The 72,089-nt window shown below is 36.8% G+C and overlaps 3 protein-coding genes across 3 annotated transcripts; 1 reads left to right on the top strand and 2 right to left on the bottom strand.

The window, feature by feature from the left end:
* The first annotated feature begins 35,544 nt into the window (after window positions 1-35,544).
* Window positions 35,545-37,599, top strand: LOC110773209 (Ubiquitin carboxyl-terminal hydrolase family protein). Its single transcript, XM_021977711.2, has one exon. It carries the CDS (start codon window positions 35,635-35,637, stop codon window positions 37,483-37,485), a length of 1,851 nt encoding a protein of 616 aa, XP_021833403.1. The 5' UTR covers window positions 35,545-35,634; the 3' UTR covers window positions 37,486-37,599.
* Window positions 37,600-40,256: 2,657 nt separating this feature from the next.
* On the bottom strand, window positions 40,257-44,407 carry LOC110773210 (MATE efflux family protein). Its single transcript, XM_021977712.2, has 4 exons — window positions 43,938-44,407; window positions 43,580-43,714; window positions 42,578-43,453; window positions 40,257-41,160 (listed from the first exon to the last, which is right to left on the bottom strand). The coding sequence occupies exons 2-4, from the start codon at window positions 43,631-43,633 to the stop codon at window positions 40,573-40,575; spliced, it is 1,518 nt and encodes a 505-aa protein (XP_021833404.1). The 5' UTR covers window positions 43,634-43,714; window positions 43,938-44,407; the 3' UTR covers window positions 40,257-40,572.
* Window positions 44,408-66,245: 21,838 nt separating this feature from the next.
* LOC110773217 (lectin protein kinase family protein) lies at window positions 66,246-69,048 on the bottom strand. The gene has a single exon (XM_021977719.2). The coding sequence runs from the start codon at window positions 68,905-68,907 to the stop codon at window positions 66,403-66,405; it is 2,505 nt and encodes an 834-aa protein (XP_021833411.1). The 5' UTR covers window positions 68,908-69,048; the 3' UTR covers window positions 66,246-66,402.
* Window positions 69,049-72,089: the final 3,041 nt, after the last annotated feature.

The following is a 72,089-nucleotide window of genomic DNA, read 5'->3' as shown; positions in this document are numbered from 1 at the left end:
AAATTTATATTTATATAAAATATGTGGGCCTACGGGCCGGGCCTTAATGGGCTTTGCTGGCCGAGCCTTCATGGGCTCAAATGGGCCGAGCCTATAGGCCGAGTTGGGCTTTAGACACCTAAGCTCAAACCTAGCCCAATAAATATTGAGCCGGGCCGGGCTGGCCCATGCTCCACAATGGACTGGGCCTGGCTTTTTCTCAATGGGCAAGGTGGGCCCCTATCGGCCCACGGGTCCGTGGACCAAATGATGACCTCTAACCTAGCCCACACAAAAATTAGAAAATATTGCTGAAACAGCACAACCACAATTCCCCTAGAATCGAACTCTAGACCTCCTCACTCAATCATTAGAGTCTCAGCCAACAAATTACACCCACTTTTGTCTAATTATTTGACACAATATTGTATTTATTGCTTCAAAATCTAATAGTTATTCTATATGTATTAAGTTACTCATGAAACTTACCATGGATATGGAAAGTATAAAATATTGTAGCAAATCACAATATCCATCATTTTTATTAAATTTTTATCGATATCAATAATTTGTCAATATTTTTAAGTTTTTGGACCATCAATATTTAAGACTCCTTGCATGCATAACCGCATTCCCCCTCCTTCACACACATATATTCTTAGTAAGTTTATACATAAGGTAAATGTTGCCCACCCCATTTTCAAATTGTGTGTCTGTCCCTGATTACACCAAATTTGAGCTTTACGCTTTAAAATTTATGGCACGCTTTTTGTGCATGTTGTGAATGCTTGATATTTATGACACATAACAATGCACGCCATAAAAAGATAATTTTAAAATGTTTCTACAACGTGCTTCTTCACACGCAGTGAATAATGAATTTTTTATAAATGTTATGGCTTACAGCTTTATACGCCCTAAATCTATTTGCAACCCGCTAAAATAAAAGATTTTTGTTATTTCCCTCATTTTTCTTTTTCTTTCAGACTTGCCCATGAGATATGTTGAAAACTAAAGCTTTGTTGTAAATGCATGAGTTGGTGGATGACCACCATACCTCTTAGCATTCACCCTTTCTAATTCTATGTAACCTATACACTAAATACCATAGTAATGGGCTTGTAACTTATGAGTTGTTAATGTCTTCTTACCATTGTAAGCCTATAAATAAGAGGTCTTATCAAGATGAGAAATACAAGTTGATTGAACAATTTATGTTGTCTTCCTCTACTTTCCAATTCTCTCTGCAATTTCCCTTTAGTTATATAATACGTTATCAGCACGACATTGCTCTTGGTATGTTTTCTTTCTCTAAATTTTCTTTCTTCTTATATGAGTTAGAGTTATCACATAATATAGAGTTTCTTTGTACTCACCATCAGATTTCATCATGCTCGTTTTAGGAAAAAAAAAAATTCTTATTCTTATTACACATGAATATAATGCCATGTTTTTTTTTTTGTTTGTTTATTTAATCTGAAGTATGATCTTAATTATTATAATGAGTTTGTATTATACAAAAGATCAGGGCCCGAAGTTCCTCGATCCTCATCATATCACTTGATTAGGACCTAGAGTCCTTTTGATTGAATCAAAACCTGAAGTTCTTTGATTCCAAATAATTGAGGTTGTGAAGTTCCGTGAATTTAAAGAACACATAAGGACATGAAACTCCTTGATTTTGTATTAATCAAAATCAGAATCCCATGAGGTCTACATATGTCAAGAACCCGAACCAGAAGTTTCGAATGCATATAGTATGAAGTTCAAAGCACAACTATTAATTCAATTTATTTAGATCTACGTATTTGAACCTGATGTTTCGAATATATGTTGATATGAACCTGAAGTTCATAGTTTTTCATGGATCTTAATACTATATATGAACCTGAAGTTCATTACTTATTTGTGCCTATATGAACCTGAATTGGTTGGAAATCCAATTCTTAAACTTGTAGTTTTATCTACATATTGAATCCACATTAATATTAAATTATCTTGGAATTTCATAGTCTTTAATTTATTTATTTTATTCCTCGTTTATACCACTTTACTCATTTTATTTTATTTGATTTATGTTGGGTTATTAGTTAATTTCGTTTTACAATGGTAATATAATTTGATACTTACAGTTATATATATAATATAACTGAAATCATGATTGCCAGAAGCAATCAATGCCCATTTATTATAAATGGTTCACATTTATACGAAACGAAAAGATAATATTGATTACACTCTTTGTGTATTATGATGGAGCTGGAAAAAAAGAGGGGAATTAAGACCTGAAGATCTTGATCCTTAATATATTTAATGAAGGACTTGAAGATCCTAAATTCTATACATGTGAAGGAATGAGCTAGAAGCTACAATTTCTATACATATAAAAAAGCCAGAAAATCCTATTATATATGTGTATGTATATATATAATTTCACGGTTCACAAAGTGAAAAGGTGATTAAACATTAACATGAACGACGTTGATCAATACCAAATACTAGTTGGTTCTCTCACTGTTATGGTTTATAAATTTGAAGACATTCATAAGCTGTGTAGTCTCATTTGAGCTGTAAATCCCACTATACAGTAATGTGTTCAATTTATTGTGAACAACTTTAGCACCATGTACCTGAATGAAAAAGGGATTTTGTTAATTTATATATTGGAACTTGAAGTCCATATCATAATAATTTAAACTTGAAGTTTAAATATTGAACAAATGTGATAATTATAGAACCAAAAGTTCTAAGTGATATGAGGAAATTATTGGTGCATACTATATTATATTTATAGTCAATTAAGGTTTACATATTCCTAAATTCATTTTCAATTAATTGGGACAAGAAGATCTCCCATATCAATACTTGTAAAATAACTATTTGTGAACTTGAAGTTCCTCATTTTTCTCAAAAGGCATAAAAGACCAGAAGTTCTTCAATCACTTTTATTGAAACCAGAAGTTTCAACTATTTATTTTACGGTAATTTAATTATTGTCTTACTTTGGTTGTTGTATTTTATTTTTGTCAATATTTTATATGTAAGGACCAGTTCTTAAAATGCAATCATTATAATATAAATATTTGTGGACTTGAAGTTCCCCAATTCTTAAAACACAAATGAAGACCTAAAGCTCTTTGATTCTTTTTTCATTGGAACCAGAAGTTTCAACAATTTATTTTATTGTCATATATATATATATATATATATATATATATATATATATATATATATATATATTTTTTTTTTGTATTTTAATTTTACTTGGTTCTTTTCTTTGGTTTCATTTTTATTTTATGCAAGGACCTGTCCCTAAATTATTCTTATATAATTAAATAAAGACTCGAAGTCTTTTAGTTCTCAATCCATATAATATCTATATAAGGACTTGACATGGACTATGCTTAGGGACTGTCTTGGCTTGGCTTGGCTTGGTCTAAGTTGGATAACATTTATCCTGCGTTTGGTGTACGCTTGGACTAGGACTAGATTTTTTTATTTTTTCAAAACTATCTATGTATATGTATATATGTATAAATACATATATTATGTATGTGTACATATGTATTTTATAATATATGTGACATGTATGTGTATATACATGTATATATGTATATTATAAATAATATAAACATATATATATATATATATATATATATATATATATATATATATAAACATACATGTATATACATGTATATATATTTTAAAATACATTATATATATATATGTATGTATTATACCCATGTATATATGTATATTATATATATATATATACATACATTATACATATATAATATATGTGTATATAGGTGTATATATGTATATTATAATATATACATGGGTATAATACATATATATATGTATTTTATAATATATATATATATATATATATGTATTTTATAATATATATATATATATATATATGTATTTTATAATATATATATATATATATATGTATTTTATAATATATATATATATACATGTATATATGTATATTAAAAAATATATATATATATATATATATATATATATATATATATAATACATATATATATATATAATACATATATAATGTATATGTGTATATATGTGTGTATATGTATACTATAATACATACATGGGTATAATATATATACACATATATGTATATATACGTATATATATATGTATTATAATATATAATATATAAAATATATTACATATATACACGTATGCTATTATTATTATATTAATATGTATATGTGTATATGGGTATATTATAATAATAATATACATGTATATATGTATATGTATATTATATATATTATATATTATATATGTATATATGTGTATGTATATATATACACATATATGTGTATGTATATATATACACATATATGTGTATGTATATATATACATATATACATATATTATATATTTATGTGTATATACATGTATATATGTACATTATAGAATATGTTTAAGTAAGTTTAATAATAATAATATATGTTATTAATTTTACAATATAATATATGCATTTTATACATTGGTGAGCATTGGGACTAGCTAATCCTCCCTTTCCACATGGGATTAGTAGTGTTGTAGCTAAATCTTGAATAGATAGAGATGAGTGCAACTTACAAGTGGGATGGACGATCAAGAGATCGATTGGGTGTTGGATGCCGATTCTTCCTGTCCTTGGATGCTGATCCTGAATAGAAGATAAGCGAAGCTCGTGAGGTCTATGGAACCGGTGTGGAACCAGCCTAAGACCCTCCGATGCTCAAGTAAGATTGTTTTTAAGAGCTCTTGCTGTTGACCATATAGAAGTATAAAAGTCAAGCTGAAAAGTCTTACCCCTGTATTGTAGTGGGAGGGGCATACTTATAGAGGGCATTTGGGATGCTTGTGGTGTTCATTTCCGATGTGGGACTCGTGGGAGAGCCCTGTGAGGTTGACACGAGTCCTTAGATATTTCGGGCGGGTGCTTCAAGGCTGATTATGTACAATCGGTATGGGGTGCCGATTGTAGACGAGCTGGGCCTGTATCGGTTGTTTGCAGCTTTGAGACAATGTCATCGGTAGCCGATGCCGATTGTTCGAGGCCTTGGGTACTTGGGTGAGCTTCTCTGATCCACGTGTCGTTGTATGAGTTGTAGCTAAATCTTGAATAGATAGAGATGAGTGCAACTTACAAGTGGGATGGACGATCAAGAGATCGATTGGGTGTTGGATGCCGATTCTTCCTGTCCTTGGATGCTGATCCTGAATAGAAGATAAGCGAAGCTCGTGAGGTCTATGGAACCGGTGTGGAACCAGCCTAAGACCCTCCGATGCTCAAGTAAGATTGTTTTTAAGAGCTCTTGCTGTTGACCATATAGAAGTATAAAAGTCAAGCTGAAAAGTCTTACCCCTGTATTGTAGTGGGAGGGGCATACTTATAGAGGGCATTTGGGATGCTTGTGGTGTTCATTTCCGATGTGGGACTCGTGGGAGAGCCCTGTGAGGTTGACACGAGTCCTTAGATATTTCGGGCGGGTGCTTCAAGGCTGATTATGTACAATCGGTATGGGGTGCCGATTGTAGACGAGCTGGGCCTGTATCGGTTGTTTGCAGCTTTGAGACAATGTCATCGGTAGCCGATGCCGATTGTTCGAGGCCTTGGGTACTTGGGTGAGCTTCTCTGATCCACGTGTCGTTGTATGAGTGGAGGGTCAGATATGGTACAAACAGTAGTCCCCCAAGTTGCCGATTGAGAAGCTTCTCGGTTGGGGACTTGAATATGTCTTCGGCATTCTGACCCGGGCTCGATGGTCTCATTGTTGCCGATGGTGGTATGTAGTCCCCCAAGTGCCCGAGCGAGCGAGCTTGGAAAGAGACGGTATGATGTACAGGGTGGTCCGGGGTGCCGAAGGTTGATGGCCGAAGCTGATGGCCGAAGCTGATGGCTTTGAGAAAAGGCGCTGGAGAAGTGTCTCCTAGAAGGTGCCGTTCGGCATGGCTGAAGCTGATGGCCGAAGGCTGATGGCCGAAGGCTGAAGCTGATGGCTGATGGCCGAAGGCTGAAGCTGATGGCTGAAGCTGATGGCCGAAGCTGATGGCCGAAGGCTGATGGCCGAAGCTGATGGCCGAAGGCTGATGGCCGAAGGCTGATGGCCGAAGCTGATGGCCGACGCTGATGGCTTTGAGAAAAGGCGCTGGAGAAGTGTCTCCTAGAAGGTGCCGTTCGGCATGGCTGAAGCTGATGGCCGTTGGCTGATGGCCGAAGGCTGAAGCTGATGGCCGAAGCTGATGGCTTTGAGAAAAGGCGCTGGAGAAGTGTCTCCTAGAAGGTGCCGTTCGGCATGGCTGAAGCTGATGGCCGTTGGCTGATGGCCGAAGGCTGAAGCTGATGGCCGAAGCTGATGGCCGAAGGCTGATGGCCGAAGCTGATGGCCGAAGCTGATGGCCGAAGGCTGATGGCCGAAGCTGATGGCCGACGCTGATGGCTTTGAGAAAAGGCGCTGGAGAAGTGTCTCCTAGAAGGTGCCGTTCGGCATGGCTGAAGCTGATGGCCGTTGGCTGATGGCCGAAGGCTGAAGCTGATGGCCGAAGCTGATGGCTTTGAGAAAAGGCGCTGGAGAAGTGTCTCCTAGAAGGTGCCGTTCGGCATGGCTGAAGCTGATGGCCGTTGGCTGATGGCCGAAGGCTGAAGCTGATGGCCGAAGCTGATGGCCGAAGGCTGATGGCCGAAGCTGATGGCCGAAGCTGATGGCCGAAGGCAGATACCGAATCATTGGGGGGATGTGAAGACATCGCACACGCCGAATGATGCAAAGGCGCCGAAGGCCGAAGGCAGATGCCGGATCATTGGGGGGATGTGAAGACATCGCACGCGCCGAATGATGCAAGGGCGCCGAAGGCCGATTGTAGGAGGTGCCGAGGGCATGGCTCAAAAGGGTGCCGAGAGCACTCGTGAAGGAGAACGACATAGCGTTTTGTGTCGTTTCCCACAGACGGCGCCAATCTGTTGTAGCTAAATCTTGAATAGATAGAGATGAGTGCAACTTACAAGTGGGATGGACGATCAAGAGATCGATTGGGTGTTGGATGCCGATTCTTCCTGTCCTTGGATGCTGATCCTGAATAGAAGATAAGCGAAGCTCGTGAGGTCTATGGAACCGGTGTGGAACCAGCCTAAGATCCTCCGATGCTCAAGTAAGATTGTTTTTAAGAGCTCTTGCTGTTGACCATATAGAAGTATAAAAGTCAAGCTGAAAAGTCTTACCCCTGTATTGTAGTGGGAGGGGCATACTTATAGAGGGCATTTGGGATGCTTGTGGTGTTCATTTCCGATGTGGGACTCGTGGGAGAGCCCTGTGAGGTTGACACGAGTCCTTAGATATTTCGGGCGGGTGCTTCAAGGCTGATTATGTACAATCGGTATGGGGTGCCGATTGTAGACGAGCTGGGCCTGTATCGGTTGTTTGCAGCTTTGAGACAATGTCATCGGTAGCCGATGCCGATTGTTCGAGGCCTTGGGTACTTGGGTGAGCTTCTCTGATCCACGTGTCGTTGTATGAGTGGAGGGTCAGATATGGTACAAACAAGTAGTCCCCTCCTAAGGAGGTGTTTTTGGTGGGCCCGGTATTAGTAATCCCATCTAAGACTAGGATTAGATAAAACAAACATGATACTAAATTTAGTCCAAGCCAGTCCAAGCCAATCCTTTGTACCAAACGAGCCCGAAGTTCTTTGATTTTTCTCTAACTTGGAATCAGAAGCTCCAACAATTTATTTTACTTTTATTGCTATTTTCAATTATTTGTTTTCATTTCAAAAATTTATAATTAAGGACCTAAAGTTCCTAATATGATATGAAGTTCAAAAATCTTAGAACCTGAAGTTCTAATTATGTCAAACTATAAGTTTCGGCCACATGTGCATTAAAATAGGTAAATTCTAGAACCTGAAGTTCTAATTGTGTCAACCTCCAAATTGATATTTCAACAAGTGCATATGTATTATGATTTTGGGCTGAAAAATATACATCATGTTAAGAACTTGAAGTTTCGACATTGTTTGGGTTTCATATTTTCTATTTTTTTAATATTATTCTCGTTTTAGGTTAGCAAGGAAAGCAGCCTTGTTGATTAAAGTAAAGGACCAGGGGTCTTTTATTACCTTGAAAAATATCATATTAATACAAATTTGGACCTGAAGTTCAAAACCAAATATCCTTTTTAAATTTGATATATGTATTCGAAACTGAAGTTCTATATATATGTAAATATATATCCAAAGTTCATCATTTTTATTGAGATTAATATTAATATGAACTTGAAGTTCATACCTTGTCAAGAACCCGCAATTCATACCTTGTCAAGAACCCCCAGTTCTGGCATGACATATATGATATTTTAATTGAACCTGAAGTTCATAATCAAATTTTTTTTTTATTAAAAAAATTATGTATTTATCATGTTTTCCACAATGGAATCAAAATATTGTAACCAAATTCTAATTGGAACTTTCAAGTTCCTTGGTTCTTAATTTTAATTATTTTTATATTTAATTTGAACCTGTAGTTCAAAGCACAAAATGAGAAGATAAGACCATTATGGAAGAATGGCATGCAAGAAATCGTTCCATAAGAACGACATGTTTTATGTACAAAAGAGTGTTCCAGAAGAATGACTTGCATTATGTACAAAATATCATTCTAGAAGAATGACTTGGATTATATACAAAAGACCATTCTAGAGGAAAGGCTTGAATCATCCTGATATGTATCTATTTCTAAATGATTAAATACAATGCAAATTCTGAAGATTGCAAGTTGAATACATTGATAATACACTGCATGGATTAAAGTCCTAGAAGGACAACTCATTAACATGTCAATATTAATATGATGCACGCCGAATGCATTAAGGTTCTTGAAGGACAATACTTATTACATGAATTAAGGTCCCCGAAGGACAATACTTATGACATTCTTGGTATTATTTTGATGAGACCAAAATTCTCGTCGTTAGGGGGAGATTTGGTTGTTCTTGAAAGAATAAAGAACGACGTGAATGATTATGAAATATATTTATTATTGTCTCATCAAACAAATTGGTATAGAAGATAAATGCCAGAAGCATATTCAAACACAAAAAGGATTGTAAGTCAAATTACCAGAAGCATATACAGACACAAAGTAAGTGGCCACTAATAACCAATTTGTTGCATGTTTGAAGCATGAAAGATTTATAGATTGCAAAAACTGAACTCCCCATAAAAGCTGTTGGATGCCTGAAGCATGACAGATCTATAGGTTCCAAAGACTTAACTTCTAAGAAGAGGAGATTAATTGCAAAGTTTAAGCCCTATTCAAAATAACACTCTATAAGAGGTTATGATCCACATTCTATAAATTTTACATCTTAGAAGAGATATTTGTCTATGAAGTGACAATGAAAGCCTCTGAAGTGGCACTGGTACCAGAAAATAATGAAAGCAATGAGATGCTTATAAATTACGTATGCGCATGCGCATGAGAATTGTGGGATCATGAATTGATGATATATTGGTTTATAGTACGTACTAAAGTTATCAAGGGCTATACATGATGATATTGCACCACTTGTTATAATCGTCGACAAATGTAAATAAAGATTGGCCAACTGGAAGAGGCAGTCCAGTAAAGTTGAATATTTCCGGAAAAAGTGCAATGATTGAACCTATAGTTAAAACACCAAAAGGATATAAAAATGTATATGTTACAAATTGGTGTTTGAGATGAAGTGAAATAAATCACTTGATGGTATGGCACAACGTTTCCCAGTAAAGACATGGGATTATGATGGTAAACATATGCAGCTATTTTATGCATTTTTATGAAAAATTCATGTGTATAAAAATTCCTGAAGGATTCAGAATGCCTGAAGCAAATGATTTAAAATATGATGGCTTATATAATGATCCTTGTGTAGATTAAAGTATTGTGGAAGAATATGGTATAATCGTCTTAATAAATATTTATTACAAAAGTGATATATAAATAATTTGGAAATGAGTTTACCATCATTGCAGTATATATATGAAGAATTTTGTTAGAACTCTTGAAGAGTTTACAAAGGCTTCCCCTGATTTAATAAAGGAATTTGAGATGAAAAATCTCTTCTCATCACATCCCTTCGTTTCATCTTCCAATAGGACTTTGTTTCAGGAGACATATGGGTGGTATCCATGGCCATGATTTTCATTTCTCTATCCTCCATGTCTTGTTCTTGTGTCTGCTACCTTTCAATTGCAAATGCTTCATGTCGTACCCTGTCTGCTTCTTCTCTTTTCAAGTCTCTCTCAAGTCTCAGTGCACTATTCTTAGCAATTTGCTCCAAAAATTGTGCACATTCATTGTTCAAAGTGCTCCCTTTCTTCGCCTTTGCCGCCTTTCTCCCAATAGGTCTCGGCGCACGTGGGAGTGGTGAGTCTTGATCCATTGGGGAGTCCACTGGCGAATCAGTTGCCTGCGAATCGTGGAGTGACGTCTCATTCAACACAACCGGCGGAGCAGTGCAAATGATTTTGAATCTCGAACAATTCTTCACGATTTCCCAACATTGGTGACTCTGGAAACTTTTTTTGCCTTGCCCCGTGGCACCGAACCACATTTGTGCTTGTATGATCTATTAAAAATAAATAATTGGAAATGCAACCAAAAAATGAATATGGGAGAAAATATAAATAATTTGGAAATGCAAGAAAAAAAAATTGATTATGCAACAAAATATAAATACATTAGAAATACAAGAAATAAAATGATTATGCAAGAAAAAAATAAATATGGAAGAAAATATTAACAATTTAAAATTGCAAAATAAAAAAAATGATTATGCAACAAAATATAAATAAATTAATATGCAAGAAAAAAAAAGTACATTAAATTGAATAAAACGAGAATTATAAAACGAGAAAAAAATTCAATATCGGTAAGATTTTGACCGCTTTGAAGGTTCTCTCTCGCTTTTGTCAAGGCATCCCTCCATTTTCCTAACTCTTTATTCAAAATTTTCCACCTAGAGGATAAGGCCATTTCTGTCCGAGCCGAGCCGGATCTTTCATAAAATTCTTCATGAATTTTTCTCCACATTTGAGAAAACTTCATCTCATTGCCTGACATAGGGCAATGACTAACTTTCACCCAAGACTCACACAACACAATATCTTCCACAGTAGTCCAAGCGCCTCCGGCTTTGACAGAAGAGGCCATTTGTTTTTTGATACAAATGGAAACTAGTAGAAAAATGTGAGTTGAATGGAAAAATATTGGAAGGAGAAGAGTTTGTATGAAGATTTGGTGTGGAAAGTGAATGAAATTGATAGGTATTTATAGGGAAAAAATCCAGTATTTTTTGGTTTTTTTATTTATTTATTTTTTACCAAAAAAACAAGGGCCGTCAGATTTCTGGGAAAAAAGCCATCGCAGCGCCCAGGAAGCGCCACGTGGCATTTTTCCGTTGGGCCCTGTCAGGCTGACGTCACGATGACATCAACGAGCGGAAATCAAAATTTTTTTACCGTTGGTGCGTAAAAATTTGAATTTATAGTCGCTGATGTCATCGTGACATCAACGCCTTTGGGCTTCAGCCCAGGTAGGATTTGCCCGTGAGCTTGCCCAGGTTGGTGGGGCCCACAACATGCCCGGGCTGTTTCTCTTGCGTTGGAGGGCTTCTGGGCTCGCCAAGGGGGCCTGCTGCCCAGTTCGATGCTTGGGGTGGACTTGCTCTAAGATTCTTAGCAGTTCTTTGTTTGATTGCTATCAGGTGTTTATTTGATTGCCTTAACTACATTGTGCGCTGTTTGATTTTGAAAATGTCTTTTTGACATGTTGAACTAGACTCGATAAGGGTCGTTTAAGAACTGACTTTTTGTAAACTGGTGTTGTATATAACTTGGTTGATTATATAAACTCGAATCATGTGCTGGTATTTGCGTGAGTAAAACTTAATGACATTATCTTGTTGCCTGCATATTTTTTGCCTTTTGTATTATTGGTATGGCATTGTTATCTTTCATATATGAAATAATTATAAGACTGAAACATACGTATAAGAAACAGTTTGATCTTTGTCTTTAAACTCACTATGTGTCTGTAGTGATGTTAAAAACTATCTCAACAGCTTTTTGATGTGGTTTGCTGCCAATACAATATATGAACATGAATGAACATGTCTCTTTGCTCCTTGAATCTCTCTCTCTCTCTCTCTCTCCACCAACTTTACTAAACAATGTCATGTTTTTGTTTTTGTTTTTGTTTTCCCTTTGCTATAATGTTATGTTCATTTTCTCAATTCTCGAGAACATATCCTATTAGATGCAGAAAGGGTTTTGGCAAATTTGAAAAACGAAACTCATTTTGGATTTTACTGGCATCAGATTTTAAACTGTGATGCATGTGATTCCATTTCAAGAAGGATTTGGATCCACCAATATTATCATTACCAAGTTGAAAAACAGGACAAAAATTCAGCTTTTGCATGCATTCTTTAGTTAAAAACAGGATTATTCACAACAATGGTCCCTCAATTATATCCCAAGTTACACTTTGGTCACTCAACTCAAATATTAGTTGCAGAGGTCACTCAATTAGGTGTTTTGTTGCACCGTTAGTCCTACCGTCAAGTCTCTCTAACGGTATGGACTAATTGTGCAACACAACACCTAATTGAGTGACCAAAATGTAACTCCGAATATAGTTGAGGGATCATTGCTACAAATAATCTTAACTGAAAAGTCACATTTGCCCATCAATAATCTAAGAGATGCTTGCCACGTCATCATTTTAAACAGAAAAAGTAACAGACTTGACAATAAGACTAACAGTGCAATAAAACACCTAATTGAGTGACCACTGCAACTAATATTTGAGTTGAGTGACCAAAGTGTAACTTGGGGTATAGTTGAGGGATCATTGCTACAAATAATCTTAACTAAAAAGTCACATTTGCCCATCAATAATCTAAGAGATGCTTGCCACGTCATCATTTTAGACAGAAAAAGTAACAGACTTGACGATAAGACTAACAGTGCAATAAAACACCTAATTGAGTGACCTCTGCAACTAATATTTGAGTTGAGTGACCAAAGTGTAACTTGGGGTATAGTTGAGGGACCATTGCTGCGAATAACCCATTAAAAACAATATACCAAGTATGCCAAAAAAAGTATTGGGCTCTGTTCTTCAATCCTATACTGTGCATGGAGATTAAATAATACATCAAACATGCAGAGAGTAGCACAATCTCAACCTGAATCTGAAGTATTTTTTTATAGATATGTGGTACGATTTATTTTTCATTGAATTCATGAACCAAGTATATGTTATATAGCTTCTCTAGGAACAAAACAAATAGAAACGACAGACAACTCAATCAAGAAACGACAATCATCAATCAGTATACCCACATGGGCGTGATCATCCCTGGGTACTAATATTATTTGTACTCTTTAATGCAGAGGGCACAATTATTGGTGCTTTATATTAACAGTCACGTGGCAATCATAATGAATTTGATTTGACTCATTTTTCTTTACAGGAATTTCCATTGCTCATAAAGCATAATTTTTCTTTTTTTATGTCCTTTGCTTAATACATTATAGGTCTTACACTTTTTTGTCATTTTTGTTTATAAATCTTAGGGGGTGTATTCAATTAGGATTCTAGAGCGTTTAAAAATATTTTAAAAATTCGGGTGTATTCAATTTGGATTTATACAAACTTTTAAAAAGTCTATAACAGTTTGGGTGTATTCAATCTAGACTTGTTTGAACTTTTAAAATGTCCATCTAAATGTGGGTGTATTCAATTAGGACTTGGAAAAAGTCCAAATAAATTTACCTATATTTAAAAGGAGATAGATTTGGAAGGATTTAATTAAGTGTTGGAGTTTGGAGAATTTGTAGGGTTTAGGTATAAATAATAAAGGCCAACGACAAGAGGTCCTGGGTTCGATCCCAGGCGCTTGCGAATAGAGCAGACTTTGTTGGGAGAGGTCCTCGCTTTGCGCCCGACAGTACCTCGAGGGTTAGTCCCCGCAATCGCACGGGGGATACCTTGGTTTTCACCAAAAAAAATAAAGGCCAACATAAATCCAACCTCCACCCCAAAGATTTCATACAACATGTTTTTTTTTTCTCTCCGCGTTAGAAAATTTTCCATTGTATGGCAAACAATGCACTAAGCCATGCACTGGCCTTGGGTGGTTACAAGCGTCTTGTATTAAGCAAAGCTCCTCAATTAGTGATTTCTTCAAGTCAACTAGTTGGAGTTGCTGGACGGAAAGCTTGGCTAGATATTTCTCGATCTCCAATACCTTCCCCTGGAGATCATCTTGGGGTGAAGCCAACGTCAAGGCGGTGGAAGGTTGAGATATATTTCCATCACCAGTGGTGGATCCATGAATTTTTTAGGGAAGGGGCAAATTTAAAAGGCTAAAAGCTCCATAAAATTATTTAGACAATATCAAATAACCTTGAATTTAAACAATACTAATATCATTCATAATTTATAGAAAGAATAAAATTACAAACAAATCTTCGATGAACTCACTTTTAATATCTAAAGTGGGAGAGAATATCTCCTATTCTCAAATATCTATAGAGATCTCATCAACTTGCTTTTAATTTGTTTTGCTATGTTTGGAGTTTCTTCAATCTAAAGTGACAATATTTTGAAAGACGAAGTATGGAGGGTAGGCGTTTTTGATCCCTTAAAGTGAGGCATAAGCTTTGAGACATTGAGGTGTAAACCTTTTGAACTTGAATTATTTTAAAAAGGAATATATATAAAAAAGATATGTTACTCATCTATTTAACACCAAAACATGAAGATGACATGACTATTAAAAAGAAAAAATAGATATGACATTTTTTTAAATAAAAAATTTAGAAAAGAGATGGCCTATTAATAAGTATTATATATGTTATGAAGTGGGCATGAGAAACTATACTTGTTCAATTAATAGTGAATTCCAAACTGCACCTCCTCAGACTCAGACTTTAAGGAATTTTGCGCCTTTGTGGGTCCGCCACTGTCCATCACCCATAACACTACCAGATGATAGGGCCCTTGCTTTTTGGAAAAACAGTTGTTTTTTTTAATTGAATTTTTGGACGAAGAGTTTGCTGTTCATGAACAAAATCAAAGGGAAATTTCCAACTCGTGGAAATTTCAAAGGGAAATTCATTGTTGTGGACGCAAGTAGAGGAAGAATTTGGAGAAAAAAAAAAAGGGATGGTCAACTAGTGGCTAGGTCAAGATAGTTTAAAGAAAATAGTGTTGGGAAGAAAGAGTGATAAAAGAAAATAGTATTGGGAAGTCTATGCAAATATATCTGAATCTATAACAAAAGTTCATACAAAAGTATGAAAATCTATAATAAAAGCCTGTACAAGTTTATTAAAAATCCGGGTAAAACCTATAGGAGTTATACAATTCCAGGAAATCTGTCACTTAAAAAAAATCTTTCAAAATCGTATACAATCCTAATTGAATACACCCCCCTAGTTATATGTAACATACATTTTACGACTTATCCTTTTTAAGTACCTGCATTATAGTTAACATACACTTTGCAACTTATATTTTTATGCACCTGAGTTAAAGCTGTCAATGGATTGAATTTTGATCCAGATCCGATCTGAATTCGATGTAATTAATAGGAGATTAATTTGGTGGCATAATTCGATAATTCGATTATGTTCCGAATCCTTTAATCCATTAAGTTAACGGAACACATCTGAATCTTGTCTAATCCGATTTGATATAATATATATATTATTTTATTTTTACTTACTTAATATATATATATATATATATATATATATATATATTTAAACTTAACAATATTGTAAACTTTGGATTGCAGTGGCATTCATCGCTATTTCCCTTCTTCTTTTTTTAATGGTAACAACTATCACTTTATTTTCAATATAAACTAGATGAAAACGAGTCTACTGAATTTCCATGAAAGAGAAAGAAAGAAAAAAGCTAGAGGGAGACAAGGGCTCGTTTGGGAGTGCTTTTGGAGCAGCGAAAAGTGCTTCTAAATGGGTGAAAGCGCTTCTGTCTTTTAAAAATGGTGTTTGGCAAAAATTGCCAAAGCGCTTTAGGTGAGATCCAAAAGCACTTGGAGTGGTTTTGGAAGAAGCACTTGAGAGGTGCTTCTTCATAAAAGCGCTGCAGGACAAAAACACGGGAAGCACTTGGCTCCCTTTAATGAAACTTTTAAAATGCCGAAAATACCCATATTTAATTTTTTAAAATGCCAAAACACCCTTTCTTTCTTACTTTCTTTTTTCTCTTTTTCTCTCCAATTAAAACCAAAACTACCCGCGAAAAGCCCAAACTCCAAAACCTATTAGACGCCAAAACCTATCACCCATCTTCTATTATCTCTCTCACACAATTTGCTCTGGTCGGCAGCAAAGCTTCAGCCTCAGCACCCTTCAGCAACACCCTTCTTCTTCTTCTGCCTTCACATCCACGAAGTCACAGCACACACCAACTCTTTAGATTTTTTGGACTTCATATTGCAGGGGAATTCCAAATCCTAGTGGACTTTTCATCTGTCATATTTCTGCTTATTCTGAAAGAGAGGTAATCATCGATTCTTGTTAACTTGTCTTGCTTAAATCTCATGTTTCTATTCTGTTGGTTCTTGTTGTTTCCAAATTTATTGGCTTTTCTGTGTGTTCTCATAAATACTTCAAAAGTTCCTGAATTTTTCGTTGACCATTAGCTTGTGATTGATAGTTTGATTTTTCAAAAATTATTTTTCGTTTTCCTTCTCTACCAGGTGCATATCTTATATTTAATTTTCTTTTGCTATTTGTCTTTGATTTGGTCACCGTTTTGTCCTCTTGGATGGATGCATGCAAAAGGAAGTTTTTCTTTTGCTATTTGTCTCTGTATTATTGTGTTGATCTGATTGAAGAAACTACAAAGATTTTGTTTCCTTTCATACTTGTGTATCCAAACTGCTTTGGTGGTTCAATATCGTTTATCATTTTAAGGTGGTTCAAAATTGAGTTCAAAACTAGAAAGAGTTAAGATAGTTCACCAATTTCCCATTCAGTGTTTTCAAACTGAGTTCAAAACTATGCTTAACTGCATTTTCAGATTGTTGATTATGTGAATTCTTGCTCATTTTCAGATTGTTGATTATGTGAATTCTTGCTTAAACATGCAGTCCAATCTTAGTGCTACAATGAACAGAAATTTTCATTATAGTAAAAACAGACAGATGTACAAAATGTTTCTGAATTAGCACTAGAAAATGCCCTTATGGTGTTTTCCCTTTTGCTTAAATTTATGGTCAGTTGGTCTGTTTGTTGCCTCAGCCACTCCCTCGCTCACTACTTTCAAATCCTAGCACATATACTTTCCATATATTTTGATTGAAGTTGAATGAAAATTTTAAAGACAGATGCATTAATGGAAAACATATATGGCTTTGTGAGAGATTAAAATACTGGGAAGGGTTGCTAATGATATAATATATGCAAATAAATGCAAAATACGTGGTATTGGTACTCTGCAATTAATTTCATCTCAGTGTGTGAAGTGGTTAACTGCAAGGAAATTAGATGTTGTCTTTTAAGTTTGACAGTTTTTCTCTTTCGACAAAAAAATAATGGTTGCATAGAAAGTATTTAATTTGTGTTCATTGTACAATGTTTTTAATAGAGTAATGTCTAATAATATGGGAACTACCAATATGAGATATAGTTAAACCTGTTCCACCAAGGACACCACCAATGGAGTCAGTACCACGATATTCTCTGGGATTGTTCAAAGCACCCACATCTGGAGTAATATGAGAGTTGGCACCAGTATCCATAAGCCAAGAGGATGATCCAGGTTGCTGAGTAGGAACGCGACCTTCAAAGGCAAGGTTCATGCGGTTATAACAATCCAAGGCGGCATGACCACCACGGCCACAGATTTGACACATAATCTGTGAACCAAAAGGAAAGGCAGCAGGACCAGGAGCCATCGAAGATGAGGAAGCACCGCCAGAGAAAGAAGAAGAAACACCGCTGGAAGAGAATGGAGCCGCACCAAGAACACCAGCTGTGGAAGAAGAAAAACTACCACGACCACCATGAAAAGAGGAACCGCCAGAAAAACCACGACCACCACGGAAACCACGGCCACCACGCTGTCCAAACGAGCCACGGCCACGAAAACCACCACGTCCACGTGAAGCAACCATAGCAGTACCTCCAAGGGCAGAACTAGGGAGTTGGACAGGTTGGAGCCGGCGTTCAGCACTAAGAAGAAGAGCCTCAAGAGTATCATAAGTAATGGGAGAATCACGAGCTTGGGCAGAACTAACAGTAGTCTCATATAAAGGACCCACGTTGTTCATGATAATAGCAACAAGATCAGAGTCACTCACAGGGGAGCCAGAAAGAGCAAGGTTGTCAGCCAGAGAGTTCACCTTGTCAAGAAAGTCAGCAATGGAGAGATCACCGCGAGTAGTTTGCAGAAAGTCACCACGAAGCTGGAGGAGTTGATTTTGATTTTGGGAAGCATAACGTTTCTCAAGAGATAACCAAGTGAGATGCGCAGAGGTAGAACAAGCAACGGTGGCAAGCACAGCAGGAGAAAAAGACCCATTAAGCCAGGACAACACCATTTGATCCTGTTGGATCCAGTCCTCATAAGCCGGATTCATCTTGTCAGTTTGTGTACCAGTATCATCAGAGAGAAAAGCAGGAGGGCAGAGGCTGGTACCATCAACATATTTCATAAGAGAGCGGCTACGAAGAAGCGGCACAATTTGCGCAAGCCATAAAGGATAGGTATTACGTTCCAACTTGACGGTCAACACGTTGGAAACGTTGGGCATAGGAGCAACAGAGGAAGAGCTGGAACTAGAAGCAGAGGTGGCCATAGAGAAGGTTGGGTGTGAAGAAAAAGAGGATAAATAATAATAATAATAATAATTTTGATGTTAATCAGAAAGCTCTGATACCATGAAGAGATATTATAAGCCTCTAGAATTGTACAGAGGTCGTGTGTATTGATATTGATTATATAATGCTATACAAGAGTCCTACACCAGTAGGAGATAACTACACGTTTACAAGATAAAGAGGTATACAACTGTAATTCTAGGATAAGGACACGTGAGGAATACAATAGATAAACTAAGTAGTAGCATTAGGACTCTCCAGATCAGGATTGGATGCACGGCTCTCATTACCCAGGAGGATGTTGTGAAACGTATTCAAGATATCGTAATTAATGATCTGATTATTCCTATACCTCAACCTTTCCCACGTCGGGTGACAGACGACGAGGATCAGCAGGAGGAGGTTGCTCATGAATTCATGAAGGTGAAATCTCCAAATCCAAAAGGATCAGGAGGAGCAGCAGCCACTCAAGGAGGAGGGCAGGGGGCAAGCTTGTGCGTTTTATTTGTATGCACCACAGCATTACTCTTGTTTTTTTGTTTGTTTTTTTAAAGGTACTCTTCTTGTCTGTTCTGAGACGAGATGCAAAAGGCCTCCCTCCCTTTTGTTATTCTCGTATCATAGTCTCTGATTTATGAATAAATGTCGATTATGTGTGTAATCAAAGCTCATAGCTTAGTCACCATGAGTGGCAGTCTAAGGTCGAAATTGGATAGGCTAGCTATTGAAGAAACTTATGTCCACAGTCCATACCATGCATAACAATTACCTGCAGATTTCATTTGATGATTTTATAAGTGCTTCTAAATGTAGGTGTAGACATACTCTTGTTCCATATATAATGCTATTCCAATACAATCTATTTTAAAGATGGTCATCTCCATAGTTTTTCATGCTAAATAAAGTCCAATACAATCTTATGTTACTACTTGAAGCTTTCACTTTCTAAAATATGTAATTAGTTTGATGCTGCCACCAGATACATATCCCTTGAACCGTTGATGGAAGAAAGGAGATAACAATAATTTGCATTTTGATTGAGCTCCTGCAGTACATTGAATCACCAACCAGTCCCCACATCCTAAGTTTCTGCCTCAAATCATCAACTTTCTTTGCCTTACTAGCTAGGATGATAGGATCGGGCATCACTTGATTTTAAAACCCAATTTTAAATCCTTCTGAATATGGCTAGAAGACTTGTTTTCTGAATATGTCTTCTTGTGTCCCTTCTGACTCATTTTAAAACTTATACTATTTTTTGTAATCACTCGCAACCATCCCACACTCGACTATTGCCATTGGTGAAAACTGTTGTTACCATTGACTTAATTATCACAGTGGCTTTGGCCTTTGTACGACTGAAATTAACTTAATTTATGCAGCAGTTTCCCCAAGGACAAATAAGAAAAATTAACTAGAATGCCAGGATTAGCAAATCAAACTAAACCATCAACATATGTAAATAAAGAAAATGGTTCCTTGTAATTTCAAAGAAGGTTGAAGGCCAAAACTTATTTTTGCCTTTTTAGGGTTCTGAATTTTTGTGACTCTTATATAGATGAACTACTTAATTGAAAATTTTCATATAGTTTGTTATTGTTTATTAATATTGTACTTCCTCTAGGAACAAGTTATGGCCAGAGCTTTCTTCGATCAAAACCCGAGTTTGTAAACCATTCTTGATCACATGGATTATTCGTCCAAGTTCGAACTTCCCAAATCAGCACTTGATCGCCCAAACATATTGTCTGCCGCGCAAATCTCACGGCCTGGAGTTCCGGGCCGAGGGGATGTGCGTTAACACGGGGTTTCCTGCTTTTGGGTGCGGTGCGGTTGTGCGCGGGCGTGCCAGCACGGTTTACCGTGCGTTGATGTTTAGGTGAGTGTTGGATGGGTGAGTGGTGCGCCTGTTTGATCTGTCTTCCTAGTCAAACGATTGTAGCCGAGAGAGGAACTGGTCTCGGCTGTTAGGTTCACGGCCTGAACTACAAGGCCGTCGAGTGATGGTGTTGGTGGTGGATTTTGGGCGGTGCTCCGGCGCGCTGCTCAGGGAGCGATGGTCGTGTGATATATGGGGTGAGTGAGCGAACAACAAGGATGGTGCTCCGGCGCCTTGAAAACCAAGGGTCGTATGATATATTGATGAATGGATTCTGCTTACAATCTAACACTACTCCTAGGAAAGCAAGTAAAGATATTGAAAGTGCATTACAGAAGAAAATAAGTTGCTCCGTGGGAGGCTTGTTTTGGTGTTTGAACCCTTTGAATGTAGCTCAAACCTTGTATTTATAGGAAGAGTCCCTGGATGAGTAATCGAGGCTGAATTTGCGCATAGTGGAGTCTGATTAGCGCAAGTGGGTAGTCCAATCGACATTTGGGATCGTGAAGTATGGTGATGAGACCCCAGAAATCCTGGTGAATCTCGGCCGCCGCGCTCAATCGTGGGTTCTGAACCTCTGGCCGTGGAGACGCATTTATGGCCTGGATAGCTGGTGAACCAACATCTCAAGCTGTCAGAATTCTTGTGAGAATGTCCACGTCTAATCACTCTGATCTTCATCACCAAATCCTGACTTCAGTCACTTCCCACCTTCCCTCATGCATTAAATGCTACTTTGTGGCCAATGGGTTTTGCTGCATTAAACAGGCACTACTTCATTAAATGAAGCCTGGGACCCTGCTGTCACGTGATGATTTTCCTTTAATGTCTTGGCCGCAATTTTGTTCGGCCTCGGCCTCGGCCTTTGCTTGAGGCCGAGATGATCATGCCTTAGCATTTCTTCTTTTATTCTTTAAGGAAGGCGAATATGCCCTGGCGAAACGCTGCGTTTCAGCCTCTGCGAACAAGTGCCAGGGCCGAAAGAAAGGGCTCCTTCGGCCAGCTCGTGGCCGTGATTTATCAGGCACAAACACATATGGGTAAGCATGAGAGAGAAAACCCAATAGCCCATCACCTTAAGAAAAAGCCCACAACACTTGAAAAAAATCCCACATCAGCCAAAACTTCTAGCAGCTTGACAGCAAACTCATAAGCTGCTGGAAACAAAACAACCCGGCCCAACACCTTATAAAATATCCAACATCTTTGTTAAAACCAAATCGAAGCCAAACCACCAAAACCAAGCAAACCCATGTGCTGATGGAAGTAAATCACCTTTTGACCAGCACCCTTGCCCACCCTTGCCCATTCTTTTCTCTGCAAGCTTTGGTGAGAAAACAAGAAGGAAAAGTGGGTGGCGCCTCACCCCCATGGAGAAGTCCAGCTGCGTGAAAGTCTTGGAACTCCAAAAAGCTTCATGCCTACATGCTCAAGCTGGGAAAGTTTCACCAAATAAGAAGGAATGGAAGAAAGTGAAGGAAAAGGGGAGAGGGTAGCTTGATAAAATTGAGGGTTCCAGTGCCTATAAAAGGAGGCACTTTCTACCCAGCAAAAACAACTCATCAGAGGCAAGCATCCCATCTGGAACCCTTCAATTTCATGCTCTTCCATCTTTTTCCTCTCTCTCCCACAACTCTTCCAGAGCGAGCAAGCATTCTCACTCTTTGCTGGAAGCTTCAATTTAATGCTCCATGGTTCCATCTTCTTCCTTTCTTTCCCATAAACACATCCAGAGAGAGCAAGCATTACCTCTCATCTCTGGAACCCTTCAATTTCAAGCCATGTTCTTCCATTGCTTTCGTTTGTCTCTTCTGTCAAGCCACCCAGCAGCTTGATGAAGCTTTCGTCAAGCTTTTGTTGGTGAAGATAACCAAGGTGCTTCCTAAGGCTCCGCTACCCTTTCGAAGCATTCTTGGGGTCTGATTCTTGAACTCAGACACAGGGGGTAATTTTACCCATTTGCTCCTTACGGCAGTCCAACCCATTTGAAGTTGCCGGAACGAAATAGTCCCCCATAGGTGGCACCACCACATCTAGCCGCCATGAACCCATAGCAAACCCTTGCTGCCACACCACAAACCACCGTGCCACCTACTGGACCCATAGCTAGGACCACCGCAACGGCCTCTATCGTTGTCATACCATCTCAAGGCCCCGTGGTTGGATTACCTTCATAGCACTGCCGCCAAGCATGGTGGAACCTCCCATCAGGGTGGGCTCAATACCACCGCCGACTTTGGCCCAATCTTGGAGAAACTTCAGTCATTCCCTCCATTGCCCCCGTGATCAATTCACGGTCTTGCTCACACCCCTAATGAAACCCTAGCTCGTGTGCAATTGGGCTCCACACACTTTTCTCCTCCCGATCCACGAAGTCAAGTAAACCTTAATCTGAGAGCTGACCAGCTAACTCAGAGAATTGACGACCAATACAATTTGATGAGGCAACTCCTCAACCAAATAAACTTGGCTTAAAACCTTGGCCTTGGACAACAGGGCGAAGAGAGAAGGATGGACGAACGTGCCGATATGTAATTCGATGGGTACCAAGCAGGTCGAGCAGGAGTAAGCAGACAAGGAGATGGACAACAACGTGATAAGCTTGCCGACATGTAGCAACCATCTGCGAGCCACACTCAGAGCAGACAAAGTCTCCCATCCAGACTAAATTTAAGGACCAACGGGCGCGAAAGGTTGGGCCCATAGGGAAACGTTCAGAAAAGGCTAAGCTCTAAGGGAGGTCAACCTGACGGCCATCACAATGACAATCGTGAAGAAAGGCGCTCTACTGCTCGCTCATATAGAAATGTCAACCAAATAACCCTCATAATGAGGACTGTGAAGAAAGGCGCTTCACTGCTCACTCTCGAAGAACCAATTCTCGTCCCCAAGCTACAGAGAATCCCTCGCAAGCGCAGTCCACCAACACGCAGCCTAGGCAGCGCAATCGAGAAGGTCGACCCTTGCGAACCAACGAGGAAGTCAATCAACGTCGCCCAAATCGTGAAGGTCATCAACGTGACCGACCATCCATGTGCACGGAAGACGTTGAGAAGCTTGTAAGTAACCGACTTCGAGACTTCAGAATTGGTCAAAATTTCGAAGATGCACTACGTATGGAGGTAGACCGAGCAAACTCCTCACCTTTCACCGCCGAAATTGAGCAGGCTGCTCCCCCGAAACGATTCTCAATGCCCTTTCACATGCTTCAAAGGGGATTCCGATCCTGAAAGCCATCTGAAGCATTTCAAGAGCCTTATGATCCTGGACAAAGCCGAAGACGCGCTAACGTGCAAGGTGTTTACAATGACTTTGCGAGGAGCAACTCATGACTGGTTTCATACCCTACCACTCGGGTCGATCAGCAGCTTCAAGGAGGTGGCTTATGTCTTCACCAAAAAGTACACTTCTTACCGGACGATCAAGAAGAACCCTGACCACCTGTACAACCTGCGCAAGAAGCCTGATGAATCCCTTTGAGATTACATCAAGAGATTCAAAGTAGAAAAAACCAACATTGTAGGGTGCGAGGACCAAATCGCGTCCTTTGCATTCAAGGTGTTCTAGCATAGCACGACTTATACCGCGAGCTGACTATCACTCCCAACCAGACTCTGGCAGAGGTCTACGCGACAGCGGAACGCTACATGCTCTGGGATGACGATCAAATCGCCGCGAAGAAGTCTACCAAGCAAGAAGATCAGCCAACTAAGCAGACAGGCCAAAGAAGCGACATGTTTAATAGAGATAGACGCAGGTCGCGCCCACAAGGAGACGGTACGACAAAGGAGAACTACACCAAGTTCTCCATCCCTATACATCAAATCTTAGCCCAAGTAAAGGACAAACCTTGGGTACGAAGACCGCCACCCTTGAAAGGAAATCCGAACAAGAGGGAAAATACTAATAATTCCTTTGCTTGGAAAGCGCACCTCGAAGAACTCGTGAGAGAAGGTCACTGCACGGAGTTCATTGCGAAGCAGGCCATCTAGCAGATTGAGGAGTGCGATACCGCTAAGGAGCTACCCCAAAAGGTCATAAGGATTAACACAATCCTAGCCGACTCCGAGGAGTCCGGGCAGCTAGCAAAGAAAAGAAGAGGAAAATGATCTAGGGGTGTTCACGGGTCGATAACCGTGGCTGGGAAGAGTTGCCGACCACCGAACCAGAGGTCGTCGGCGAACATATTTTGTAGACCGCCGCCGCGCTGAGAAGATGCAAAACCGACTGCAATCGGCACGCCGAGAAGAGGGTGCGGTGCGGTTTGGTTCGGCGAGTATCGACGGCAGAGGATTGCTTGAGGACCACTTCGTCGTTGGGGGGTATGGGGAGGAAGAAGAAGAAAAGAAGAAGAAGCCAAGGAAGAATATGGAGAGAAGAACGAAAGAAGAAGAAGAAGAAGAAGCAGCGCGCAGGGCGGGATGAAGAAGAAAGAAGAATGACGGTTGGGAGAAAAGAAAAATAAAAGGAGAGTTTGTGGGGCAGGGGAAACCCTAACTCTTTTCTAAATGTCTTTTTAATTCTTTTACATTGTAATAAATACTACAATTATACACATGTTGCATAAGATGACGCATCAGTCCAGTGATATTTGGGCCTTACATCCAAACTCTGAACAGAGTTCGATTCTCCATGTGCGTGCACTTTCTGGATTTTTACGCAATTTACATAGAAGCGGTCTGGTTCGGGTTTCGCCGGTTTTAAAAAATTCAAACCGGTTCAAAACCGATTCACCATCGGGTTGGCCGGTTTTTCTGTCGATTTCAATAATTTTAGTTACAAAACCGGACCAACCCGCCAAAACCGGTCCGGTTCGGCCGGTTCGGTCGGGTTTTCGGTATAAATGACCAGCCCGCGGGTTTTCGGTATAAATGACCAGCCCTAGGAAAATCAAACATGCCACTATGATCTCCCATGTCTCCACTAGTATCCCACTGGCAGAAGACGATCCTGTGATCAGCTTCCAAAAGAAAGATCTAATCGGCCTTCATCCACCACACATGTAACTGATATGCTTTAGTTTGTTTCATAGTCTAATGATTTCAATAGGTTCCACTTGAGCACTACTTTGCATTACACCTTGCGTTATAACTATTTTTTTCTTGTTAAAGTGGAGTTATTAATATGATTTCTTCTCCTCAAGCTTTGAAGTTAAAAAGACCTCGAGAGTGAGAAGTTGTCTAATATTGAGCTCTCCCTTTCTCCCTATTTACCCCACCTTATTGCTAAAACTTAGGTGCACGTAAGTGTGTACTGCTTTGTATCTATCCCTCTCCTCATATGACCGCTATTTTAGAGCAATAATCTTTGAACTATCCACGAGTTATATTTTAGTCCCTCAAATCAATCTTTAGGTCCTGTAATCCTTCAACTCGACTATGTGTCACACGTTTAGTAATTTGTGTTTATTTAATCAATTTTTATGTTAATCTTAGGAATTTCATTTCACATCTTTAAAAATTAGGAAAATTTAGAGTAATGGTCTCTAAACTCATCCACAAGTTACATTTTAGTCTATTTAGTCGTTGTGTAGTTCATGAAGCCTTCCAAAACTAAGAAACAAAACAAAAAGACCCAAAAACAAGATTGGGGGAGAGATTTAGAATCAATGACTTTGGGGGGCGTTAGAGGTGGGTTTCATGGTTGGGAGGGTGGGAGATCAGATATATGTTGTGTTTGTGCCCTTGGTAGGTAGGGGTGCGGTTGGAGACAACATCTTTGGCAAGCTTGGCTTGGTCGGACTTCTAGTTGGTGTAGGAAAAGGTTGTGGGATAGTGGGATTGCCCGAAATAAAACCTACAGGGATGAGGTGTGAGTTTACAGTAGAAGAGTGAATGCTAGCAATGGCTTGGGGGTGAGGGCCTTGAGGTAGTAAGGTTTAGAAGGTGCGAATGTGGAAAATTTGTATAATTTTTATGTATAATTTTTTTTCTCTGTTTACTCATCCGTAATCGAATTAAGAGGAATTGAATTGAGGAGGAGTTGGATTCAAGAGAATTAGATTCTGAATTTCTATTGAAGTTGTTTACTAAACCATATGGATTGAGGAGAGTTAGATTCCGGATTCCTATTGAAGTTGTTTACTAAACCATATGGAATTGGAGTAGGAGTGGTACTAATTACTAAAATGTTCTCGTTGTTGGGTTAAAGTAGATGACAAATTTTAAAATTTTAAAATTGTGTGAGGATATAATGAGTAAAAAAGATGGATTCATAATGGATTAGTTCTCCATGAATTAAAATACCATATCCCACCCAAGAATTGAATTCCTCCAAAATCAAGAATTTTTAAAAGAATTTTTAATTCCTGATTTTGTGTAAGCCCCACTTACCTTTTAATTCCTTGATGTGAAGTAAACAGAGGAATCCTCCATAATTGAAATTCAATTCACGATTCTAATTCAAATTCATGATTAGTAAACACACCTCAATGCTTTTTACTTTGTTCTATACTCTTTTTTCTTAATTTTTATTTTAAATGACTAAAATAACTAAAAAAAAAGATCAATGGAGGACTAAAATGTAACTAGTGGAAGGTTCCGCATCATTAGTCCAAATTAGACAACAATAAGCCTTTAATTTTTAAAGATGTGAGTTAAAATTTGTAATTTACCCTTCAAATTAATGGAAAAATTGACAAAAGTGATTTAAATGATTATACATGCGACATATGGTCGAGTTGAAAACTACATGAAGTAAAAGTTGAGTTGATGAATCAAAATGAAACTTGTAGATAAATGTCCGGACCATTCCTCCAAATTAGCCCCAAACGAAAAACAAAATGTAGAAAAAGAAGAAGAATATAGATGAGGGCTTGTCAAATTTTATAAACTCAAAAACAACTTTTTAGTCTAAAGCCATAAAAACCTGTTTGGCAGGCTCATTTTTAAAAACTCAAACCCAAGAAAAACTCAAAAACATCCCCAGTATTAAAAACATGTTGTAAATGCATAAGTTGATGGATGACCACCATACCTCTTAGCATTCACCCTTTCTAATTCTATGTAACCTATACACTAAATACCATAGTTATGAGCTTGTAACTTATGAGTTGTTAATGTCTTCTTACCATTGTAAACCTATAAATAAGAGGTTTTATCAAGATGAGAAAGACAAGTTGATTGAACAATTTCTATTGTCTTCCTCTACTTCCCAATTCTCTCTACAATTTTCCCTTAGTTTTATAACACGTTATCAGCACGACATTGCTCTTGGTATGTATTCTTTCTCTGAATTTTCTTTCTTTTTATATGAGCTAGAGTCATCACATGGTATAGAGTTTCTTTGTACTCACCATCAGACTTCATCATGCTCGTTTAAGAAAAAAAATCCTTATTCTTATTACACATGAATATAATGCCATGTTTTTTTTATTTGTTTGTTTATTTGATCTTAATTATGGTCTTAATTATTATAATGAGTTTGTATTATACAAAAGATCAGGGCCCGAAGTTCCTCGATCCTCATCATATAACTTGATTAGGACATAGAGCCCTTTTGATTGAATCAAAACCTGAAGTTCTTTGATTCCAAATAATTGAGGTTGTGAAGTTCCGTGAATTTAAAGACCACATAGGGACATGAAACTCCTTGATTTTGTATTAATCAAAATCATAATTCCATGAGGTCTACATATGTCAAGAACCCGAACCAGAAGTTTCGAATGCATATACATCCATTTGAGTATGAAGTTCAAAGTACAACTACTAATTCAATTTATTTAGATCTACGTATTCGAACTTGAAGTTTCGAATATATGTTGATATGAACCTGAAATTCATAGTTTATCATGGATCTTAATACTATATATGAACCTAAAGTTCATTACTTATTTGTGCCTATATGAACCTGAATTGGTTGGAAATCCAATTCTTAAACTTGTAGTTTTATCTACATATTGAATCCATATTAATATTATATTATCTTGGAATTTCATAGTCTTTAATTTATTTATTTTATTCCTCATTTATACCACTTTACTCATTTTATTTTATTTTATTTATGTTGGGTTATTAGTTAATCTTGTTTTACAGTAGTAATATAATATTGATACTTATGGTTATTTTATATATATAACTGAAATCATAATTGCCAGAAGCAATCAATGCCCATTTATACGAAACGAAAAGATAATATAGGTTACACTCTATGTGTATTATGATGGAGCTGAAAAAAAAAAGGGGGGGAATTAAGACCTGAAGATCTTGATCCTCAATATATTTAATGAAGGACTTGAAAATCCTAAATTCTATACATGTAAAGGAATGAGCTAGAAGCTACAATTTCTATACATCTAAAAATGCAAGAAAATCCTTTTATATATGTGTATGTACATATATAATTTTATGGTTCACAAAGTGAAAAGGTGATTAAATGTTAACGTGAACCATGTTGATCAATACCAAATATTAGTTGGTTATCTCATTGTTATGGTTTATAAATTTGAAGACACTCATAAGCTGTGTGTAGTCTCGTTTGAGCTGTAAATCCCACTGTACAGTAATGTGTTCAATTTATTGTGAACAACTTTAGCACCATGTACCTGAATGAAAAAGGGATTTTGTTAATTCAAATATTGAAACCTGAAGTCCATATCATAATAATTTAAACCTGAAGTTTAAATATTGAACAAATGTGATAATTATAGAACCAAAAGTTCTAAGTGATATGAGGAAATTATTGGTGCATACTATATTATATTTATAGTCAATTAAGGTTTACATATTCCTAAATTCATTTTCAATGAATTGGGACAAGAAGATCTCCCATATCAATACTTGTAAAATAACTATTTGTGGACTTGAAGTTCCTCATTTTTCTCAAAAGGCATAAAAGACGAGAAGTTCTTCAATCACTTTTATTGAAACCAGAAGTTTCAACTATTTATTTTACGGCAATTTAATTATTGTCTTACTTTGGTTGTTGTATTTTATTTTTGTCAATATTTTATATGTAAGGACCAGTTCTTAAAAGGCAATCCTTATAATATAAATATTTGTGGACTTGAAGTTCCCCAATTCTTAAAACACAAATGAAGACCTGAAGCTCTTTGATTCTTTTTTCATTGGAACCAGAAGTTTCAACAATTTATTTTGTTGTTGTTGTATTTTACTTTTACTTGGTTCTTTTCTTTGGTTTCATTTTTATTTTATGCAAGGACCTGAAGTCCCTAAATTATTCTTATATAATTAAATAAAGACCCAAAGTCTCTTAGTTCTCAATCCATATAATATCTATATAAAGACTTGGAGTTCTGCAATTCTTAGAAAGTAAATCAAGACTTGGAGTTCTTTGATTTTTCCCTAACTTGGAACCAGAAGTTCCAACAATTTATTTTATTTTATTGTTATATTCAGTTATTTGTTTTCATTTCAATAATTTATATTTAAGGACGTGAAGTTCTTCATATGACCCGAAGTTCAAATATCTTAGGACCCGAAGTTCTTATTAAGTCTAATCCAAACTATAAGTTTCGGCCACATGTGCATTAAAATAGGTAAATTCTAGAACCTGAAGTTCTAATTGTGTCAACCTCCAAATTGATATTTCAACAAGTGCATATGTATTATGAATATGGGTTGAAAAATATAAATCATGTTAAGAACTTGAAGTTTCAACATTGTTTGGATTTCAGATTTTCTATATTTTTTTATATATATTATTATCGTTTTATTTTATTACCTTGAAAAATATCATATTAATACAAATTTGGACCTGAAGTTCAAAACCAAATATTCTTTTTAAATTTGATATATATACTCGAACCTGCAGTTCCAGATATATGTTAATATATATCCAAAGTTCATCATTTTTATTGAGATTAATATTAATATGAACCTGTAGTTCATATCCTGTCAAGAACCTGCAGTTCTGGTATAACGTATATAAGATGTAAATTGAACTTGAAGTTCAGAAGCAAACGTTGTTTCTTTTATCTTTATCATGTTTTCCACAATGGAATCAAAATATTGTAACCAAATTCTAATTGGAACTTTCAAGTTCCTTGGTTCTTAATTTTAATTATTTTTATATTTAATTTGAACTTGTAGTTCAAAGCACAAAATGAGAAGATAAGACCATTCCGGAAGAATGGCATGCAAGAAATCGTTCCATAAGAACCACATGTTTTATGTACAAAAGAGTGTTCTAGAAGAACGACTTGCATTATGTACAAAATATCATTCTAGAAGAATGACTTGGATTATATACAAAAGACCATTCTAGAGGAAAGGCTTGAATCATCCTGATATGTATCTATTTCTAAATGATTAAATACAATGCAAATTCTGAAGATTGCAAGTTAAATACATTGATAATACACTGGATAGATTAAAGTCCCAGAAGGACAACCCATTAACATGTCAATATTAATATGATGCACGCCGAATGCATTAAGGTTCTTAAAGGACAATACTTATGACATGAAATAAGGTCCCCGAAGGACAATACTTATGACATTCTTGGTATTATTTTGATGAGACCAAAATTCTCGTCGTTAGGGGGAGATTTGGTTGTTCCTGAAAGAACAAAGAACGACGTGAATGATTATGAAATATATTTATTACTGTCTCATCAAACAAATTGGTATAAAAGATAAATGCCAGAAGCATATTCAAACATAAAAAGGATTGTAAGTCAAATGACCATAAGCAAATACAGATACAAAGTTAGTGACTACTAATAACCAATTTGTTGCATGCCTGAAGCATGACAGATTTATATAGATTGCAAAAATTGAACTCCCCATAAAAGTTGTTGGATGCCTGAAGCATGACAGATCTATAGGTTCCAAAGACTTAATTCCTCAGAAGATGAGATTAATTGCAAAGTTTAAGCCCTACTCAAAATAACACTCTAGAAGAGGTTATGATCTACATTCTATAAATTATACGTCTTAAAAGAGATATTTGTCCATGAAGTGACAATGAAAGCCTCTGAAGTGGCACTGGTACCAGAAATAATGAAAGCAATGAGATGCTTATAAATTATGCATGCGCATGTACATGAGAATTGTGGGATCATGAATTGATGATATATTGGTTTATAGTATGTACTAAAGTTATCAAGGGCTATACATGATGATATTGCACCACTTGTTATAATTGTCGACAAATGTAAATAAAGATTGGCCAACTGGAAGAGGCAATCCAGTAAAGTTGAATATTTCTGAAAAAAGTGCAATTATTGAACCTATAGCTAAAACACCAGAAGGATATAAAAATGTATATGTTACAAATTGGTGTTTGAGATGAAGTGAAATAAATCACTTGATGATATGGCACAACGTTTTCCAATAAAGACATGGGATTATGATGGTAAACATATGCAGCTATGTTATGCATTTTTATGAAAAATTTATGTGTATAAAAATTTCCGAATGATTCAGAATGCCTGAAGCAAATGATTTAAAATATAATGGCTTGGAATGATCCTTGTGTGGATTAAAGTATTGTGGAAGAATATGGTATAATCATCTTAATGAATATCTATTACAAAAAGGATATATAAATAATTTGAAAATGAGTTTACCATCATTGCAGTATATATATGAAGAATTTTGTTAGAACTCTTGAAGAGTTTACAAAGGATTCCCCTTATTTAATAAAGGAATTTGAGATGAAAAATCTAAAAAGATTATGAAGTTAAGCATATCGCCAGAAGCGATCTTTTGAAGAATACATAGGAATAAATTCTGAGAGATGTAAAATGTCATACATTATATAAATTATTGAAGGAAAATTTCTAAAGAAGTTAAGGAGCTCGAAGCTCAATGTATGTATTCAAATATCATGAAATGAAAGTGATCTAATTGCCTCAGTGAGTACTTTGATTAAATTATGAGTTCAAGATCAAGTTCAATATCGTTGCAACATATTCAGATTTTTAAAGAAGTTATCAGAATATTTAGGTCTTTTGAAGAGCCTATTACATGCTAGCATAGTATACAAAAATTTATATGAATAGCTTATTACATCATTCAATTTTATACTCTTGTCCTCGTAACAGTAACGTATGAGTTTGCTTATATTACTATGATATTATAGAATATGATTTTAAGAATTGTTAATGTGAAAGGATTTGTGAAAATAGTCTAGATATTTTTGGTATTACTCTAACCTCAACAGGGATTCAAAGGAATGACACACATACATCCTCCAGTGATGATATTGAAGAAGTTTTTACACAAAGCATTACCAAAGCTTGCTTTGTCAGAGGAAAATGAGATATCAATATCATTTGTGTTGTATCTTCAAATAATTCAAGTTTGTCCTCATCAGGGGAAGTAATTCATCAGGGGGAGGATTCAACAATTTTCTACATATAGGACATATGTGCGCTGTACTCTTTTCCCTTGGACTAGGTTTTTGTCCCACTGGGTTTTTCCTATCAAGGTTTAACGAGGCAGTATAAGCACGTCCAACACCATATCAATGACCCAGAAGAATGTTGCACTCTTTTTCCCTTTGCTTAGGTTTTGTCCCACTGGGTTTTCTTAGCAATGTTTTTAATGAGGCAACTATGTCAATTGTATAGTGGACATCCAAGGGGGAGTGTTGTAAATGCATGAGTTAGTGGATGACCACCATACCTCTTAGCATTCACCCTTTCTAATTCTATGTAACCTATACACTAAATACCATAGTAATGGGCTTGTAACTTATGAGTTGTTAATGTCTTCTTACCATTGTAAGCCTATAAATAAGAGGTTTTATCAAGATGAGAAAGACAAGTTGATTGAACAATTTCTATTGTCTTCCTCTTCTCAATTCTCTCTACAATTTTCCCTTAGTTTTATAACAAAACAAAAAAAGTGAGGTTTTATATATTTTTTTCTCACTCTCCTCCCTCACTCCACTCTCTCTCTCTCTCTCTCTCTCTCTCTCTCTCTCTCTCTCTCTCTCTCTCTCTCTCTCTCTCTCTCTCTCTTCGTTTCTTTTGTTATTTCAATGTTTTTAGATCTTAAATATAATTTGGAGTTCAACACCAAACAAGTTTGTATATCTTAAAATCACTATTTGAAAACTCATGTTTTTAAAAAAGAATCTTAGTTTTTGAATTTACTTTTTGAGTAGGATACCAAACAGGACCGGAGCTTCTTTAGCATAACATCATTTATTTAAGATTTGAAAGGACCACATGGATTTAACTAGCGCTCTGAATAGTACAACCAAAATAGGTGTGTATTGCAAATAATATTCCACCCGAGACCTAGAGGCCCCAACTTTTCTACTACCCCAAGACTCCAAAGTGCACTCATATTGAAAACAAGATGAAGAATGCTTATATTAGAAAAAGCTAAAGTTACAATCTTCCAATGGTGCCCTGCAATGGCAGTTTCATAACTCAAGCCCACATGTGAATACCCAATGTTTTTCTTCTGTATCTTGAACCAAATTGAACTGCATATTCCTATCAAAACAACTTGTAGCTGGTTCTTCAAAGATCTCAAAAACCAATGGCCTACCCATCTATACCAAACCTCATACTATATTTCCGAAGGATGCTTCAAGCTCAATCATACAATCTCAATAGGACAATTTCAAGCCACTTTTGCACTACCAAACATGACAAGTATATATATAGCTCCCTCCAAGTTTATAAATGAAAGGGCTTTCTCGAAACCCCAGAACTGTTTCAGAAACTACTCAGAGTTCATGAATTTAAAATGTGAAGATTCACACAACCCACCACCCAAATTGTGCACAAGACACCAATCCAAGAAATGGGTGGGAACTTTGAGAGTCAACCCGAAAAACTGAGCCTACAGTCACTTGGTCAGGTTTTAAACTTTCATCCATGACCCTATCCCGAAAGATGGTCTTCATTGCCATTGTACACATGCGCAGTGATCATGGCAGACCATGATGCAACATCTCTCAGTGGCATTTCCTCATAAACCAAACGTGTCTCTCTACATTCACCAACCTCAAATACCCTGCAATCGTCGTGTTCCACGTGAAGTGTTCGTCTCAGGCATTTCATCGAATAGTACACAGGCATCCACAAACGAAACAACAACAACACGCGTGGAGGAGGGAAGTGGCCACATACACATGATTACCAAACCCAAGTTTGATTATATGGGAATCAAGGTGTTGAATGATTTCATGGTTCCTTATTTGGGTACATGATTTTAGCGTACAGAGCATGGAAAAACTATCAAAAGGAACAGATTTACTGTGCTTTTGAGAGTATATGTGTAAAGCTTTTTTTGGGGGTGGAAGAAGCATTTCGTATAGCCAAAGCCCAAGAATTGTAGCTTTTGAGAAACCAATAGAAGACGTGGTTAGTGGGTCTTATTAGATAGTTGGAGAGAGAGACAACAATCGATTGCATTGCTTGTATAGTTTCAACTGAAAACCTAGCTTCCGAGAAAATCTAGCTTCGGAGAAATTTTGATAAGCATGTTTGTTCATCTTTTCCAGCAGAGAACAAAAAATCCCACTTGAAAAATCTGATGGATTAGGGTGGGATTTGAGATCGAGTTTGGTATTTATACCTCCCATTAAAAAGTCTTACAAAGGAAGTTAGCAAGTTTTTGAATACCATGAGACTTTTTGTTACTTGTTTAAAGTCTTGATTGAATACCACAGTCTCTTTTAAAAATCCTAATAACCTTAATAAAATACCACGAGACTTATTTAGATTGTTTAAAAGTGTTAATTGAATGCACAAAATTTATTTATCTCAAAATAATTTTTTAAAAATCACATACACGCCTTAGATTAAAATTAGAAAGAAAAAAAACTAAAAAGGTGCACTGGAAACTCATGAAGTAGAGTAAACAATGCAAAACCCTCCTTAAACCCTCGCCCTCCTAGTTCACAAAGAGCGACGAATCGATGTCTCCCATTTACTTCACCTTTCGCTCTCTCCCAAAACCACACTCTCAGTCCTCCCACCACAGCCATAGCCGCCACAGAACCTTCTTCGTAGACGCCACCACCAAATGGGTCCGAGATCGAGGCCTCGACCACGCCGTCGAGAGGGAGAAGAACCTCAGGCCAATGGTCAACATCAAGAATTTCATCAAATCAGAGCCGTCCAAGTCCCTCCCCATTTCCATCATCGCCCAAAACAGAGAATCCCTTATGATACCCACGCGCCCCATCGATTTCATCCGCAAATACCCTTCGATTTTCGAGGAGTTCCTTACCGGTGGCGGCGCAATCCAGCCTCATGTCCGGCTCACTGGCCAAGTGCTCGATCTCGACGCCGAGGAGGAGCTGATGTATCAGAGTGAGAGCTACAGGCAGGATGTCGCTGACCGGCTTTTGAAGCTCTTGATGCTGGTAAGAACCAATAAATTGCCGCTAAATGTCATCGAACACTTGAAATGGGATCTGGGTCTTCCTCATGATTATCAGAAAAGCTTAGTCTCTGAGTATCCGGACTATTTTAATATTGTTGTTGGCAAAAATTCGGCATCTGGGTCGAAGGATTTGCGGGATTTGGAGTTGGTATGTTGGAGAAATGAAATGGCAACTTCGGTTTTCGAGAAGAACGCTGCAGCTAAGGAGAAGAAGGCTTCAGCTAAGAAGAAGAGGGCATTGAGCGGGGATTCGCCTTCTAAGGAGGAAGAGCAATGTGTTTTTCCTATGCAGTTCTCCAGAGGTTTTGAGATGGATAAGAAGTTGAAGAAGTGGATTGATGAGTGGCAGAAGTTGCCTTATGTGTCTCCATATGAAAATGCAGCTCATCTTTCGTCTAAGAGTGACGAATCAGATAAGTGGGTGGTAGCAATTCTGCACGAGCTTCTGCATGTTTTGGTTCCCAAGAAGACAGACAGGGAGAATTTGCTGTGTCTTGGAGAACATTTGGGTCTTCGGTCGAGGTTTAAGCAAGCATTGCTTCACCATCCAGGTATATTTTATTTGTCAAACAAGATAGGAACTTATACTGTTGTTTTGAGAGAGGGATATAAGAGGGGTACGATTATTGAGAATCATCAATTAATGAATATGAGAAGCCAGTATATTCACCTCATGAACACAGTAAAGGAAGATGGTAAAATGATAAGTGTGCCCGGTGGAAGTACTCAAGAAAAGAAGGCAGTAGTTGATGTTCCTAAAGGAAAAGGCGAAGGAGAGGAGGACGATGAAAGTGAGGAAGAGCAGGAAGGCGAGTTGCGTGATTCATCTGATACTGAATTTTTGTATGACGATGACAGTGATGAAGAGGATGAAGATCAGAGTGAGACAAGCATTGAAAAACGTGGTATTAATAACAGAGGAAGGAGAGGTAGGAAATCTCATTTTGATGGGAAAACACCTTCCAGAAATGCTGAAAGAGGAACATCAGGTGGAAGAAAAGCTAGAAACTCTGATTTTAATGGGAAAACACCTTCCAGAAATGCTGAAATAGGAACATCAGATGGAAGAAAAGCTAGAAACTCTGATTTTAATGGGAAAACACCTTCCAGAAATGTTGAAGGAGGAAGGTCAGGTGGAAGAAGAGATAGGAAATCTGATTTCGATGTGAAAGCACCTTTTAGAAATGCTCAAAGGGGAAGGGCAGGTGGAGAACACCCTGGTAAGAGCAGGGATGCGGTCTCTTCAGACACTTCTAGAAGAACAAGAACTGATGTTAGGCATAATATCCGTCCAATTTCAAGAGAGAGATCGAATTTCTCTCAAAGCAAGGGGAGGTCATTACCAGGCGAGAAGACTAGTGTTGAGAAAAGATTCAGCTAATTTTTCTGCAACATTTTGATAGGTTTGTCTCAAGTTCTAGATGTTCCCTTGTTATGAGCTCGGAAATATTATACTTGCCTGCTTAGTAATTTTGTGATTGATTTTGGCTTTGCATTTGGATGCATACATGCATACGTGCTTACTCATACAATCAAAGAAATGACAGATGGATTGGTTAAGAAAGTAAGAGCACAGATGCGAAAGCATTTTATTACCAAACAAACGTAAGTAGAAATGTGATTCGGAAATTGTTGCCTGTTTGATAATCTATGAGATCCACAACCTTGTTTCCGAAGGAATCATACGAAGACAACGAATCGGTAGTAAATATCATGAATCTGCATAGGTATGCAGGGAGTCATTATCTAGGGGGCAATGTGATTCAATTTTTCAGGGGGCAACATAGGACAGACCCCAAAGTTGATGGGGCATATGCGTAACGAATTCGCATAAACGTAAATCATTCTAAACTATGACTTGTTTCTTATTGAAGTGAAATGCAGTTTCATAAGAAGTACTTCATTCACTGTTTGTTCTTTTTTGTTCTTGGCTGGTGCACTGAAAAGTATGGCCCTTAGATCTTTTCTTCTTGGTTGGCAGTGGATCAAAACGACATCATTTTCCCTCTTATTAATCGAAGCTGATAGTTTTTCGTTCTAATTTTGGGCCTTGGACTCACCTTGGGCCGTTGATTTTTATTTTTGTCTAGTCTAGTTGCTTTGTTGTTGAGAGAGCCTGAAGTTGTGGAAGCCCACAGGATTAACAGTAATAGGGTCATTGCTTAGTTAGGGGAGACTTAAGACGGAGCTCTAATTCACAATCCAAGAGGAAGAGTTCCAATTGTTAACTACCTTGCTAATAGGGCTTGCATTTTAGACCGAAAAATTGAAAAATCGCAAATACCAATCGAGGTTTTACCGCATCTAAACCGACTTATCACGAAACCGCAAAATACAGTTGCGGTTGTGGTTCCGCATATCCAAATAATGCAGTATACCACAAACCACAATATAATTTAATTAATTATTAAAATAAATACTTATAATTATTTTATATTAACTAAAAGAGGCTAGGACTTCATCATTTAGATTGATCCTTCTCTCTTCTCTCTTATCTCCTCTCTTTTTCTTTTCTTTTTATTTTTATTTTTATCTTTTTGTTATTCCTCTCTCTCTCTCTCTCTCTCTCTCTCTCTCTCTCTCTCTCTCTCTCTATATATATATATATATATATATATATATGTGGGACTCACCTAGGCTTTGAATGTATTACTAATGAAGTGTATTCTCCGCCAATCTCTTGAAATTCCCTCTATTGTTTTTTTTTTTAAATCTCAACCTTAAAAAAATATCATTTGAATATTTAGTGAATTAATATAACTTAATTAGTAAATAATTAAACTTTATCTAGTAGGAACATGGGTTTCAATTAGTATTGCAAACTCATCGATTGTGTTGGTAATTTTGTTATGTTGTTATTAGTGGGTTAGCCGAGATAATCTCTAACTTGCAATCAACTATTTAGTTGATTAATTGTGCTTTAGGAGGATTGTGGATTGTATTGGTTTATTTTTAATAATAAAGTTCATTCTCTCCGTATATGAGTTAAAGAATCATTGCCAATGATAAAAAGTTCTGCTTATTTCAACAGTATTTTTAAGCATAAGCAAACTCTTATGTCAGTCGGTTCATGTTTCGTCTTTTTACTATACTACAATATGGTTCACCGTTTCATTGAAAAGTTGGGGTAATCGAACCGCAACCACCCATACTTGCTAATTAGAACATTGAATCACACACCAATTAGGTTAAGATTTGGGAAAAACATTAAAGGTGATTTAGGTCAATTTATTAGGATTAATTGAAGATTTATTAATGGACATTAATTAATCAACAAACATAAGGTGTTAAGTTGGAGAAATTATACAGTGATATGGTATCACCACCTCTGCTGATGATACTCCCACTCAAGATCTGCCATGTGTCCTTTTTGAAAAGAAAATTAAAAAGAATTTACACCTGGACTTTTTCTTACAAGTTTACCCTTCAACATTAATTACCCTAACCCCTCTCCCCCGTCTTCCCTGTGCTATCGACGCCACCTAGCTATCTTTGCATCTCCCTCGCCACCCAGTCGTCTTCCCTCCTCCCTCGCCACCCACCCGGCCTTTCCGTGCCTCCCATTCTTGGTAAAAAGTTAAACGTATAAGAAAACACAAATCTTGAAAATCATGAAACATAAAACAAAAATCTTCAAAATCTCCTATGATGACAACCCACTAGTGAAAGAAAGGTATGTTTGATGTTGATATTATTAGAGGGGGACTACAGCCAAGGGGCAACAGTGCAAGGTAGGCAGATTGCGAATAAGGGAAACTGCTACAATCTTCTTGTTTTCTTTTTCCTGTTTTTTCAAATTTTATTTTATTTTATTAAGGGTAAAGTTGGAAGACAAAGTCCAACAGTGAAAAAAATTTAATTTTCTTTTCAAAAAAGATGCGTGGCAGATTTTGAGTAGGAATATCACCAGCTGACGTGATGATACCGTATCACTTAATAATTTCTCATTAAGTTGGGCCTTGCATTCGGTTGGAGATGCTCTAACTTTTAGGCCTAAAAAAGGAAATTTTGTAACTTTTATACTTGATACAAAACTATTTTTGCTTAAAAGTTACAAAATATTCTTCTTTAGGCGTAGAAGTTAGTCATAGTCATTTTTGAATTCTGAATGCATGCCTGGCCATTTTGAATATTTTCTTTTTGGTCTGAATATTAAATATAGGCATGCCTGGCCCTAAACCCTCATATTAAATATCTTTCTTTGAAGTACCATGCCATACACTTGCCTGGACCCTGGAGAGTGACACTGTCCCTAGCGACAAAACAGGAGACCCATATGGCAGTGCCCATGAAAACTAATTAAAAGGCAGCTCTCACACAAAGCCAAAACACAAAAATCCACGCATGCCCCTTCATCCTAAACCAAAAAAAAAGTAATTAAAGCAACTACACAACAAAAGCAGAGAGCCCCATAAGGCCGGTCACATCAAAAAAGTCAAAACACATCGAAACCCATCCCCACATAAGCCTAAAAAATCTCATCATCTATATTATTATTGTTATTGCCATCTCCATGCATCAACAACCTGTTTTCCTCATCATTTTGATGGCCTTTCTCTTTCACCCCATTGCAAACCCCCATCTCCAAGCCTGTGAGCATCTTGGCCTTCAAAGCCTCAGCCTCCCAATCAGTCTTGACCAGCACAACATAGAGAATAGACACAGCACAAGCCGCCTGAGCAGATAAAAGGCCAAACCAAAGCCCTCCAAACCCTACCTTGAGCAAGAAGGCTAGCCCGACCGCGACTGGAGTGCCCACAAAATAGAAAGAGACCAAATTGATACGGGCACCCACGGCCGGGCGCGCTGTGCCACGTAGGATGCCACAGCCAGTAGTTTGAGGGCAGTTGCCTAACTCACAAAGCCCCATAATTGGCATAACTGATGCAACCAAGATTTTGACCAGCTCGTCCTTGGTGAACAGGCCAGCCCACCTCTCTCTAAGAATCACCGTCCATGTCACATTGACGATGCCAATCACAAATGCACATCCCAATGCTACCATGGCTGCTAGCTTGGCCCTGTACGGGTTGCCCGAACCAAGCTCATTCCCAACCTGCAAAATATACGCGAACATTGAAACATAGAAACATTGTATTAGTGAAGCAAATACATAACAGGCAGAATTTTGCTAGCTACAGTCTGTAAATGTGCGTTCGACTCTCAGCTATTAATAGCTGAGAGTCGTGCACGCGTCAACCTGCGTGCAACTATTGATGCAAGTGTAAGCTTCACTGCACCAACAGCCGAGAGTTATCCACACACGCGCACGTGCTACTGCTCCAAGCACTCACTGACAAGAATGTCATTGTCTCCTCAACGAAATTGTGATCATTAATTACCACTGAAATCTGCGTTTTCATATTTGATGGGTCCCAGAATCCCAGATATTGTACTGGGCCTATGAATAGTAAACATGTGTCTGAGAAATGGGCTGTTGGCTGGTTCACTTTCTTTTGTTGGTTGAATGGATTCGTCATAGAAGTGGTGGGGGAGCTCTTTATGTTAAAGGAGCAATTGAGAGTAAATTTAACAGGTACTTGCGTGTCCTATACCAAGTTTGTCCTGTCACATTACAAGTGTGACCTATCTGGTTGCATATAAGTGATGCAATCCCGCAAACAGATTGAAAGCATATCTCCCCATAAAACTTTTATTAATTTCCACTTCGAGATTTGGAATATATGCATTTCTTTTTTCTTTCTACTTTCCTATTTTCTTTGTTTTATTTATTTGTTGGTTTAGATGAAGACTTGCTAATTTTAAAAAAAAAACCAAATAATTGCAACTCGAAAACCGAAGAATTTATTCTACTTTTGTCTTGGCAATGTTGCTATACAAAAATATGTGTGTTTATAGGGGGACCATTCAGCATGTTTACTCATCCTAAAAGACTATAGTAGGACAACATTTTCATCACAAATGAGTCTCTATACCTAATAAATCATGTATAAAATAGCAGCTATAGCACTAGAATCCTATCGGAGATTCAACTTGCGATATTTTTCAACGTTTTAAAGAAAAAAAATTCACTAAACTAAGAGTTAGTTGCTAGTAGCATAAGTCTAACGGTATATAATTAATTTCGAACAAGAAGTTTTATGTTTTCCTTTTTGGGCTCCTTATGATACAAGGAGCCCGGAAAGGCCACTAACATATGATTGTGTAACGGCCAAAACAAATAAGCCCCTTAAATAATAATAGGCTAAATTATAGCAATGATCTCATACCTCGAGTTACATTTTTATTTTTAAACAACAAAAATAGTTGTTATTGTCCTCGAATTAAGTTATGCGTTGCACTAGTGACCTTTCCGTCAATTCTGCTAATTTTTTTAGTAATTTGCGGATGAACGCAACTATTTTTGGAGTTTAAGCACGAAAGTGTGTTCGTAGTTGAAGGATGATTGCTCCAAATTAGCCAAGTAATAATAAAAGAGAGAGAGAGAATAATTATTAGGGAAGAGAACTTACCCTGGCAGAAACACAGCCAGCAAGGGCCATGGGGACAGTGTACATCATGCTAGTGGTCTGAATAAGAATCCCAGTGGCGGCCACAGCGACAGTAGGATTTGGCAAATAACCAGCCATCACAATCACAATCTCATACCACCACCACTCCAAACATATGCCCAAGCAGCTTGGCACTGCCAACTTCAACAGTGGTCCAATCCCACCACACAAATCTCCAATCCCAGCCGTCCATCTCATCTCCCCCTGCCTCCATCCCCACCACACGTACGCTGCCATCAGCACCACCATGTTCAGGTTAGTCAGCACCGACGCCATGGCCACTCCTGGCACTCCAAGCCCCATCACCTCCACCAAAACCCAGTTCAATGGCACGTGGAAGGCCACAGCTATCATTGAACAGTACATCATTGGCTTGGTCACTTTCTGTGACCTCAAAAAAACCCTCAAAGGCTGCAAAACTGTGTTTGTTAACAAGTCTGGGATGGAATACAAACAGTAAGTGGCAGCCATTGATGTGATTGCTTTGTCTTGTCCCATGAACACCATGATTGTTTCAAGATTGAGCCATAAGAGGCTGATGGGTATTATTGCCAAGAGAAGGATCAGGACCATTCTTTGAAGGGACAGAGTGAGAAGCTCCCAATTTTTGTTCCCATAGGCTTGGCTACAAACAGGTTCTAGGCCTGAGGCAAGACCCACCAACACAGAGTAGCCAGTGATGTTGGTGAAGCCTATGGAGAGGGCACCTCCTGCTAGCTCTAGGCTTCCAAGCCTGCCTAGAAATAGGACTGAAACCACAGCTCGGACAAAAACCAAACAGTTCATGGCTGTTATGGGAAAAGCCATGCCCCATAGTTCTCTTAGTTCTTCTAATACCTGTAAAGTTCAAATTAATGTTTTTTTCAAGCAAAAGAGAGCACTAGAGGCAGCAAAAACAGACATGATATGTATAAACAGATGTGAAAAATGAAAATTTAGGATATGGGTTGATTAAATTAGTACCTGTGAAGCAGAAGGGACTTTGTGGGAACAAATATCAGGGTATTTATCTGCCATTTTTGTTTTCTTTGATGACCAATAAAATGGTCTGAAGGAGATATTGGTGACTCCTCCTACCTAATATATATGTCAAGTGATCTTCAAAAAGAAAAAAGTTGTATCAACCAGTTGGAACATGGCATGAAACTCACCCAACCCAACAAAAAAGAAATGGAACCCAATAAAAATGAGGCCTTTCTTTAGCTTAGAGTGATCAAAAGCAAGGCCCCCAAAATTTGAAGTGGTACCCTTTACTTGGTGAATCAATCAGAGCAAGAATCAGATAAGAAACCAAAAGATTGTGGAGAAAAAGAGAACTCACTTTTTGTTAGCTTCTTCTATATCTTTCCAGCCCAAAGAGTAAGGCAAGGACTGAGAAGCAGAAAAGGTAAAGGCTTAAAATGCAGAGGCAACAATCAAATAATGAGAGAAGCAGAAAAGGCAAGAGGACAGTTATTAAGGAGTAAACTCAGAAGTCAATAGAAAGAAAGCATAGTACAAAGTTGGGGGTTGCTTTTTTTTCTTTTTATTTGCTTGATATGAAATTTCAGTGAGTGAGGAAAAGCAAAACACAGCTCAGGGCTATTGGCGGCTATGTACAGATATATATAGGCCTGGGTGGGTTTAAAGGCAGAGGAGGAGAGAGAAACATAACGCTTTCTTTGCAAGGGAGAAAAAGCGATACGAGAACAGAGTGATGAGAGTGAGAGGCGGAGCCAGAGAGGCATTTTCGTAATAATTATTTTTTTTCCAGAAAAGAACCCCTCGTTAATGGCAGAGAATTGAAGAGGAGAGAGACAGAGACAGAGAGGGAAAACGTTCGTGGAGAGATAAATGTTTGGCTCAACCCTCTTTAATTTTTTTTGTTTTCTTTTATTTTTTTGTATCTTATTTACCTACTTTGATAAAAATGATGTACATGTTTGTAGAGTATTTATTCTTACATCGAAGATCTTAGGTTCGATTCTCTCCTCTCCCAATATCGCTTGTATCCAAAATCCTCTTCTAATTTTTTTTGTTTTATTTTGTTTTTTTGGCTCTTATTTACCTACTCTGATAAAAATAATGTAAATGTTTCTAGTTCAATTGGTTAAGAGTATTTATTCTTACATCGAAGATCTTAGGTTCAATTCTCCCCTCTCCCAATATCGCTTGTATCCAAATAACAAAATCAATGCAATTATGTTTCCTGCAGTCTTTCGACCCAAAAAAAAAAAAAAAAAAAGTTCCCGGCAGTCTATTCTATACATGTGACAAAAGACTTTAGCCTATATTCATCACAAGGATACAATATTGAATATTCAACTACGCCATTCTTCAGCCAAAACCAAAATAATACTTTCAACATTATTTACTATTTTCAATTTTATACAAACTCAAGTAAACCCAAAAAAAGGTAATATGCGAGATTCTTGTTTTCAATCACCATTCCATGCAACATGGCCCACTAATAACCGTGAGTTCAATTGAAATCTTTCCATATCTTAATGAATTTCTCATTCCGCTTTTATCATGCATTTTGAAAGAGGGAAATAAGCTTGAATCTCTAAATTAACGTACACCAATTCCACTTGTTTGGATTCTTCATAAAAATAAAATTTAGGGTAATTTTTATTTTACTAATATAAAGTTTTCCGAGTTTCAACCTCTGATACATGAAGGTTTTTTCGTCTCAGTCGCATATATAATGTTTAATTCCGTACCGATTTAATACATCCGTTAATTAATCTGTCAGGACCTCCGTTAAAAGCTTATGTGGACCCACCAACTTCGCATGACGTGTCCCAAGTGAGCCCCAGACTAAATGAAATCCCACCTAAAAAAAAGGAGGACTACATAAAGGGCCAATTCCTAAAATGAGGACCACATGCGCCCCTTTGGCCAACCCGAACTAAATAATTGGATGGGGCCCAAGAGCCTTTTTAGAAAATCATTTTTAGAGTGTATCCTGACACTATTTCTTATAAAATCATTTTTAGAGGGCTAAATGTAGCCCGAGACTAAATATAGCCCTCCCCACCTAAAGATGGCCTTAGGCTATCTCCAAGTGAGGGCTATATCCTCAAATATAGCCCAAAATTCCCAAACTCATCTCCAAGAGTGGACTACCAAAAAAAAAAGGAGGAGGGTTACACAAAGGGCCAATTCCTAAAAATCAGGCCACATGTGGCACTTTGGCTAGCTAGTGCTAAATAATTGGATGAGCCCAGCTGATGTTACCTAGCCATTTATTACTATTTTTTTTAAATCCCAAAAAAAGGATTTTTTTTTAAAAATAAAAAAAATTCCTAAATTCTTGTTGTATAAATATCTACCTCATTCTTACATAGGTTCTCATATCTTCATCATTTTACATAGGCTTTCTCAATTTCATCATTTTACATAATTTCTCACATTCTTTTACAAACTATCCTTCATTTTTTAATCATTTTTTTCCACTTAAATTAATTTTTAAGTTGTTTTTCAAAACAAGACAAAGACTTGAGCATGACAATGTATTGTCAATTATTATTAGTTGTAAACGTCAAAGTTGTTTTTAAAGCAAGATGAAGACTTGAACATCATAATTTATTGTCAATTATTATTAATTGCAAACATTGAAGACTTGAACATCATAATGTATTGTCAGTTATTATTAATTGCGAACATAGAAGGCTTGAACATCATAATGTATTGTCAATTATTATTAATTGCAAACATAAACAACTAGCTAATGTCAAAAATCCTATCCCAAGATATTTTTCTCTTCTAAAATGTATTCTTAAATAGGATATAAATAGTAGTGTAATTAAATTAACTAATAAATTTACATAATATACTAAAAACTATTAAAATATTAATTTTAGCCTTTTGCTAATGGAGATGGTTAAAATATAGCATTACAGGATTCCTTATAAAATCATTTATTAGAGGGCTAAATTAGCCCTCCGCACCTAGAGATGGCCTAAGTGGCCACGTTTCATTTAGTCTAGGGCCCAATTGGGAACGTCATGCGAAGCTGATAGGTCGATGTCAAGTTTTAACGGAAGTCCTAACATATAATGACTGTATTAAATGTTGGTTTTTTTTTTTTTTTCAACTAAACTTATAGGCTTCCATAGTAAAACAGTTTGATACAAACATGTGAGGTTCATATTATGTCACACTTACGATCACATTAAAAAAGAAAAATGTTTGGCATTTTGTGGTATGTATCTAGATCAACTCTGTGTGGTTACTGTTCCATATTTGTATTATTCATTTGCGGATATTTATATTTGATCTTTTGACTAATGGTTTTGTGTCTAATTTATGAATACAATAAACTTAAACAAAAGCTAAAGACATAAAAAAGTATATGCACAAGCATGAGCATATGAGCATGAGCGTGGGCGTGAGGCCACACTTTGTTATACTTTATTCACAACTATAGCAAGTGATATATCCACTATTGCACTGTAAATATTTCTCTTTATTATAACAACATCGTACCTTATTGGGAATGCCATTAATTGTCCAAAAATAATATCGACAAAGGTTGTAATCATAATAATGGTGAGGAGAAAAAAACATATTTTTATTATAATATGCTTAAGGCATTTACGAGAGAAAAAAAACTATCATTAGTGAAAAAGATGGTAGGTGAGGAAAGGAACTTATGCTGAAAAATCCAAAAAAGCATCGTTAATAAAGTAGATTACAAAGATTAGTGCCTCAAAAGAACCAAGAGACAAGCTTTATCCTCATTGTCGAGATCAAATCAAAGTTTAAAAATAAAAAATAAAATAAAAATCTTGTTTTAGAATAGTTTATTATTATAATATTATTCATCCCAATGTAAACAAGAACATTATAGTCGAGATACAAATCAAATTATTCAAAGTGAGAGGGACCTATGGTTTTTCATTCTAATTGGTGCTTATATATCTTTGTTAGAAATAATGCATCTCTTCTTTTAATCTTTTTAATTTTTTAATTTTTTTGACTTGTTTTCCATACGTTAGAACTTTTGATGTACGATCTCTTTTTTGAAAAAGAAATTATTCCAAAGTTGTTGTGGACCTATTAAATTTATAAATGGTTTATTGGTGGTTTGGCAATGGAAGCTTACCAAAAAATATATATGGTGACAGATGTAAACTATAATGACTACATATGATAGAACACACATCAAGAATATATAAGAGCACATTTCCTTAATATGATCCCTTCATACACTCATTCTAGATGAGGTGAATTCTTTTGTGTGGGTTGGCTTGATCGGTTGAGCAGGGGCACTTGTATTTATATGCATCTTCCTAAGAGTCTTGCCCATCAAGAAGCTCTTAAGAAGTCCTTATTGCATTATGTTTATAACTTCTAATCCACAATTAAGATAGGAATCCTTCTAGCTCTTATATTAGCCTTAAAACACTAACTTTAATAGATCTGCAGGTTTACTTGTATTTGAACTCCTAATTGATATCAAGCCTTAGAATCCTTTAATGATTATAAGACCACACTTTAATAAGTTAGACATCTATATGTCTAACAGTCTCCCACTTGGTCTAATGATCATCAAGAACTCAATATCAATTACTGTAAGGCCTATAGAATTCAACTCAACTATAATTCCTAATAAAGTCACTGTCAATCAAAAGAACAAGCACGAAACTATCAAGACTTATTGAACATTTCAATATTTCAAGGTCTTTATAATTACACATACAAGTTCTCAACATCACATGAGACTTCCGTCAAGACTAGAATGCAGAATGATCATGACCAAACTTAATTTGTGTTTACAAAGGTCACTTTCATTCATACGCCCTCCCTTAAGAGATTACCAAGATCTCTCCTTAATGACTCTGGTATGAATTCATGTCTTATGCAGTGACTGTAGCTAGCTATACTGTATGATGACATGTAACTGGATTCATTTCTCAAGAATAATAAACATAAAACTGAAGTCACATAATTTATTAAAAGAATTGAACCAAACAATAGCAAACAAAAGAATTGAACTGTCTCCAAGAAAATAATGAAATTAAGTGGAATAAAACTTGGCTCCCACTGATTTTGCATATAAAAAATGAACAGCATGACCAAAATCGTATCAAATTTCCCATTAACACTTTTGGGAATAACCTCATATAGTAAATCAATGAACCAATGCAATTTCCTTTCATTTACCTTCTACCTTACAAGCTTGAAACAAAAACCTTAATGCTTATTAGTCATTGATTAACCAATGTTAACTGAAAATATGAATTAACAAGAACAATTAACACATCCAAACAATCTTTGTTCGTATTAGCCTTAAACCCCTTAGGGCTTGTTTGTTACACCTTCTAGGCTTGGATTGGACTACACAAATTTTTATCCCAGGTTTGTTTTCACTTGGCTATAGTTTTAAGTGGGACTGTTAATATTGGCCCCACCAAAAACACTCCTTAGGTGTTCTTAGTGAGACCTGCTTGGAAAGGGAGGACAAGGCAGTCCCGACCCAAGTGCCTGCAACAACCAAAGCGTGCAACCACCCAAGCGCTAGCCACAACCATCGACCACCCAAGCGACATCCACAACCACCAACCATCCTAGCGCCTACAACTAATTCAATCCCCGAACGTCATAGCCACACACAACAACTCCAATCTAGCATCGCAGCCAATTCCAATCATTTTCGACAAGCACCGATGAGAGACAATGACTTCGCAGCTTGAACTATGGGTTGTGGACGACAGCGACTGTGGAACGATGGTGACTATGAGACGACGACGACCGTGCAAGCAAAGGGAGAAGTAGAAGACGAAGTAAATTGAGAAGAAGCAAAGAGAAAAAAAAAATCGAAAAAAAAGCAAAGAGAACAAATTTCGGGAAAAAAGAAAAATAGATTGAGAAGAAGAGGCTCAGGAGATGGGATGGAGAAGAAGAATATATAGGAGAAGGAGAAAGGATGGAGAAGAAGAAGCAAGCAGGAGGAAGAAGAAAATAATGAGATGCGGAGAGAGAAGAAAAGTCACAAAAATAATAATAAATCCACTTTGATATATTTTTTAAAATAAAAAAATCTGGTGGATTTATTATATTGAAGTGGATTTTTTTTTTTTTTTTTGACTTTTCTTCTCTCTCTGCATCCAAGACAGTATCATTATTTAGTCTAGTCCATGACAGTCCTCCGTACCAAACGACCCGTTAATGGAGAATTAGAACATTAAGTGATTAATCAAAAAAAGTCAAAACTAAATGTATGCAACAAAGAAGATCATTGAATGCTCCCACTCATTGAACACATATTTTGCAACCAAAACATGTATCAAGAAATGAGCATAGAACAAATCATATTATTTTCATTGAAATCATTTCCTTAGGATTAGGCCTCAACTTTAAATATCAATTAAATTTTCTTTAACCAATACAAGCTAAAAACCGTCAGCATTGTAAGAACTTTAGTATCCAAAAACGAAAGAGCCGGTCATCCAAACATTAGTCATAAACATATAGATGCATAAAACCAACACTTAAGATGTAAAATTTCAATGTGTCAACAACCAGAAAATATTTCCAAGTATGCTCCAAAACCTTTATGAGCTTTATCAATATACAAGATAATAAGGTATTGAGTGTAAAGCCCAAAACTTTACGTCACTTCTCCCACTTGGGCAAACACTCACTATTTTGCTACTTCAATATATAGTGCACCAATAACCTTATGATTAGAAACACGGTGAAAAATTGGTGTAAAAGAACTTTCAAGGCATCTCCTAATGTACTTCACAGTATAAGCCTAAATGCACAAAACTGTCAAAAAATTTCCAGCAATGATATGTGATTACTTTAGAATTTACCATAATTAATTTATAAGTTGGACTAGTATCAAATTTCATGGAAATAAACTAGAGACATTAATCTTATACAGCAAAATTAGTGAGTCGTTTTATAGCCAATTAAAAAAAATCTAAAATTGACATACACGGTTACTCAGAAAATCTGCCATCACATACTTTTCCTAAACACAGATCACTTATAAAATTCTCACAAATAACCTACACATCCAATAAACAAGAACCTTTGTAACATTCAAGAAGATATGTATATTCTCAACATACCAAAATTTTAGGTCATTTGAAGATCTTTAGGTGAGTCATTCAACAATCTTTATACATAATGCATAAACTGTCAGGAAAATTCATGTGCATCTATTTCAACTTTATAAATTCACCAAAAATTCAATTCTCAACATGTTTTTATGAAATCAGCGCCTACAGAAACCTTAGAAAATCATCCTTCTTCCCTAATTTTTTCATTAGTTAATTCGAACTACAACTTCACCCTAACAGATGACATGTTAGCATAGTTCAAAACTGAAAAATTGTCAACTATAAATATATGAATGCTTGCAATATACACCTCAAAATTTAATTATCCTTATACATTCTAAACATACAACATTAAGTTCCAAGTAGGTGCAAAAAAATTAATACCATATCACAAGAGTAAAATATAAAATATCACTTTATCAAATATAACATTTTGAGCAATCAAAAGATCGTTCGTGTCTTGAGTATTTTATATATTGCAATTTGCCACTTTTGATTCAAAACAAAATTAATGAGCCTTAATCCAAAGGGAAATTTGATCCATGCAACCCATTCAATTAAGAAATAACAGTAATACAATATCCTTAAACATGATCTAAGCTTCAAATTGCATGACCTTTTATTCAAATTATAACAAAATTTTATTCAAATTATAACAAAATTTTATCCAAAATTTGCCATGCAAAAAGCCCAAGTTTTATATAGGTGATCGATCATTCAAAATATTATCCTTCCTTGGGTATTTAGATCATCCTTCTTAATAATGAGCATGAATTCTATATAACATGACATATAATTAGACATCGATAAAACTGAGAATTAAAAAACTGTGATGCAATATCCATGGTAATAAATTGAGATGCTCCTTAAATGCAATACATCTACAAATTAATACTTGTAATGCATGTAAACTTATATTCACAAAACAAATTTCTTTTTATGCTTGAGATTCAAAACTGAAAGTGTCAACTATAATAGTAATCATGCCCCAAACACATGCAGCAACACACCAAAATTATTATAGACCTTACAAAACAACCAATTTATTTTATGATGAACACAACCTTATGGATTAATCCAACTTTAAATGATTCAGTCCATCAAATACGGATTAATACTTTTAACACGTGTGGATTAGTCCAACTGTACATGGTTTAATCCAAATCACCTACGGATCAATCCTTTTACATGTGAAGTTGCATTGATGCTACAAAACGTTCACTTAAATGCATACAAAAGGCAACCAATTCTCAAACATGTCCATATGAAAACAAAAAATATCTCCTAGTTTCTTTTGTTTACTCTTTCAAAGTTTTGGTCTCTTAGGTCAGCATGTTGTTGTGCATTTTTGTCATTGTCTTTCTCTTCTGCAGGGTTTGGTTTGGTCCCCCCTGCTGTTCTTGTATCTCTCTTTTTGTTTTTTATTAATAAATTACGATCAAGGGGACATGCGGGGGGCTTTCGGAGTGTTGGTCCCCTCTTTGAGGGTGGTGGATGTTTGTGCATTTGATGACTGATACTGAGGAGCTAATCTCGCCTAATCCTTTGGTTTATTTTAAAAAAAAGAAAGTTCCAAAGTACCTCATGTTTCCCTTTATGTGATTAGCCAAAATTATCTTTCCTTTAGTCATGAAAACAACTTTTATGACTATTTAAGATCACTACGAATAAATTATCATCAACAACTCAAACACATGAGATTTATCAAAATTGATAATTAGGACATGTATCATGTTACAATCCATATAACAAAAACAAAACCGTATATGCGTCTAATGGAGTTAAGGTTCATTGTGACATTTCGAAAAAAATTTAAGCACAAACATACTTGAATAAGTTGTCCCATAATGTTAAAATATTTGTACATTATTGATTCACACTTGTGGGTTGAAAATGAAACATGTTTTTAGTGATCACCAAAAGAGTTCATATATGAATTCCTTTCATAGGTTAAATCCCGTGGATAAAGAGAAATTCCTATTACACTACTACAAAAATTGAAATAGACGACGGGGAAACGCCGTCGTCTTTTTCTTTTTCAAACCGTCGTTAAATCGACAGTCGTCTTTTTGAAAGTCAAACTACGACGGTAATTCACCGTCGTCTATTATATGTAAAGACAATGGTTTTTAAAAGAACCGTCGTCTATTACATGTAAAGACGACACTTTTTCTTAAAAAACCGTCGTTATTGAATGTAAAGACGACACTTTTTTTATAGAACCGTCGTCTATTAAATATAAAGACGACACTTTTTCTGAAAAAACCGTCGTCTATTTAATGTAAAGACGACACTTTTTCTGAAAAAACCGTCGTCTATTTAAATGTAAAGACGACACGTTTTCTGAAAAAACCGTCGTCTATTTAAATGTAAAGATGACACTTTTTCTGAAAAAACCGTCGTTTATTATATCCAAAGACGTCTATTAAATCTAAAAAAGACGGTTTTGTTCCAAAAAATCGCCGTATTATCTGTAAAAATGATGTACTAATTTCATTTTAGATATCCTAAAAAATTATTTCTTTCATAAAACTTGAAGATTCAATTGTAATTACATTGTTTACCAATCTTGATTCCTACTATATCCATACAAAATACCATATTTATAACATTATAACCTATAATTGCAAAATACCATATCCAAAGCATTAACCTATGGTTGGTGTATCTTCCACAATTTGTACTTGTTCTCCACATTCAGCTGTCATCTTGGAGTAGTGTTCTAAGTCATCTTGGTCAAATGGATTATATTCTTCTAAGTTGTCATCTTGGCCTTTGAGCTGCACTTGATATAAGCTGCAGCACCTATTTGCCATGTCATCTTACCTAAGCAATCAAAAACCACAATAAGATTACATTATCTTGCTGTCATTTTAACTAACAAAAAATATGCATAAGCTTATGCAGGAAAAGTTCATTTGTAACATAATACAGAAGAACATTTTGACTAACTTAGAGTTTCTTTTGTGACGTGGATGGCGAGCTCACCAAGAAGGCGCGATGGAGATCTGTCATCGAACCTCAAGCGACATCGAAGACCAAATATGATGTTCTAGGATTTTCCCATCTCGCAAGGTCTCTAGATCTGTTTTCAAGGTCATCTTAACTAACAAAAAATATGCATCATCTATACAAGCATAAGCTTATGCAAGAAAAGTTCATTTGTAACACAATACAGAAGAACATTTTGACTAACTTAGAGTTGCTTCTGTGACGTGGATGGCGAGAGCTCACCAAGAAGGCGTGATGGAGATCTGTCATCGAACCTCAGGTGACATCGAAGACCAGATCTGATGTTCTAGGATTTTCCCATCTCGCAAGGTCTCTAGATATGTTTTGAAGGACATCGTCGTCGTTGACTGTGAATATGGCGTCGATGGCGGCTAGTGATGACTGATGCGAAGAACGATGGCGTTGATGGCGTCACTGCGTCGATGGCGTTGACGGCGTCGCTGCTTCGATGGCGTCGATCGCTGGTAGGTACGTATGAGGAGTAGAAAGGTGAGAGATGGAGTGTTTCAGATAGCTCAGGAGGGTTTCAAGAAGAGAGGAGCTCAGGAGGTTTCAAGGAGGGAGAGATAAAGTTTTGAGAGACGGGGGAAAATCTGAAAATTTGTCGAGCGTGAATTCACTTAAGTGGCCTTTTTTTAGCGTGTTTTAAAAGACGACGCTTGTTAATGAGAGATAAGGTTTTCAAAGACGGGGGAAAATTTGAAAATTTGTCGAGCGCGAATTCACTTAAGCGGCCTTTTTTTAGCGTGTTTTAAAAGACGACGCTTTTTATAAAAAAACCGTCATCTTTACATATAATAGACGACCATTTTTAAAAAAAACCGTCATCTTTACATATAATAGACGACCCTTTTCATAAAAAACCGTCGTCTTTACATAATCCGTCATTCGTTTGTTTTAAAATTAAGTCGTTTATTATGATTTACAACGTCTTTAATTTCTTAATGCCGACGTGATTCGTGGGTTTTATTAATAATATTTTATTTTATTTAATTCGAAATATTCATAATAAATTTAAAATAAATCCAAAAAATGCAACGTAAACTCCTATGAAGTCATTGAGATATTTTCTTCCCCCTTAAGCTTTAAAAAATTAAGTTTGAGTTATACAAATTTAAAATTACCACCAAAAAGAAAAATGTTTTCATGAGTCACAACATCACTTATACTTTAATGGTTTAGGGTTTAGGGTTTAGGGGGATAAAGGTTTATTTTTGGGGTTTAGGGTTTATGGTTAATATATATTAGGCCGTAAAACCATAATCCCTTTTCTAAAATTATTTAAACATATATATATATAATTTAGGGTTTATATTTTATGGTTTAGGGTTTAGGGTTTAGGGTTTAGGGTATAGATGTAATAAGCGTCATGTTTATTTATATTGTTAACGACGGTTTTTTTGTTTTCCGTCGATGATTATCGAAGAGCGCATTTCTAAACCATGATTTCTTTAAAATGACGTTGTACACACATAACAACATCATAGTTTTTTAAAAAGCGACGTAAAAGGTTTTTCAAACGACGCTATTTTTCAAACCGTCGTCTTTACATATAATAGACAACCCTTTCTATTAAAAAACCGTCGTCTTTACTTCATAATAGACAACCCTTTTTATAAAAAACGGGTTATTCGTAGCAATGGTCCATCAACTATACCCATAGTTACACTTTGGTCCATCAATTCAATTATTAGTTGCGGGGGTCACTCAACTCTGTGTTCCGTTGCACCAGTAGTCCTTCCGTCAAGTCTGTGACTTTTTCTGTCAAAAGTGAGGGTAAATTCGGAAATTCATGATGCTTTCCTAAAAACATTTTAAAACCTAAAAAAGACACGAGCCTAGAACTCCTCGACGTCGTCGTTTCGGGGAATGGGTTTGTGGCGTCTTCGTCTTCGTCTTCATCGTCGGCTTCTGGTATAGGGATGATCCGAGATGTGGGAGAGAAAAGAGACTCGTAGTCGTACAATGGCTTCAATGAGGCTCTGGGTGAGAAGGCCTCCACTATTATCTTCTTCTCCACTTCCCTGGGCTCTGGGTGAGCAAGAATCATGAGGTATCGTCCTAGCAGCCTCTGGCTCTGGTCTGGTACCATAATAACAAGGGAAACTAAAGAAAACAATTTGAGTGGGTTTGGCAGAGATATGGTTTGGGTAGTGTGAATGAATTTTGTTATCAATTTGATGGGTTTGGGTTCATGGTTTCGAGCGGATGAGTGGGGGCAACTAAAGAAAACAATTTGAGTGGGTTTGGCAGAGATATGGTTTGGGGAGTGTGAATGAATTTTGTTATCAATTTGATGGGTTTGGGTTCATGGTTTCAAGCGGATGAATGGGGGCATCTGCACCCAGTGAGCCTTAGCTGGCTCCGTCCCTGTGGCTGCGCACATGAGCAGCTATGCAAGGGAAATGGAAGGCGTGTTGCTCTGCAAAAGTCCCCATAGAAAACGGCCCGATGTGGAATATTGGTGGGGTTTGATGATTTGGAACGCAAGAACCATCGCTTATGGCTTTGATTGCAGATGGCTCGAGTGCTTGGAAGGTATTTGTTATAATTCCCTGTGATTTTGGAAGACGAACAGCTTCTGTTACCGAAAATTCTGAATTTTAGCTTCGCTGCAGTGCATACTCGTCTTTGCTCAACAGCTCGTTAAACCCTCAAATGGGTTTTCTTAGAAGTGCTTCGAAGACCCTGAAGTCATCCAAGTACTTGCCTTTGTTGCAAACCAACTCTAAATTCAGCCCAATATCTAGTCTTTCCAGACGGAACCCACTTTACAGTGAATTCAGTTATGGCCATTTTGGATTGAGAGATTGAAGAAGGAGATTGGGAGATTGGGGTTGGTTTGGTTTGGATCAGATGAGATGAGGTTGATGTAAGAGGAGGATGTGGCGGAGGTTTCAGAAGGTGTGGAAGTTGTGAGTAGAATTGTTATGGGCAAGTTGGGTTGGTGTTGGGAGATTAGCTTTGCTAATTCTACCATGGAGATGATTTGGTGAGAACTAGGTGTGGAAGAGGTGATAAAGGCTAACTGAAAAGTCAGATTTGCCCCTCAAGAATCTATGAGATTCTCATATATGCTTGCCACGTCATCATTTTAAACGGAAAAAACTAACAGACTTGACGGAAGGACTACTGGTGCAACGGAACACAGAGTTGAGTGACCCCCGCAACTAATAATTGAATTGATGGACCAAAGTGTAACTATGGGTATAGTTGAGGGACCATTGCTGCGAATAACCCTATAAAAAACCGTCGTCTTTACATATAATAGACGACCCTTTTTTATAAAAAAACCGTCGTCTTTACATATAATAGACGACCATTTTTATAAAAAACCGTCGTCTTTACATATAATAGACGACCCTTTTTATAAAAAAACCGTATAATAGACGACCCTTTTTATAAAAAAACCGTCGTCTTTACATATAATAGACGACCCTTTTTATAAAAAAACCGTCGTCTTTACTTATAATAGACGACCCTTTTTATAAAAAACCGTCGTCTTTACATATAATAGACGACCCTTTTTATAAAAAAAAACCGTCGTCTTTACTTCATAATAGACGATCCTTTTTATATGAAAACCGTCGTCTTTACATATAATAGACGACCATTTTTATATGAAAACCGTCGTCTGTACTTCATAATAGACGACCATTTTCATATAAAAAGGGTCGTCTTTACTTCATAAAAGACGACCCTTTTTATAAAAAAACCGTCGTCTTTACTTAATAATAGACGACCCTTTTTATAAAAAAAACCGTCATCTTTACATATAATAGACGACAGTTCTTTCAAAACAACCATGTCTTTACCAAAAAAAGGACACTTGATTTTTAAAAGACGACGCTTGTCATACCTGCTGTCGTTGTTTTTTGGTCAGATTTTAACTCTAAAGAAAAGCTTTTTAATAAGACGACGCTTTTTTATTTGTGTGCGTCGTTATAAAAAAATTCTCAACAGTATCTCCATTTTTTAGTTGTTTAAGTCACTTATCCACGACGGTTTTTTGTTACCGTCGTCTTTTTAAAAACAACGATGGTTTTTTGTTCTACCGTCGTCTTTTTCTGGTCGTCTTTTGCCCTTTTTGTAGTAGTGTTAATTCACATATGTTGTCTTTTGCATCACTCCACCATGAATATACATGGATAAAATGTCCCCAAAATTTTTACTTAAATACGTTAATTTATACCTATGGGTGTAAATTACCATATTCCAAAATCTCAGACAATAAACTCCATAAACTTCCTGTGCAAGAAAACTCACATATGTGGATATAGAGAAGACTTGCTAGTCTATGCAGTCTGCTATCCAGATTGTTCAATCATATTGTTATCAATCTGTACAATTCCCATATGTGGATGGAGAATAATACAGAAGGCTACTAATATAGATGCAATTATTGACCAAATTGTAGAGTTTAAAACCTTCTCATACAAAATGAGCAACTGTATCATAATCAAAAGTCCTTTATATCATAATCAAGCAGTAATAACCTTATGCCCTTGATCATACCTTAGCAAATAAGATACGCAATTTATTTAACACTATAAGCAATTTTTTTAACGCTACATGTAAGCATGATTAAACTATATGCAGATTGATCAAAACGTTAAACAAATTTTTCAAAAGGTTACGACATGAATATTAAATCATTTTATAGGTCTTCCACAAGTTGTCAATGCTTTATTATGATAAACTGATTCATAAAGGTTAATTCCTACAAGCAAGGGCGGACCTAAGCTTAGGCTGGAGTGGGCTCCAGCCTAGGGGAAGATTTATAAAGTATTGAACATGGTTTAAATGTTATAAGCTTTTATTTGTACTCTAATAAATATTAGCCCACTCCTAAAGCATATAGGAAATAATAACATCAATCCAAACCTATATAAATTCACCGGAAAAATCATTGTAAGTGCTTCAAATTGCCCATTTACTCAACTGGTCCGCAGATTACCTTATTTCCATTTTCAACATTTAAGTAAATGTCTTTGTCCTTTTACTTTCATTTATTTTTATATTACTCCATTTACTTAAGTTTACAATGTAAATAAGGAAGTACCCCCCATTTGGATTCAAATAAAAATACTAGAAAATCAAATTCTCACCAAATCAAAATATGAAAAATCAGTTTTAGTGCAAAATACGATTTAGGCTAAAAATGATGGCTCATTAAGTCAATATATACTTCATATTAAAATCCCATAAAATCAAGTTTTCTTATTTGATGTGTAAGGAATAAAAGCCGCCAAAAATTATCTTTAGAAAATGAGTATTCCGAAAAACTATTTTTCATACTTAGTCAATATTGCACCTCCGCTAAAAAATTTCTGGGTTCGCCAGTGGCTACACCCACAGAGAGCAAACATAAAAAAATTTCTTCCTAGCCACCCAAAACGCCATATTTGAATCTTGAGAGCCAAGAGGAAATAGCTCTCCTCCTCTAAAAAATTTACCAACCTATCTTTAGTAGGTTCTTCAATCGTGGTAAGTTTTTTTATTTTATATATATTCAATTTCCAATTTTAATTGTTGTTGTTAAGTTTTTATGATTTAGGGTTAGGGTGAAAACTTTTGGAGATTGTTGATATATATTTTATTTGTGCAACTTGAATTATTAATTAGCATATATGATTTTTTTAAGTTGGACAATGTATTTGATTTAGTATTTATTTATATTTTGTACTTCTTTATGTTATATTTGCTTGTAATGTGGCCATGTTTGATTTATAAAATTTTATTTACATTTTTGTTTCAAGAGAAAAAAAAAGTCTTATAATATATCTCCTCTATAAAAAAAAAAAATATATATATATATATATATATATATATATATATATATATATATTTAGCCTACCCCTATAAAAATTCCTGGGTCCGCCATTGCCTACAAGTCCAAGTTAATTGCAACATGTTCTTGATAACTTAAGCCAACAACTTGATATGCCTCAAAACACGATGAGTCCTTTAAGGAGAAAATCTTTATCCTTATTAATAACATATTTGGCTCTCAAGCATTCAACTCAATTTAAAATGCAATGAAAACTGTATGCATAACCTAAGCAACATTAATGCCTCCTTTAATTCACTATTTAATTATTTTAATTCGTATGGTGACTAACTTATTCCCACAAATCCATATTAACTATAACAGACTCTTGTCTTCACACACTATGCTAACCCAACATGTTTACCCTAAAATGCCAAACAATTCAAAAGGTAACACAACTGTATGCAATTAACTCAAACTAGAGAAAGAGACGCCATACCCAGCCGTAAATATGAAAGCTTTGTCAAAATCAGCAAAAGAGAGAGAAAACGCAGTAGCCCAATTAATCAAAGTGCCTCCCAATTGCAGTAGCATAGGTGAGCGATTTCATCTATTTCATCTTTATGCTTTATTACGAACAAAACCGTCCACAAGGTTGCAAAAGCCAATTTAAGAGGTCATCGGGAACTTTATGCGATCAACCTTTGCAACCCAAAATCGCACATCTATCACGCCAAAGTCGTACACGGCCAGCAACATTAGATAAGGTGGGCGATTTCTTTTTGGTTCTAAAACATGCAGCCTAAGCTCTGATACCACATGTAAACTATAATGACTACACATGATAGAACACACATCAAGAATATATAAGAGCACATCTCCTCAATCTGATCCCTTCATACACTCATTCTAGATGGGGTGAATTCTTTTTTGTGGGTTGGCTTGATCGGTTGAGCAGGGGCACTTGTATTTATATGCATCTTCCTAAGAGTCTTGCCCATCAAGAAACTCTTTAGAAGTTCTTATTGCATTAAGTTTATAACTTCTAATCCACAATTAAGATAGGAATCCTTCTGGCTCTTATATTAGCCTTAAAACACTAACTTTAATAGAGCTGTAGGTTTAGTTGTATTTGAACTCCTAATTGATATCAAGTTAGAATTCTTTAATGATTATAAGACCACACTTTAATGAGATAGACATGTATATGTCTAACAACAGACTCACAAGTTTTGATTATCATTGGAAGGTTCATTAGAGGGTGAATAAATTAAGGTATTAATTATAATGGTTGCTTTTGGATTTTGTGTTAATATACTTGGATATGAGTTTGGAGATTGTGCAATAAATTGAGTCCTTTTCGCATGCATACGATTAGTTGGCTAGTATGCACAAAATTGCAAGTATTAAGTCGTTTAGGTGAAAGTGGACAAAGTAAAATTCTTTGTTTGAGTATGAGAGATTGGGGGAAGATGGTCTACATAAATATTCATTGGGTGTTTGGGGGTTTGGAATTTCTGTCCACAATACATGGATGGAGGTAGAAGAGCTCAACCAACTGAACTATACCCCAATAGCTTTAAAGTAAATTCTTTAAGAGTCTATAGGCAGTGTTTTTAAAATGGCTAAAAAGGCCTTACTAAATTGGAAGTATTGTTAATTTACTCTCTAGACTTTTTTCTTCGCCAATTTTCCTCTTAAATTATACATAATGGTTTAATCTACCCCACCATTATATTTCTAGGAATTATATCCAATACGATGTTACCACGGGCATATCTATTAAGAGCAAGTGAAGGAAGTGCCTCTACTCAGTCTTGCTCTGCACTTACGAAGGTGCCGAGTTTTCATTAAACTATGTGTTGAATGGGGCCACGCTACTTGACAGAAAGCCTCAAAGAAGGCTAAGGTAGGACAAGGGGGCAAGGGCTGAAATTTGGGCTGCAGTTGGGCTTGGGCAATTGATTTTTTAAGTGACTTTGATGTTAATTTGTGTTACTAAAAAAATATTAAGAAAAGACCAACTCTTTTTTGATAGGAAAAAGAATTCATGTTAAACTATCTTCTTCAAATTTAGCCCTGCATTCCCAAATATAACTTCTCTACTCTTCTACTCCTCTTTTATCTCCATTGCAACTGCTTTACTCCTCTACTCATGTTTTCTTCTTGCTTCTTGTTCTCCCCTTCCCCCCCCCCCCCTAATTATTCCCATTCTTTTCTTTGTGCCTTGCAATAGAGAAATTAGGTATAATATGTAGAGTTTGTTTTCTAATTTGTGTAGGGATATATTTATATCTTCACTATTAGTCACTTGGTTTGGTTTTGTTTGATTTTTGTAGCTGCACTTGGAACGAGCTCAAGGTTGCCTACATATCATTTTGATGGAATCAAGCCAACTCGTAGTTCATTGGAATTTATTTAGGAATTTTCGCTGATGGAAATTTGGACGGAATTTGTGGTTCTTGGAATAGTTTGGATATGGAAAAATGTTTGAGGTGAATTTGGTCAAAGTAAATTAGGGAATCTGTTTGGACTTGTGGGTTGCATCTAGATTGCCTACATACTCTTGAAGGGATAAAATCATATGTACTTTGAATTTGAGTGATTATGAATGGAATTTGATTTAATTTGTGGGAATTTAGGAATGAAGTTTTTTGGCTGAATTTCTTGGACCAATGTTGTTGGTTCATTTTAATATCATTACTTAATTTAGTGGGAATTATGGTCCCTTATTTAGGGAGTGAAAATACCTGTAAGATGACTAAAAAAGCCGACTTCTTCGTAACTCAACTTCTGTCACGGGATGATCTTCGACACTCCTTATGTTGAACGCAATTCTGGTCACGATTGTTTCAAGCTCGCCGGAGGAAAACCGCCACCACGGTCTTGGTGCCCTCAACCGTATGAGTCACCGACATGCATATGAATACAGAATGAATGATAAAAGTGTTTGATAAATCACCAAGTAAATATGGAACACTTGATGATTTATCTCAGATATATGCATAGCAGCTTTCATAGGAATTCTCAATGCTCAAACAAAATATAGGAAAGCTGTCTCATAAAAAGAACCACATGTCCCTTTTATTCAAAGCAGGTTTCTCTACTTGGAGAGAAACCCACGTTGCCACACTTGCTGTGCAACAATAACTCTGAAACCTATTCAAACTAAAACTCCTAGACAACATGCAAAGAGGTCTCTTCCTTGAGACACCAAAACAGCCACCAAACAAAGTTCAATTATGGATATATGTTTTGATTCTATCACTTACGCCAGTTTTATGCAAAGTATCCAAATACCAACAAATCTCATCTCTTTATAAAAGGAACCAATATATAGCAAGATGAAAACAACGAAACAACTAGGACGTGCTTGCCAAGTTTGAAATAGAAAATATATTTTAACTTTAAAACAAAATAGAGTCCAACTAGAAAAGAATCTCAAGAGATAAAATCTAATCCTATTAAAAATAGGATTAACAAAAAAATTACTTGAGTGAAAATAACTCCAACTAGGAATCCTATAATGAATGCATGATTATGTCATGATTTCCCTGAAATTGATTTCCTCATATCGGTCAAGTCATGCCTCAGAGGTATGGGGTTGAATGAGTTGTGCCAAAACGTCCAGTAATAATTCTTCACACACTAATTTCTAACCTATGCTAGAGTCTAGGAAATGACAATACAATTCTCATACTAACAGGGAGAAATAATGGTATCTCTACACTTTTCATTTTTTTAAAAAAGACTTTTAGCTTTTGGTTTTCCCACCCTATTAATTTAGGAGTGATCCTATGAGCCTAAATAGCCCCTCTCTTCTCATCATTTCTATCATCTCATCATTATCATCCTTCATCACTTATCTCATATCCTCTTATTCCTCATACAATCTCAAGAAAATCTCATGAGTTTTTTGCGAGCCAAAGAAATGTGTTCTTATTGTGGAGCTTTGGACTCATCCTTCTTGTGCATATAGGTTTGAGTCATACAACGATTCAATTGGGTTATTGTATACGGGAGGAAACAAGTCAAGAGATAAACTGCTTCACCGGTTCATGGGCTTTGCCAGACCGTAGTGCGCTTAACTGTCCTTAAAGAGAGCCCAAATTGTCTGTGTGTTTCTTGGACGAGAAAATAATTATAATTTTTTTTATTTTCATAATTACAATTTTCCCAACAAATGCTAATTGGGTTTGATCTTGTCGATTGTTTGCCAATTGAGAAACTATTGATTTTCCCTATTCCAACTGGAATTGAGAGTAGAGAAGAACTCTCTGCCTCTGTCGTTTCCCTGCTTGCATGCGTTAACATGCTGATAGCAATGGCAGTCCCCCTGGAATTGAGAGTATTTATATGCATCTTCCTAAGAGTCTTGCCCATCAAGAAACTCTTAAGAAGTTCTTATTGCATTAGGTTTATAACTTCTAATCCACAATTAAGATAGGAATCCTTCTAGCTCTTATGTTAGCCTTAAAACACTAAATTTAATAGAGCTGTAGGTTTAGTTGTATTTGAACTCCTAATTGATATCAAGTTAGAATTCTTTAATGATTATAAGACCACACTTTAATGAGATAGACATGTATATGTCTAACAACAGACTCACAAGTTTTGATTATCATTGGAAGGTTCATTAGAGTGGTGAATAAATTAAGGTATTAATTATAATGGTTGCTTTTGGATTTTGTGTTAATATACTTGGATATGAGTTTGGAGATTGTGCAATAAATTGAGTCCTTTTCGCATGCATACGATTAGTTAGCTATTATGCACAAAACTGCAAGTATTAAGTTGTTTAGGTGAAAGTGGGCAGAGTAAAATTCTTTTTTTTAGTACGAGAGATTGGGGGAAGAGGGTCTACATAAATATTCATTGGGTGTTTGGGGGTTTGGAATCTCTGTCCACAATACATGGGTGGAGGTAGAAGAGCTCAACCAACTGAACTATACCCCAATGGCTTTAAAGTAAATTCTTCGAGAATCTGTAGGCAGTGTTTTTAAAATGGCTAAAAAGGCCTTACAGAATTGAAAGTATTGTTAATTTCCTCTTAAATTATACATAATGGTTTAATCTACCCCACCATTATATTTCTAGGAATTATATCCAATACGATGTTACCCCGGGCATATCTATTAAGAGCAAGTGAAGGCACTTGCCTCTGCTCAGTCTTGCTCTGCACTTACGAAGGTGCCGAGTTTTCATGAAACTATGTGTTGAATGGGGCCACACTACTTGACAAAAAGCCTCAAAGAAGGCTAAGGCAGGACGAGGGGGGGCAAGGGCTGAAACTTGGGCTGCAGTTGGGCTTGGGCAATTGATTTTTAAAGTGACTTTGATGTTAATTTGTGTTACTAAAAAAATATTAAGAAAAGACCAACTCTTTTTTGATAGGAAAAAGAATTCATGATAAACTATCTTCTTCAAATTTAGCCCTGCATTCCCAAATATAGCTTCTCTACTCTTTTATCTTCATTGCAACTGCTTTACTCCTCTACTCATGTTTTCTTCTTGTTCTCCCCCCCGCCCCACCCCTAATTATTCCCATTCTTTTCTTTGTGCCTTGCAATAGAGAAATTAGGTATAATATGTAGAGTTTTTTTTCTAATTTGTGTAGGGTTATATTTATATCTTCACTATTAGTCACTTGGTTTGGTTTTGTTTGATTTTTGTAGCTGCACTTGGAATGAGCTCTAGGTTGCCTACATATCATTTGGATGAAATCAAGCCAACTCGTACTTCATTGGAATTTATTTAGGAATTTTCGGTGATTGAAATTTGGATGGAATTTGTGGTTCTTGGAATAGTTTGGATATGGAAAAGTGTTTGAGGTGAATTTGGTCGAGGTAAACTAGGGAGTCTGTTTGGACTTGTGGGTTGCATTTAGATTGCCTTCATACCCCTGAAACGATAAAACCATATGTACTTCGAATTTGGGTGATTATGAATGAAAATTTATTTAATTTGCGGGAATTTAGGAATGAAGTTTTTTGGCTGAATTTGAGTTCATTTCTTGGACCAGTGTTGTTGGTTCATTTTAATATTAATTTAACTATCCTTACTTAATTTAGTGGGAATTATGGTCCCTTATTTAGGGAGAAATAATGGTATCTCTACACTTTTCATTTTTTTAAAAAAGATTTTTAGCTTTTGGTTTTCCCACCCTATTAATTTAGGAGTGATCCTATGAGCCTAAATAGACCCTCTCTTCTCATCATTTCTATCATCTCATCATTATCATCCTTCATCACTTATCTCATATCCTCTTATTCCTCATACAATCTCAAGAAAATCTCATGAGTTTTTTGCGAGCCAAAGAAATGTGTTCTTATTGTGGAGCTTTGGACTCATCCTTCTTGTGCATATAGGTTTGAGTCATACAACGATTCAATTGGGTTATTGTATACGGGAGGAAACAAGTCAAGAGATATACTGCTTCACCGGTTCATGGGCTTTGCCAATTGAGAAACTATTGATTTTCCCTATTCCAACTGGAATTGAGAGCAGAGAAGAACTCTCTGCCTCTGTCGTTTCCCTGCTTGCATGCGTTAACATGCTGATAGCAACGGCAGTCCCCCTAAAACTGAAAAATAGTTATCAACTACCCCCAGCTTTTCAATTGCAACGAGCTTGCATTTCAAGTGATTAAGAACAGTTATTCCTGGCACCCGAGGTCCTTATTTAAATAAACTATCAATTTGGGATGCAGGAACAGTACGTGATGCGGTTCATAAATATTAAAACCCAAAACAAAAAAAACAAAAAAAAGCTCAATAGTGCTAATAATATGTTTCTTGAATGAACTCAATATGATATTATGCTATTACATTCTGCTTTAAAGTATCATACTACTATCATTATAAACAATTTGAATGGAGGAATCAGCTTAAAAGAACTAGAATCTAAAACTGGTTCTCTTATACAAAACACGTGTAAGGAAATGAGATTCAATTTGGGTCTGAGTGTATAAGGGATGCAGTTGCCTTCTCGATGTTCCTCTCTGATGTTAAAGAGGATACTCCTGAAATTTGAAATAATGAAAATGAGGAAGGAACTGGGGCTGAGGCTGCAGCAGTGGACAGAGCACTAATATTACTGCTCACATTCATGTCTGTTCCACCAGTAGGCACGTCCATGGTGGCCCTCGGGGCAGGGGGTTTCCCAATATCTGTAATTCCTTCCAGCATCTGTACAACTTTTCCCATCATTGGCCTATGAGATGGTTGTTCATGTATGCACCAGAAAGTCACCTGAATTGCTCTCGTCACTTGATCCATATCAACATCTTGGTCGACTAGCCTTTTATCGACAATTCCCTTGATGTTACCCTTCTCAAATTCCTCAAAAGCCCATAAGGAGAACTTCTTCCTATTTGTCTCCTCAGAAACTTCAAAATTCCTTCTCCCACTCACTATCTCTAGCAAAACCATACCATAACTGTAAACATCAGATTTGGAAGTTATTGGAAGATTTGCTAGCCATTCAGGTGCCAAATACCCTCTAGTCCCTCTAACACTCGTCAAGGTTCGATACCTATGGTCCTTTGGATTAACGAGCTTTGCGAGGCCAAAATCTGACACTTTGGCATTGAAATTCTCATCTATGAGAATGTTTTCTGGCTTTATATCACAATGCACAATGCAGTCACGGCACTCCTCATGAAGGTATGTGATCCCCCTTGCAGTCCCTAGGGCAATGTTGAACCGAGACTCCCAATTCAACAACTTTCCTGACTGCTCTACTGTTGCAAATAGGAAATTATCAAGGGACCCATTTTTCATGAACTCATATACCAAAAGCCTATGGCGCCCCTCAGAGCAAAAACCAATCAGCCTCACCAGATTCAAATGGTGGGTGCTACTAATGGTTGCAACCTCCATCCTAAATTGTTTCTCCCCTTGCTCAATCCCCTCAAGTTGCTTAACTGCAACAACAGTTCTATTAGCAAGAATGCCCTTATAAACAGCCCCAAATCCTCCTTCCCCAAGCTTCTCCTTGAACCCCTTAGTTGAGCGCTGGAGCTCCTTATACACGAACTGCACTGGTGCACCAGAAGCATACTCAAGAAGTGCATATTGGGCGGACAATCCACCAAAGTTGGGACTGTTCCTGCAAAACCACCACCACAAACCGACCTCCAATGCCATCAAACCCAAAAGGGTGGCAACAACCACAACAACCACAATCCAAGCGTGCAACTTCCAATCCTTTTTCTTGCCAGCACTCTCCAATGAAGACGAAGGATTTGGAATCACCGGCCCACAAACCTTGATATATGAACTGCTGGACATAGCTGGACTATGATAGCCACTAAGATAACCAGGTGTCTTGTAGTAACATAGCCCTGTGCCATCAGACAAAGATGTCGAAGCATCACAAGCATTATTTACAAGACAATTCAACCTGCAAGCTGATATACCCACAAAGAAAATCTGTGATTCCGTCTCGGGAGGGTACGTCAAGAACCGAGTATGAACAAGGTCCAACATAGTCACACTCTGAGGACAATCCTCAATCTCCACCTTCCTTTTACATCCTTTCCTGCTATCCTTCGAATCAACTAGCTCAAAATTCTGCGACATACACCCACACACCGGATTGGAATTATTATAACTACAAACTCCCATGTCCCCGCAGTACCCGAAAACCTCACACTGATCAGTAACAGCTGCCCATCTCTCAATTATAGTCCCACTACCTCTAGTGGAGCTATAAATTCTCAAATTCCCATCACTCCCTAGCTTCAAGAACCTCAAAATATCACCAGCTTCAGCATAATCACTACTATAAGCAACAATGACCGCAGTGGCCAAGCTTGAATCAGAGATTGACAAAATACCTATTGACTGCAATCCTAAACTAGGTGAAGTCAAATTGGTATTAACAGAAGAATTCAATCCTTCGTTCCAATACTTAATACTATTGTTCCAAAAAAGAGTACGGTTCCCATTCTTAACAAGCTTAAAAGAATACGACCCAGATCGCAAAACCTTACTCACAGTGAAGTTCTGCGACGGCACGATCGTATCGGTCGGGTTGTCGAAGCTGGACCAGACCGAAACGGTGCCGTTGTAGAGCACCAAGTTGCCCGAATCGTAAAGCTGGGCGGAGGAGACGCCGCGGCGTGTGGTATTGGAGTCCCAGACAGTGCTGCCGGAGCCGTTGACGAGGCGGAGGGTGCCGGAGGAGAGGAATTGAAGGGTTCCGTCGGAGTCAACGGCAGCTCCATCGCCGGCGGACCATACGGGGATGCCGCCGGAGTAGAAAATGGCAGCGATGAAGGAAGGGGGTGAAGTGGGGGGGTCAGAGGGAAGGAAGCCGAAGGCGAAGGTGGCGTTTGGGGAGGACCAGGTCTGATTTTGGTTGGAGGCGAAGAGAGTGGAGCCTGGTGAGATTGCGGTGGCGGCAGAGAAGAGACAGGGGATCAAGAGAAGGAAAGAGAATGGGGTCATTTTGGTTATTTGGGTTTCTGTGTCAGATTTGATGGCTGGGTTTCTGAGTTTTAAGGAGGAAGGAGAGAGTGAGGAGATGGTCTGGTTTGGAAACTGGATGGAAGGGAGACTTTGACTGGCAAACGGGAGGGAGGGTAGGGTGTCATTCACGGCCTTCACTAACTGGAGCTCAGATCTGCTGTGTTGAGTCTCTACATATGACAGAAAATAAACGCTGTTAATGGATCCTGATTGTATTTTTTTTTTTTCGATTTTATTAAAAGAATTTTTTTTTAGCAATCACCCTAAATTATAGACATTGTTTTACTTTACTTTCTGAACTTTCAATTTGGTTTTGAGCCCCATAATCTTTCACAACAATATACCCCCTTTCGTCAAACTTGTTAATTGCTTCCTAAAATTCATAGTCGTTTTTATCACTTCAAGTTAGGATTAAATTTGACCAATTTAAACCCTAATTGAGTCAACCCATTTTTCCCTTTAGACCCCATTTTAACCAATTAAGGTCCCATTTTCAATTTTTCATTTTTTTAGCCCATTCAAAATATGATTGAAGCGAACAAGTGGTCGAGTCAATTAGATTTAAGTTTGTCGAATCAAATCATAACTTGAATTGATATAAATTACGCTGAGTCTGACAGAGGAATTAAAAAACTTGACGAAATTGAGTATATGACACGTTTTGAAAGACTTAAGGGTCTCAAAACCAAAGAAAGTTCAAAGGGCAAAGTGGAACAAGGTCTATAGGTGAGGCAACATTGTTAAAATCTCCTATAAAAATATTCGGATGGGTTAACGGCGTTATGATTGATTAAATGGAAAGACAGATGTCACAAACATAAGTAGGGTACAGGGATGGGATTGGAAAATTAGGAGACAGAGGATCATAACTGAACTGTTGAACAGTGGACCCGACATGGGTATTCCTCTCCTTCGTTTCTTGGACATTTATATCCTTTTGGGTACAAACAAATTCGCCGTCTCTATTTTTCTCCTTTGAGTAAAATTTTTGACTTTCTAGAAAATTAAAGTAATAGAGTTGATATTGTTTTGGTGGAATCTTCTGGAGTTGACCTATTCAAAACAACTGGTGTCATTTTATCAAGGTGCGTGTCGTATGGGTAGGTTTTTTTTTTTTTGTCTTAAACCATGAGGTGGTCTTGGATGGGCCCCAATTATGGGTGACACTTTTAAGCCTTAACCACAACCCAGACTAATCCCCACTCACACCGGGTCGGCCCGTAAGGGGTAAAGTGTTGGCCAAAGTGGTGACTCCGTACGAGAGCAGGGATCGAACCCCTGACCTCTCTTAAGGAATGAAAGTGCCGAACCACTCACACCAACCACCTTGGTTTATGGATAGATTTTGGGTAAATGAATAGTCTCTATAAATATATAGAAAGCATGCAATTTGTAAGTAATTCAAAGAAGATAAAACTTTTCGGTGCTCTCTAGCTTTCAATAAAACACTATTTGCTTTTACGTTCCAGAAGTTCCAAACAATACGTAACATATTTTAAGCAAGCTTTCTTTCATTTGTAGACTTTTCTAGTTCAAAACAGGGAAACACAATTATATAGTTGTATTATTATTTGCTAAATTAATAATCATACTTTATTTAATCACTTTGTTATGGTTAAACAATTCCCATCCAAATAATTCGATATCAGTCATTGAACCTTTCAGTTCTTTACATTTGTTTGTTGGTCTTTACGCAAAATTATGTTCAAGTTTCATATTCAAAGCTTGATATCAAATTTTGCTTTAGGCAACACCACATAGGCATCGGCAAAATAAAAATATGATGTTGTTAGTATGCTACTCATCACTTCTATAAATAATAGAACCTAAATGGTAAAAAGACATCATCACCAATACTTGGCGAAGCTTGTCCAAAAAAAAAAAAAAAGTAATACTTGGCGATGCATGATTCATCGCAGTCTTAACAACAAAAAACTAAATTGTTTTGCTTTGTTTTGTTTTCTTAGAGATTTTAAGCTTTGATGCCTTTCAGTGCATTTTACCTAGGTCAACGTCACGCTAGTTTCACTTCCCCACAAATATTTCAGTGTTCCCCTCAAATCGCGAAGTCTCTTTGCCTCTTCTCTACTCTCTCTCTTTGTGTCTCTGAGTGAGATTTGATGAGTTGCAGTGAGAAACAAATATTAAAGAATACATAGAGTTCCACATCGAAAACTTCATAAAATAGAAAGTCTCATGTAATAAATGGTTCCACTCTTAATAACATCAAGATCTTTTGTATAAAACCACACACCTGCTAAATAGATGGTTAAGTTGGGGGTTAATATTGATGTTGCTAGTAGTGGGCCAAGGGTCTGTTCCTCTGAAATCTTAACATGGTATCATAGCGTGCCGATTGATTTTGCACGATTAAACCCAAATCAAACAAAAACCCCAAATTGAACCAAAATCAACCAAACCCTAAATTAAAAATAAAAAAGGTGACCAATGTGGAATTGGTTGCACGTGTGGCACACTAAAAAGTGGTTCTATGTGAGGAGAAGTGTTGAAGAATACACAAAGTTCCACAACGGGAACTTAACAAAATAGAAAGTCTCATATAATAAATGGTTTCATTCTTAATAATATCGATACCTTTTTTATAAAACCCCACACATGCTAAACATGTGGTTAAGTTGTTGTTAATAGTGGGCCAAGGCTCCATCCCTCTGAAATCTTAACAACAAAGAGAGGAGAAGTCAGTGAGGTTGCGTAGCAACAAGGCGGGAAGTCCATCTTAACCTCGACATCTCCTTAATTCGTTTCAATATTACCGTGCTGTGAAACATTGTATGACTGAAACCTATTTGCCCAAAAGGAGGCACCTAATATTGGGGGGAAAAAAAAAGGTTACAGATTGTTTTTTATTGTATTGAAAAGTTAACCTTTAATAATAATTGATTAATGTGGGACTGGGCTCGGTTCAGTAACCAAACTAAATGGACAATATTGTCTACTGACCGACGACCGTCGGAAGGGACCAAATTGGAAACGAAATCGTACTGCTGTTGGTTTATCGACTATCAGTTGAACATATCATGTCGATATGTGCTCTCATTATCTCAGATATTCTCACTCTCAATATGTGTGTCTCATCTCTTACTCTTAGATCTTTTCAATTTGTATAGACTATTTAGCTTAAATGCCTTAGCCATCCTCTG

Source organism: Prunus avium, chromosome 8 (genome assembly GCF_965620075.1).
Source record: "Prunus avium chromosome 8, drPruAviu1.hap1.1, whole genome shotgun sequence".
Classification (NCBI taxonomy): domain Eukaryota; kingdom Viridiplantae; phylum Streptophyta; class Magnoliopsida; order Rosales; family Rosaceae; genus Prunus; species Prunus avium.
Note: the sequence above shows the minus strand (reverse complement) of the source record. Positions and strands in the feature narration are given on the sequence as shown.

Coding starts and splice junctions, on each gene's coding strand:
- LOC110773209 (XM_021977711.2), top strand. CDS start 35,635: ATGTCTCCCATTTACTTCACCTTTCGCTCTCTCCCAAAACCACACTCT.
- LOC110773210 (XM_021977712.2), bottom strand. CDS start 43,633: ATGGCAGATAAATACCCTGATATTTGTTCCCACAAAGTCCCTTCTGCT. Junction 43,454..43,579: donor AAGTCCCTTCTGCTTCACAG/GTACTAATTTAA, acceptor TGAACTTTACAG/GTATTAGAAGAACTAAGAGA. Junction 41,161..42,577: donor CTGGCTGTGTTTCTGCCAGG/GTAAGTTCTCTT, acceptor TATATTTTGCAG/GTTGGGAATGAGCTTGGTTC.
- LOC110773217 (XM_021977719.2), bottom strand. CDS start 68,907: ATGACCCCATTCTCTTTCCTTCTCTTGATCCCCTGTCTCTTCTCTGCC.